At 40.7% G+C, this 72,089-nt stretch overlaps 1 protein-coding gene across 1 annotated transcript; it reads left to right on the forward strand.

The window, feature by feature from the left end:
- Positions 1–23,447: 23,447 nt before the first annotated feature.
- LOC135480743 (sushi, von Willebrand factor type A, EGF and pentraxin domain-containing protein 1-like) lies at positions 23,448–58,594 on the forward strand. The gene is made up of 15 exons (XM_064760663.1): positions 23,448–23,580; positions 24,144–24,228; positions 29,372–29,460; positions 29,867–30,100; positions 32,642–32,815; positions 35,338–35,535; positions 38,785–38,979; positions 39,697–39,897; positions 42,849–43,046; positions 44,310–44,522; positions 48,442–48,645; positions 50,177–50,356; positions 51,161–51,334; positions 56,076–56,315; positions 58,169–58,594. The coding sequence occupies exons 2-15, from the start codon at positions 24,164–24,166 to the stop codon at positions 58,495–58,497; spliced, it is 2,694 nt and encodes an 897-aa protein (XP_064616733.1). The 5' UTR covers positions 23,448–23,580; positions 24,144–24,163; the 3' UTR covers positions 58,498–58,594.
- Positions 58,595–72,089: the final 13,495 nt, after the last annotated feature.

A 72,089-nucleotide genomic window follows, 5' to 3' on the forward strand; every position in this document is an offset into this window, starting at 1 on the left:
TATTCTTGTCCCGATTTAACATCATTGCCATTCTACTCATCCTACTCTTGTCCCAATTTAACATCATTGCCATTCTACTCATCCTACTCTTGTTCCGATTTAACATCATTGCCATTCTACTTATCCTACCCTTGTCCCAATTTAACATCATTGCCATTCTACTCATCGTACTTTTGTCCCGGTTTAACGTCATTGCCATTCTACTCAATTTTTGTGCCAGTTTAAGGTCATTGCCACTGTACTCATCACACTCTTAAACTTGCCCCAGGTTAACGCCATTGCAGTTGTGATTGTGCTTATCCTAATGGTGACCAAGTTTAATGTCAGTGCCATTCCACTCATCCTACGCTTTCCCCAGTTTAATATTATTGCCATTCTACTCATTTTCATTTGACAGCTTCTTAATTGACATGTATGTTCAAAGTTTTTTTCGTCGTCATATGACTGATTAATTGTTGAATACGACGTTAAACCCCAAGCACTCACTCACTCACTCACTCACTCACTCACTCAGAGTTTATTTGTCAACATCTCTGAATAAAATCACATGGTACAGCTCAGATGTACCTCAAGTATACCTCAAGTAGACCTTATAAGGGTAAGGGCAGAGATGCTGATCTGATCACTACGTTGATCTCTCAAACTGGCCAGAGCTAATTTCTTATCATACTCATATTTTTAGACGTGTCTGTCAATGCTCAACTGCATTGCCTTACTTATCGGAGATTTGTCTGTTAACGAACAACTCCATTGCCTTTCTCATCCCATAGTTGTTGGCTAATGATGACTCCATGGCCTTACTGATCTCATAGTTGTCTGCTGATGGTCTACCCCATTGCATTACACATCTCATCATTGTCGGCTAATGATCACTCTATGGCCTTACTGATCTCATAGTTGTCTGCTGATGGTCTACCCCATTGCATTACACATCTCATCATTGTCGGCTAATGATCACTCCATGGCCTTACTGATCTCTTAGTTTTCTGCTTATGAGCACTCCATTACCTTTCTCATCTCGTACATGTAGTTTGCTGATGATCAACTCCATTGCCTTACTCATCTCATAAATGTAGTTGTCTGCTGATGATCAACTCCATTACCTTTCTCATCTCATACATGTAGTTTGCTGATGATCAACTCCATTGCCTTACTCATCTCATACATGTAGTGGGCTGATGATCAAATCCATTGCCTTACTTATCTCATAAATGTAGTTGTCTGCTGATGATCAACTCCATTACCTTACTCATCTCATACATGTAGTTGGCTGATGATCAAATCCATTACCTTACTCATCTCATAAATGTAGTTGTCTGCTGATCAAATCCATTACCTTACTCATCTCATAGTTGTCTGCTGATCATCAACTCCATTACCTTACTCATCTCATACATGTAGTTTGCTGATGATCAAATTTATTGCCTTATCTCATAAATGTAGTTGGCTGCTGATCATCAACTCCATTGCCTTACTGATCTCATAGTTATCTGCTGATGATCAACTCCATTGCCTTACTCATCTCATACATGTAGTTTGCTGATGATCAAATCCATTGCCTTACTCATCTCATAAATGTAGTGGGCTGATGATCAACTCCATTGCCTTACTCATCTCATAGTTGTCAGCTGATCAACCCCATTACCTTACTCATCTCATACATGTAGTTTGCTGATGATCAAATCCATTGCCTTACTTATCTCATAAATGTAGTTGGCTGCTGATGATCAACTCCATTGCCTTACTGATCTCATAGTTGTCTTCTGATGATCAACTCCATTGCCTTACTCATCTCATACATGTAGTTTGCTGATGATCAAATCCATTGCCTTACTCATCTCATAAATGTAGTTGGCTGATGATCAAATCCATTGCCTTACTCATCTCATACATGTAGTTTGCTGTTGATGATCAACTCCAGTGCCTTACTCATCTCTGTTGTGATACCTCACCACTTGAAACCTTTCTCATTTGTGTAGATGTAAATTATGTTGCCTAACTGAGGTTTCACTTTTAAGCACTTGACATAATTCTATTTGTCTTTTTTTATAATTGTTGTAGTTGAACAGATTATGTGTAGTGATTTTCTTGCATTTAGTTTTGACGATGTACTGAAATATTTAAGTAATAAGATTACCACATGTTGCTATTAAAAGCCAAATGTTGCTTGTTCCAATTTCTAAAAAATTCTTTTTGTTGTAACTCATCTTTGTGTGCAGGTTGTTTTTGATGTTCTTTAATAAAACCAATTGCACGCTTCCATGTTAACAACCAAAAGCATGTGTCTTTTATTGGAATACCCCAGAGCAGATTAGGCTATCCTGGCTGGCTCATGAATGCAGTGGGTAACTATCATTTTGTGTACATGAGGTATTCAGGCCTCAATCTCGAGTTCAACCTTGAGGTGAAGCGTTAAGTCGATGGGTGTGCCAGTTACCTGGTGAATGAATGAATGAATGATTATGGCTTAACGCCACATCGGCAGTATCTCAGCCATATCGTGGCGACAGTTACCTAGTGAAGGGCAGTGGTGTTTGTCTGGGCTCTGCCAGTTACCTGGTGAAAGGCAGTGGGTATAAACCTCAAATCATATATGTACATGAATACCCTTTCTTTTTCCTCAACCTTTTTCGCATTTCGCATAACTTTTAATGCAATTTATGCATATTTTTAATTTAATTTTGGATAAAAAAGAATCCAATGGTTGAATTGACCAGTTTGAGCGCTTCACAAAAAGCATAATCTGATCAGTCAAAATAGAATAATGCCTTCAGAATATGCTTGAACAAACGCCTTGCAAACATTGCAGAATTACAGTACATGTAGATGCAAGCAGGCCCTTGAATCATGGCTACCTGGCTTGGTTGTATACCGGAGGATTGAGACTATGCGTCATTACATAGACATGGTAAGAACGGAGGGCGGAAAGCGAGGGTTACCACAGTCAAAATCATCGGCCATTCCCAGTTTCCTGCTTCAATAAAAATTGTCCAATTTTTCACTAAAACTTTCGCCATCTTGTTCATTAAATAAAAATTATCCGATTTTTCCGTAAAACTTTCGTCATCTTGTTGATTAAATAGAAATTATCCGATTTTTCACTAAAACTTTCGCCAGATTGTTCATTAATAATTAAGCCTACAGGGCCCAGTTGTTCAAAAGTGTAAGTGTATTAGCCGTTAAAACCGATATTAACTTTAGTATGGACTGAAATTCCATTAGTTTTGTGTTAGGCCAAGAATGGTGTTAAGATTTAAGCCTGGCTAAACTTTTAATATACTTTTGAGTGAATGAGTGCTTGGGGGTATAACGTCGTACTTAACAATTTTTCAGTCATGTGACGACGAAAAAATCCTTGGAGATCATGTAATGTGCCTCCTTGTTGCAGGGCGGATTTCCACCGCTCTTTTATCTAGTGCTGCTTCACTCCAGACGCCTTACCGAAGGCAAGTAATACGCCCCGCCCCATGCCATTATACTGATACGGGTCAACCAGTCGTTGCGCTATCCCCTGTATAATATACTTTTGAACAACCAGCACTATGTTCTGTCTGCACCATCATCCTCGCCGCCACCCCCCCCCCCCCCCCCCGCCAACCCCCACCGCCCGTTCTTGTCACATTCAGATTCCCCCGCTCTCGCAAGTCGTGACCAGTGACGTCTAATCAATTGCAATTAACAGCGGGCATGTAAATTTGCTACTACTAACGCATTTACTTGAACAATTAGAATAAAACTCTGACTGAGGTAAACACCATGTTTCGCCGGTTACGTGTAACCATCCGCCAGCTATCACACTGTCGTCGCTGCTCTGTCTCTTGTCTATGCTGTACGTCTTATATAATATATTGGTGACAACAGAAAGCTATTTAGAAGTCAAAAGATGAAACTTGTAACTTCAAAGTAGAATGAGTTTACTACATTCCAGGTTCAAGTTACAAGTTAACTTTTAACTTTTACAACTGTTACTAATAAGCTGACTTAATGAGCTGATGACGCTCTTTCGTACAGTCAAACCATCCCAGAAAACCATTCATCTGCCATTATATATATATATATATATATATATATATATATATATATATATATATATATATATATGACGTACATATCTCTTCTTCGTGTGTGTAAAAATTTTGATTCTCTTAACTTCGCGACAAAATGGAAAAAAAACAACAACAAAACTCATTACTAGAGTACAAACACGACAGCCGACGGCCCTACGCTGGGGTCGATTGTTCAAAAGTGTAAGCCAGGCTTAAATCTTAGTACAATCTTGATCTAATATAAAACTAATGGCACTTAGTGCAGACTAAAGCTAATATTGGTCTTAACCGCTAATACACTTTTGAATAACTGGGCCCAGTGGTTTCTTCCACCGGGAAAACCGACTGTTATCGTATCAGTAAGCCTGGCGTCAAGTAGCATTCCACCCGTCAGCCGAAAGAGACATGGTATAAACAATGACATAATATTCTAGTTCGCCCTTTCTGTCAACATCAGACTTGTACCTTCTGCCATATGATCCCCGGTATATCAGACTAAACCAGGATATGGTTATGACCTTTAACCTAAGCATAAACCACCAGGTTTCCTGTTTCTCTTTTCCTAACCTAGCTGTAGAAATGGACCCTGTCTGATTCGTGTAGACGCTGCTGAAACATGTGCCGGTCTGGCTAGACCACATGTAGTCCAAGGCCAGTTACATCCAGTGTTAACAGTTTAAACGATCTCAAAATGAACATAAATGATTTGAGCCCTCCGTCCTCGCTTAGCGTACATGTTATACACTCTTCGCTTCATTTTGCGAATATAGGCCTAGCGTACACTAAACAAATACTCTGTTAAATTTATCAGAAAGTCTGTTGTCTGAGTGAAGTTGAATGTATTCTGCTATTGAAGGGGATTATTCTGTTAAATATAACACACATATTCTTTTAATTCAACATAAAGATTCTATTAGACTAACAGAATATTATATTGGATATGACTTTCTGTTTAAGTTAGGATATTACACCGGAGTGTAAGGCCTAAGCAAAGGCACCTGCCTTTAGGTACCTGGGCTAGGTAGGGCTAGGCCAAGAGTTCGTAATGTTTATTTTTTGTTCAGTTTCAGCTTTGTTGTAGTTGAACAGGTCCGTTCACCTATTCATTTTTTATGTGACGAATTTTTATTTATTCCTGCCCTGGCCAATATTAATAGATCCCCACTGAGAGTCCCTAATGTTTTTTTAATTACAATTAGACATATAAATTCAATAACAAAAGTCAATTCAACATAAATTTTTAAAAAGACTAATAACAGAGCAGTGTGACATACAGTTGGCGAATGGTCAAACGTAACCAGTGAAATCTAGCCTTCTGTCATTTTATACCTCAACTGGTTATGTGAATAGTGCGCCTCCCCTAGCACTTCGGCTTAGTTATAAGCCTGGTTTAACTTTTAATATAATTGTTGCCCCAACTAACCCCATATATTCGTGGAGATTTTCCTCATGCAGTAAAATTATATATCAGCCGATCAACACATTTCATAAGTTTATATAGGCCTATGTTAAGTCAACAAAAGCGTGTCATAACATTCGCAATGTTGAGCAGCATCCGGCAAAACAATACTGCCGTTCAGCACCTCTCGGAACTGCAGAGGATTTCGAAATGAACAGTTATAACCTCTGCAGCGCCAAATTTGACTTGAAACTCTATCACCCAAACAATTTAATTTTTAAATGCCTGCTAGTTATTCTGCGGCACCAAATTAGACGTGCAACGGGGTCACCCAAACTATTTAGTTTAAATGCTTACCAGTAAGGAAGCCAGATATCGTCGCCCATCAATGACACGAAGCGATGATACGGTGATGCGAAGCCATCGTGCCATCGCTTCGTGGCCGTTGCTTCGTGTCATCGCACCATCGTGCTATCACTTCGCATCATCATGCCATCGGCCTGAACACAAGTGATGTGATACATTATGTTATATACATTATATTATTAGTTCCGCTTCCTGTGTGTACACCCGCAATGATACACGCTCGACGCTAAACAAATCCATGTGGGCATGGAGATATTGATTTCATTGCATTTGAATGAAAAGTGTATGTTTTCTAGTACCTGTAAAATGACCAAATCTTTTTATAACAGACGCAGAACTAACATGGCGGGATGGAGGATAAAACTTAACATAACATAATACAACAGAACACCCAGTCTAGCAAGGAGTCTGACAGCATTTTGTTCGGAAAGAGGACTGTCCGAAAATAATTCCCCAATGACTACAATAACAGTGTGCTTTTTATTCTGGTATTTATTTATTTATTTATTTATTTAATTTGTGTTTGAATACGGCGTACTCAAGGATATTTGATTTGTGTTTAAATACGGTGTACTCAAGGATATTTGATTTGTGCTTAAATACGCCGTACTCCAGGATATTTGATTTGTGTTTAAATACGGCGTACTCAAGGATATTTGATTTGTGTTTAAATACGGCGTGCTCAAGAATATTTGACTTGTGCAGACTATCTGCTGAGTAAGCTTACACTTAAAAATGAATCTTAATTTTAACAGAATGTTTGTTGTCTGAGTGATGTAATCTGCTGTTGCAATAGATTATTCTGTTAAATATAACACGCATATTCTATTAATTCAACATAAAGTTTTCATTAGGCTAACAGAATACATTCTAGCATTACTCAGCCAACAGACGACTTTCTGTTAAAGTCAACTGATTATTTTTTTTTTGTTGTGTAACCGGATTTCGTTCAAATTATGAACCGAGTTTATCTTCGCGGAATTTAACGAAGCTGACCGACATTGATTGGCCAATCGTTAGGGCGTTCAGAGAACCAGATACCCTTCAGAAACCGGATACATGGGACCATATAGCTACATCAGGCTATCAGCCTGTGACAAAATAACAGTCTCCTGAAACCAGAGTAACATGAGCTTAGTCATTCGAAGCGTTCGACCAACTTTCAGACCTGATTTTCACCGGTTCTTAGGGACAGCGCTCTAAAGCAAACCAGCTAGTTAGTGGAAGCTTGCTCTTCATTATCGATTTGAATCAGGAATATATCGGAAAATTTCAGGATGAAGCGCTAGGACAATAAGCCACTGTGTTACTTGACCAAGCGGATATACCCAGATACCTGGCTCATAGTGGTAAGTGTGATGTATACTGTTCAATATCAGTGTGTAAAAACCGATATATATATATATATATATATATATATATATATATATATATATATATATATATATATATATATATATACAGGCCTGCGTATCATTTCGGGTTAATTTCGGTTAATACAAGCATAAGTCTGACTTAAGTTTAAACAACCTCGTGATTCTGGAGTCTGCAGTGGATGTTCTGGGGGTAATTTTCAGATATAGTGGTGTACTTGTGTTATATATCTGGCAGGGGATCCTGAATCGATCTTAGGCTTAAGTTAGAATTTCGAATCACTTTAAAATTATTATTCCTGCTTAACAAGGTCAAAGTATTGGTTGTCAACGTAAATTTTCCGTAAGCCATTGTAAAACAAATTTCAGCTAAAATAACGCACAGGATTATTTTAGCTATGAACGTTTGTCCGAGATTGCTCTGACGTTATGTTTGACAAAAATTTGTTAATCCGCAGATGTCGCCATCCTTGGCCGAACAAAATTTTGCCAAGCCCAACGTCAGAGCAATCTCGGACTATATGGATATGAGACAGACCGCATGCAACTTGTGTGTTTGTCTCCATGCCTCTGGCTCTTACAATAAATGACTGCATGTTGCGAAAGCTGACTTCATCAAACTATGAACACTGCTACTCCTACGCATTAAGATCTACCCCATCACAACTGTAGAGTAAGGTCACATATACAAATGTATATCACTCAACGCGTAACCTGTGGAATGAACGAAACATCCGAACTGCAACCAGAGGAAAAGCATTTAACTATTTTCACAGGAAAAAATGATCTTATCTAGCTGTCAAAACGGAGGCCATAATCCATCTGGCTGACACCCTCGATTAAGAGGATTTAAATTGTAATATGTATACTCTCAAAGAAGCAAGTGCGTACCGTCTTGTGCTTATTTGTTATGTAGCTCGCGATGTAAATAAGATTTGGTACACATTGTAGGTACGTAAAGATGTATGCAAAGTAGAGATTAACGCAAATTTGTTACAATTAATGTGTGCTTGTATTATACAGCTTGTGTACTTTTGTACACAATTACTTTTAGAGACTGTCGGTGTGTGTGTGTGTGGGGGGGGGGGGGGGGGGGAAATACATGCTGGTCTTTGATGTTTGTACGAAGCTGAGTTATGAACTTCTTGGTCTATATTCCCTTTATTTTTCAAATACAACGCAGCATGTAGTGGAAAAAAGTATCATTCTTTCGCAGTCTTTAATATAGAAGATTTAAGCATAGAGAGTAAAAAAACTGGAACCAATTTCTCAAAGGTGTATTAAAAGCCAAGCAAGCCTTAAATCTTAATACCAGTAAACTTCTGGACTTCTGGTCCGAACTAAAATTCATACCAGGCTTGACTGCTACACTTTTATGCCAAGATCAGCAACGACAGTGTGATAGTTGGCAAATGGTCAACACATATACATGTGAAATAGAAAACTAACCCTGTGATATATCCTGCACTTTGTGTGCTGCATGGTTAACAGTCTATTCACCGTTATACTTTGCTACATCCCGATCACATGATTAGAGTAAGTATATTGGTCTACTTCTGCCAAGGCGGAGAAGAGCTGATCTTCTGGGTAGCTGCAATCTTGGACAATATTTTGTATAAGTTTGTGTTGAGGTATACAATGGAATAGGTGTGTTTTGGTACGTAATAGCGAATTTCTACAACCTTTAGTAAAACATTGTGCTGAGACACAGTAGAGCCGATCACCTGATTGTTTGTTTTTTCTTTGCAGGGATATGTTCTCTGTGGCAAACGAATACACATCGATATTCATGTCGGCCATATTTACACGGGACTTTAAACTGAGGTTGACGGACATTGTAGTGTTCCTGGCATGTCTGACCCACGTGGCCATGGGGGAAGCAGGTAAACGCGTGGCGTTTGTTTGTACATGTACATTTAGCTAATTATCCAATTTCAGCTAGGTTTACGCGGTGTTGATACTGTCACTAGGGGTCACTTCACTCTTGGGTGCTATCATGGGTTATTTTTTCCACCTTGGGTATTATTTATATAGCTGGATGGCCTGAGAGGTAATTCGGAAATCGTGGGTGACCTCTATACGGTGGCCACTGTGTTGGAGGCTGAAAGTAGTAGTCGACACAATATCCAGTAACTATTAAAAGAGAGGGGTACCAAAAATAAAATGTAAACCCTATAAACTAGTAATTTTTTCTAGATGGTTACTATAACAAAGATCCAAGAGGCGTCTACTTTACGTTTATTGTCGTATTTATCGTATTTCACACATTTTTACTTCTCACCGACTGACAGCATGTTGACCCCGTGACCTGATCACGACGACTGACTACTTCAATAAAAATCCCTACCTTTTCCGTATGTAGACGAGTCCACAAGAAACTGGAGGGGGTAATATGTGCTCAAGCAATATCCAGTACTGTGACCTTCATGTGTATCTACACCATTACAGACAACAAAATAAACTCTCCTCACTATGAGGTATTGCTGAGGTTGCGAGTGATATCCACTTGTTGTTGCTAGGCACCCCTCCTAGCTGCCGGCTATAGTGATGTAATTGTATTACTCAATTTTTATAAGACACTACATTCTTCCCTTTTTCTTTGAAATAGAATACAGTTATTAGTTAACAAAAGGACTAAAGTAAAGTTTCTGTAGGATATCACTGTCCTTGGAATTGTTTGATGAGTATTGGCAAACACTGAGCAAAGTTCATGAATAAAACATGTATTGACTTTCAATTTCACGTAGAAATCAAAAGTTCAACGCGAGAAATTAACTGGACTTGTTAACTCGAAATTAGAACTTAAACATTCATTTACTTGTACACTTTAAAATCGCAATCCAGAAATTAACACAAATCAGTTCACACATAGTCATTGAGATACGCAGGTCGGTTTCGAACTCGGGTCGGATGTCGCTTGGCTTGCTGGTTTCTAGCAGCATTAGGTGTTGGGGTCAAGTGTTGGATTGTCGTCATCGTAGTCCTCGGTAACGGACATAGGGAACTGTGTATCTGGAGGTACGACTTTAAGTAACGAACTGTTGCGTGACACGGATTCGCCGTCTGGGCCTGTAGGAATTACCCTGGAACCTTTTGTGATTGTGAAGCGTTGACTGGTTGTGGAAGTTTGGTTTTGATGGGATGATTGAATAGAAGACTACCTGGTGCAGTTCCTGTAGTAGAGTGGGGATGTTGCTCGGTAGTTAAGCAACAAACTGTTAAGATCTTTCTTCCACTCCTTTCCATGGCAAAATTAGATGCGCACTGTCTTTTCAATTGTCCGCATGAAACGTTCCGCTTCTCCGGTTGCTTTAGGTCAGTATGGTGTAATCTTCCTGTGTTTGAATCCAGTGGTTTCAGCATATCGCCCAAAGTCTTGTCCGTTGAAAGGAGGTCATTTGTCGGATTTAGGTTCGTCGACAATGCCATGAGTAACAAAGATGGTGTCTAATTTGGCAATGACGTGTCTAGCTGATATAGATTTGATAACTTCCGCAATTGGCTATCTTGAATAGTCGTCGATTATCACTAATAAGTAATCGCCAGAAGGAAATATGCAAAAATCCATGCTAACACAACTCCATGGTTGGCATGTCTGTCATTCGGATTGGTTCCGGTTTCTGCGATGATGCATAGCCTTGGCAAGGCAGACAGCTGTTTATGTAGGTTTCGACGTCTTGATCCATGTTGGGATACGAGACTTTTTCTCGTAGTAGTCGCTTGGTTTTAACTATCCCTTGATGGCCTTCGTGAGCTAATTGGAGTGTTTGTTGTCTTAGGGATGGTAGTACGATAAGTCGATTTGTACGAAGCACTGTTCCAGAAGGAGACACGGTCAGTTCATGTCGAATTTTGTTCTACCGCTTAAGATGAGGGTCACGCTTGTTCTATCGGTTTGAAAGGGCAACTTTTATTAGTTTTGTCATCTGTGGATCGTATTTGTGGGAATCCTGAACGGTCTGTAATGAGATGGATTTTGTGATGACATGCTGAATGATGAAACTGACAATGGCAATCGTTGGCAATGTCTCGGTCAGATACCGGCTGATCTTATTGAGGACGTCGAGAGAGAAAGTCGGCTGGATTTTCATCTCCTCGTTTATATATGACAGTAAGTTCATAGGGTTGAAGTCGTTTCAGGCCCAGCTTGGAGAATGCCGTAGCGCCGTTGAGAGCGTGTATAACTTCATCAGTGGTAGGCGTGGGTTGTCGTTCTCGTTGGACGGCTATATTAGGCATGCGCATGTCTACACAAAGTCTCACTCACGTTTTGTCTTTCTTGGGCACAACCACGATCGGTGAAACCCATGGTGTTGGTCCTTCAATAGGGTCAATGATGTCTGCTTCTTAGAGTGTAGTTAACTCAGTTTCTTGTTACTGTTACTGGCTTGTTGCTGTGCTTGTTTGAAGACGAATCTCTCGAAGCGAATGTGTTTTTGGGAAGAAAAAACTGTCAAGTTTGTAAGCGGCGTTTGTGTAAGACTCGCAATACTTCCTCTCCCGATTCACCACCGAGATGTAATAGAAAAGCTCGCTTCTGTTTGTCTTCAGTTATACCAGCTGCTGTGATATAAACGTCAAATTGATCCCGCCATTTTTTCCAACGTGTAGCCAGCGAAGTTTAGTCCACATCTTCTTGAAATGGCGGTATGGATGGTAGGTTTAGAAAGCCTGCCATATCAGATACTGTCCGATTTACCTTTGTTGCCAGATATAGTGTTGTTATTGTGTTGATTGATGATTACAAATGAACTAATAGCCGATTGATCGATGGCTGATTCCCGGATAGCCGATTGATCGATGGCTGACAGCCGGGTGTTACAGGGAGTAATCATTATCCGCACATAGGGAGAACTCATTATTTGTTAGACACTGCACCTGTATAGAAACGTCCAGATTTTGACGGTCAACCTAAATCAAGATTTTTATGACTGCTTTCTCACAGGCTGAGCCAGACATGCTCCAAAGCTTATTGGCCACGGAATGTTTGGGATTGAGCTACAGCGCTAAACGTTAACATTATCGCTTATGGAAAATTAATGGGGGTGTGTGGCCATCTGGTATTACGAGCGCCACGGGATTTTGCGAGATAGGGGTAATAGCTGCCTCGCCACCCCCACTTTCCTAATACAAGGCGAGGCGTGAAGGGAGATAATGGAAGGTCATCTGTCGGCTTCCCTGTCAACCATAGCGTTGGGGTCTGAAGTGTTAATAAGCTGTTGTTTTAATTTCGGTCTATTTTAGCATCAAGATATTATAACTATTTTCTGTAGATTCTTCATCAAGAGATATGGGATATGGGAACTTGGAAAATTTTAATTTAGATTCAGTCCCTTAACTAACGGAATTTTCCTTAAATATTGATCCAAATGAAAAGATATGGCTATAACGTTGTTGCTTTATTCCGTAACCATTCATTCATTCTTTAGGGATTTCTTTCTCCGTTAGGACAGTTTCAAAGGGAGATAATCTGCATGAAGTTTCTGAATCAGTTTCTTTTAAAAAGAATGGACAACACGAGGTCAATGCATATATAAATCGATAAAATATTCCACACAAAGATTTACCTTTTTATTTCTGGGGTATCACATGACCGAGATATCGCAGTTCAAAATAAACAAGAACGGCAACACTGAAAAAATCGAAATCGTCGCCATAAAAATAAGGGAAATGGAGATAATCCGCTTTACCCTGCTGAGGTAAGCGGTGAGCGAAATTCTGTCAGTAGTGAAAGAAATTCTGCCCGGAAATTGAGTGAACACTGCTCCTATTTAGACACTTGACCAGAATATATAAATAGGTCTTCTAACGGTGAAGAAAGCCCATCCAGACATTTTTGAGTTCATCACCATTATTAAGACTGAATAAGCCGCAAATGAGGTGAGTATTTTGCTACTTGAAGGTAAGGCGGCCCCTCCTCTTAAGAGACGCAAATATAGGAAAATGGATGCCAAGTTGACATACCTTAAAATGAAATTTGAGCAGCAACTGATTGATGAAATGGGATATGCTGATTCAGCATCACATATTCTTGCTATATAAATGTGTATTCAACATCCGCTGTTAAACATTTACTGTATTATTCGTATATATGAGGTTACATTGTCCATAATGTTGCTTATTTAAAAATAAAAATAAATGACACACTGAAATTTGTTCAGTTTTTTTTTTGAGTTTTGCACACACTAGACATATATGACATAGCAGATATGTCTATCAATCTCCCGTTATTGTAGACCGGCTCCCACTACTCAGTAACCACATGCTGTGATAATCGAGTGATAATCGAAGTTAATCATTTGCCAGCTTATAGCACATCGAGGGTCGTAGGCGTTAACGGAATAAACTGATGATTTTTGTACTAACTAGAACCCATTGATTTAAATGCGATTATTGTGAAGTGCGATTACAGGTTTATAAGGTATTAGCTGCATTAATGTGGGTCATCGAATCCAGCTATGCACTGACCTACGCAGCAGTGCCGAGCCACACTGAGTAGTTTTTAGGTTTCAAACAACGCCATTGTTAGATTACCTATATTCACGGTATGAAGATGAATATTCTCTAACGCTGAAGACGATTGAATTTTCTTCTGGCTCACACGAAAGCAAAGCTGTAATAGGGTACCTAATTTTGGTAAATCGAAGCAGTGCAGTGGTTTGTGTTCGGCAATGTTTGTCTCCCGGAGAAAGAAATATTCCAAAAAATATTGCACTTCACAACAACGATGCTCTAGGCGGGATTACAAACCCAAAAAGAAGAAAACAGTACGGAGATGCTAAAACACACCGGGGAAGTAAACTCTAAAACTGGAACTACTTCGGTAAATCGGTGACAATTTTCACCACCCCAGTAATACCCTCATAAGACTGCCCGCTTCGCATCCAGACCCCAAAAATGTAAGATTTTGACGAAATGTGGGAGATTTAGTGTCAAATAAAATAACCGAGTTTAAATATGCTGTTAATGATACCAAACTGCTCTTGAATGAAGGTAAGCGTTTTTTTTTTACACACACACAAAAGGTAAGGTCGTGTATATAATTTAAAGTGTATAAGAGCCGCACCAAATTAGTTTCTCTTTGGTCTTTGTCAAACAGGTTGTGGACGTCCCCCAGAGAAGCCGAACGCCCATCATAACGCCACAGACGACACCTACCAACACCGCTCTCTGGTTCGCTACACTTGTCAGAAGGGCTTCTTCCAGAAAGGCTATCCTGCTGTCATCTGTAACGAGGGTGTCTGGTACGGACACCCTCAAGCGCCCTTTACATGTCAGTGTAAGTATGAGTTAACACGGTATAGTTATGTGTTCTTTCGTGCCTGCCTATCTACTTTGAGTTTAAAAACAAAGAAAATCACTAATATCAGAGGGAAGATCATTAACCACTGTTCATGAAAATAGCTTGATTCATTTTTTTGGAATTTTCTCAACACAGTGAAATGCATGTGAAACTTTGTATTCTACGTTGGGATGTTGGGGTCATATTTTGACCAGTGACGTCACATCCGGATTTTTCTACTTTACACACCTGGACTGCTAGATTTCTTTATTCAAAATGCGTATACATATAGATCGCCGAGTGGAAATGAAAGATTTCGTTCATGATGATGTGACTTCATTGATACACTCTGGATCACCCGGAAAGCCGTAGAATCTGATGTATTAAATCCATTTCACCCATTTAGAGCTGAGATTAAGAGACGGAGAAACTCCTCTGTTATAGCCCAGGATGTTAGACTTGGTATTGTTTTAGCCCGGGCAGTGTCCAGACTGCTTCGGGAACTATCGTCGGATGCCGGAGTGACCCGATGTCTACGCGGACACAGCGGATGTCATATCCGACAGACCTGATGAATATAGTCAACACGCCTGTTGCCGTAATGCCTGCTAGGAAATGGTCAAAACGCCAGCCGCTGCTCGCGTCTTCACATACATGGGAAAGTATGACTCCAACCAGCAGATAATTATGTGACATTATACGCTAGACAGCCCGGAAGCTAGAGACCACGTGATTTCTCTAGGTACAAACGGGGTCGGTGAAGAAATTCGTCACACAAATGTTATATAGGAAAATGCCAATTTTTAAATCGATGTCGGCGATAGTGTATTCTTTGGATTTGTGTCATTTTCCTGGTTTTTTTTGAGTGCTTTACAAAACTCACGTGATGTTTTTTGCACAGCCTGTGGCTTGCTGATCACTGACGGAATAGAAAAAATGGGTCCTAAGTCCCTTCATGCACGAGTTGTATGTATGTCTGATAACCCAGCTGGATTGTGGGAAAAGCATAATTTTCTTGTGCATGCTTCTAAGGGCAAAACAAAGATACACACAAAGCTTTACACGCTTTCAAATTTCTTTTCGTCTTTTGATCTTGACACTGGCGCTTTTGTTCATGAAAGCCAAACCTGAGGAAGCCATTGTCAAGGTATCCTCGACCATTTCTCCATGATCTCCCATATATTGTTTATTCGTCTTCCCAGCTACCCCGTTGTGACTTAGAAACATAGGTATCCTCCGGGCTGTTCCCGGCTTTCTGCCATCATAATGCTGGCCTCCGTCTTGTAAGTTAAATATTATTGCGTACGGCGTAAAACACAGTCAAACAATAAAAAAACAGCATTTGGTTTAACTTCACACATTGTGTATTCAAAATTTATCTTGCAGCTGATATGCATGTAAGAGTTACCTTAATTCTTCGACCACCCTGGCTTCCTCTCGGCCGTAAGTTGGAAGGTATAGCAGCAACCTGCGGATGGTCATGGGTTTCCCCCGGGCTGTGCCCGGTTTCCACCCACCATAATGCTGAGAGCCGTGATATAAGTACAATTTTCTTGAGTACATCGTAAAAAAAAAAGCAATCAATAAATTAAAAAAATTGTTTGCATGTTTTGTAATCGCCGAAAACCTTTGGCCTTTGCATTACTTATTTGATATCATTTGTTGTATTTTGTCGTGTTAGAAATAAATCTTTGTATTCATACTTCTAGAAACCTTGCTGCAGGCATCTGCACCTTCTTTGACCGATATGTTTTGTTGTGCGGAAAAATATTTTACTCCGGGGCCTACGACGATTCTTTTCACAACTTTTAAATGTGAGCGTCAGATGAATGGTTCTGATCGTATACAAAGAAGATAGCAGATTAAAAAAGTCTGTCATTCAGAATGGGTTCCTCACTCCATTGAGATGTCTGAAGGGTTATGGTTGTCTCAGTAAATTAGAAAATGAGTAAATAAGAAAACACTCCGCATCGTACCCTCTGAGCAAGGATGACATCTGAGTTAAGTTCATCTTGGTCAAGGTACGAGTTGTCTGGTTGGCGGCGGCCAATTGGCTTTTTCCCTCTGGATTTTCATGGCATAAGTAATCAACTCTGTAAAAGAAAAAAAAAGTTTTGAAAAGACAGTTTACAATAAGAGAGAGAGTTAAAATGTTAAATCAGCATTTAAGCTCAGCTTCACCACTCACTTGAGAATCAACAATGTTTCAGTCGGACATGAAACGCACATTTTCAGCGAACTTTTTTATTCTCTTCCCTTAAATATAGAGTTAAGTAGCCTGCCAAATCCACATGCTCTATCGACATCAAATGGAACCAGCTTCCACCAGCCATACACCTGCACAGTTAATTACTCTTTTGCGCTAAAAACTCCATAATACCTGTGTTATGCAATTTAGTTGAGCATTACCACTCTGTGTTTATTTTATACGTCATACTGCTGTAAATAAATGCAATAAACACTAAAATAATTGAAGACACCCTCAGCAATATTTATAGAGTTTTGTTGCCCAATTAGATATTTAAAATTGAAATATTTATATTACTGAACATCTGCCTTTGCAGAATTGCACTCTGGTATTAGAAATTGCAACAAAACAGCCAACTTCTTTTAGCCGTTCACATCTTAGAAAAAAAAATAAATAGAAGAAATTATTCCATAAAGCATGTTCACAAATGACTATTCAGTGTAAATAAAACGTGCTTTTTCTTCATTTTTTATGCCATTGAGAATAAAGAACACTACTCATAGACGGTACATTATTTACATGGCACTGGGCACGGATAAAGCACATGACTCATAGATGTAAAGTTAATTACATGGCAATTACAATCCATAATCTACCAGAATTTACTCTCTTGGCATGGTGACTGAATTTTGGAGGAGTTGTCTTCATCAGTTGACTGGACGAACAGACCCGACAGCATTGCAATTTTAAAATGTGATTTCCTTAGAGTTTTTTTTTCATTTGTGTCGAGGGTTGCGTTACCGAGTTTTAACTTTACACGCACAAGAGTGTAATAAAAGTGCTACAAGAGTTCAATACCTAAACGAAACAAAATCTGAATCTTCTTTCAAACTTTAAAGGATGATGGTAAAAACTAAAAACACGGAGGAAAATTGGAAAATTATATTGTTAACAACAGAAAAATGCAGCAAATTGAGTAATACAAACATATATTTACTATATGTACATTTTCCGAAATCACGTTGATTAAAAGTCAGCGTTGCTCAGGCATGGACGGGGACTGATGTTTCTTTGAATAAAACTGGAGAATGACTGTTCGGCCAGATCAAGCCGCCATTCGCCATTTTGACGACACCCTCCATCGTACCACAAGAAATGAAGAATTAATTTCAGCGGTAAATACCGTCGAATTCATGACAGTTGAATTAACATGTAAGCAAACATGTACTATACTGACCTCAGTAACCTTTTCCGGAATCTGGTTGCCTTTAGGCGTATTTCGACTAGCAAAGATTAAGCGCTGTCTTCTTTAAAATTCTGTTGTTGGTGAGTCAATCTCGTGAAGTCTCGGATGGCCGCGTGATCAAGCGAAGCGAGGGTATGATTGTCAAGCCTGACTGAGCGAGAACAATAGAACTTCATATCCCTCCGTCTCTTCATCCCAGGGTGGAGTTTAATAGTCTTTCATCTGATTTACACTTTGTTTTTGTCTTGTCCGCAATACCGTGAGTTCTCCATACTTGGTCTATCACAGATGCTTGGTAAAATAAGTGGAAGGCTACCCTTACTTTCTGTCCAAAAAACTCCTGATCTAACAGCAGAATCATTTATTTATTTATTTATTTATTTATTTGATTGGTGTGCTCAAGAATATTTCGCTCATACGACGGTGGCCAGCATTATGGTGGGAGGAAACCGGACAGAGCCTTGGGGAACCCACGACCATCCGCAGTCTGCTTTCAGACCTTCCCACGTACATCCGGAGAGGAAGCCAGCACGAGCTGGACTTAAACTCACAGGGACCGTATTTGTGAGAGGTTCCTGGGTCATTACGCTGCTTTAGCGCGCTAACCATCTGAGCCACGGAGGCCCCCAGTTAGAATCTGTCTAACCTTACGTCATAGTGAGGACAGATGCCTGTCACACCTCCTGACGTTATGCCACAGTGGAGACAAATATCTGTCACACCTTCTGACGTTACGTCACAATCGAGGCAGATATCAGTAACGTTATGTCAAAGTTCAGGTGCGTTGTTTGTCACACCCTCTGAGGTTACGTCAAAGTCGAAGAAGGTGCCTGTCATACTCTCTGACGTTAATTCATGGTTGAGGCAGACACCTGTCACACTGTAATATCAGGTCACAGTCGAGGCAGATACCTGTCACACCTGGCATTACGTCAAATCAAGGAAGGCTCATGACATATCTTCCTTCTGACGTAACATCAGAATCAATGCAGGTGCTTGTTGCACCTTTTGACGTTACGTGACAGTCGAGGCATGTATCTGACACATTTTCGTACGTTACGTCACAGTCGAGACATGAATCTGTCACATTTTTTTTCCGTTACGTCACAGTCGAGGCATATAGCCGTAGAAACCTTGTGACGTTACGTCAAAGTGAGGGCAAGTGCTTGTCATGCTTTTTTTTATACATATTTGTATTACTTTTGTTTTTGTATCAATACATTTTCTTCACCGTTTTCCTGCCTTTTTTCTTCTATTTATCATATATAGATATAAATTTCTGTTTTCCAGTAGGATCCTGCCAATCCCCGGGTTTAATCGACAATGGCGATAGAGACGGGTTTGTGTTTTCTGTTGGGGCCACAGTGAAGTACACTTGTCACGAGGGATTCGAGATCAAAGGTTCTGCTGTAAGATTGTGCTTGGCGAGTTTTACGTGGTCCGGCAAGAAACCGTCTTGTGTCCGTAAGTCTGCCACATAAAAGACATTTCCTTTCACAAAGAATATTAGAGTGTTTATAACAAAGAGTGTTTATAACAACTACATCTACTTGTTTTTTTATACTTTGTCCGCTAAAATTGCCACTTATTTCGTTGTTCTCATTCAAGTACTTGCTGGTCTTTAGATTCGGATTGGAAATATATCAACATCAACATTGAAGGAGTACAGTTGTAGTAAAAATGCCTGAACAACGCCTTATTTGGTGTGCTTTTTCACACAGTCATCATTCCAAAGGCAAAAGACGTGACATCACACAACAGCAGTTAGCAATGTGATGACGTCAGGCATGACATTACACCCAAGCAGTCAGTAGTATACACTAGACGTGCCACAGCAGTTAGCAGTGTAGTGATACCAGACATATCACCACAGCAGTGAGCAGTCAGCAATGTACTGACGCCAGACATGCCACCACAGCAGGGAGCAGTCAGCAATGTACTGACACCAGACATGACACCTGAGCAGGAACAGTCAGCAATGTACTGACATCAGACATGCCAGCACAGCAGGGAGCAGTCAGCAATATACTGATACCAGACATGACACCACAGCAGGGATCAGTCGGCAATGTACGGACACCATACATGACACCACAGCAATGAGCAATCAGCGATTTACTGACACCATACATGACACCACAGCAGGAGCAGTCAGCAATGCACGGACACAGACATGGCACCACAAACAGGAGTCAGAAGTGTACTGACACCAGGTATGACACCACACTAGTGAGCAGTCACCCATGTACTGACACCAGACATGACACCACAGCAGTCAGCAATTTACCGACACCATACATGACACCACAGCAGGAGCAGTCAGCAGTGTACGGACTCAGACATGGCGCCACAAACAGCAATCAGCAGTGTACTGACACTAGATATGACACCACACCAGTGAGCAGTCAGCAGTGTACTTACACCAGACATGACACCATAGCAGTGAGCAATCAGTAGTGTACTGACATCAAACATGACGTCACACCCCAGCAGTCATGTGTACACTGCTGTGATATGAGCAGACAGCAGTGTACTGAAACCAAGCATAAAGCCACGGCAGTGAGCAGTCAGTAATGTACTGACACCAGACATGACACTACAGCAGTCAGCAGTGTACTGACACCAGGCATGACGTTACACCCAACAGTGTACTCATGACGAACATGACACTACCCCCTCTGTCGGCAGTGTACTGACTCCAGACATGACACAACCCCCCCCCCCCCCACCAAGTCTACTCTGTACTGACACCAGACATGACATCACACCAGCAGCCAGCAGTGTATTGAAACAGAGCTGTAAGCAATATACTGGCACCATACATAACGCCGTGCCCCAACAGTCACCTGTTTACTGACACCTGACATGACACCACACCAGTGAGCAGTGTTTTAAAATCAGATATGACATAACATCCATGAAGTGTACTGACACCAGAAATCACCCCACACTCCAACAGTCACATCTGTAGGACGCCAAACATGACACCACACCTAAACAGTCAGCAGTGCACTGACACCAGATATGACAGTTCAACCATGTTATCACCCATGTCACGACATTACGCCCCGAGCATTGACCTGTGTACAGACACCAGACATGACAACCATCCCAACAGTCACCTGTGTACTGACAGCAGACGCGACAAGTCATTCTGTCATAGAAAATTTATAAAGACACCGTACATTACGCCGCCCTCACAATCGTACATACTGACACCTTTCATGACACTACATCTCATCATCCTAAATGTACGGAGACACCAGACATGACACCACCCTCGCTATATGACACAACACCACCCTCGCGATATGACACAAAACGTGACATCAGACGTTTCTTCACAGTACATGTATGGAGAAACCAGACATGTTACAACCCTCTTCACAGAATATAGAGATATGCTGCGGACAAGGGAATAAGTCTTAAGAAAAACTTTGGGGCTTAGATCTGGCACACCTAGTACAATTCTAGGGCTAGCTTTAACAGTTTAGGCGTACCAAGTCGATTTCCGACTGAAGGTGAGATCTTACTAAAGCGATAGCAGCGCTTCATCAAAGTTATGCTTTGTGTGCTCCTACGTCTACTTGTATTCTTAGTAAAAAAAACCACAAATTCCTTGGTCGTCCGCTTGTGACCTCAAAACATCAAACCTTCGGCCCGACCTTTTCCTCCATGACCATGCTTGGCTTCCTTTTGACATCGATACTTCCGGAAACTCGACCAGCTACCATTGTAGCCCACTGTTCTAACCACCTGAGTGTACATGTGCTCTGTCATTATGTGTTCATATCAATTAATCAACCTCCTTTCCAGTTTGTGCATGCGAAGATCTGACAATAAGCCGCCGATGGCGATTGGTTTTAATTGCGCGAAAGCGGTTAAAGATTTTGAGATGTTCGTTTATACTTCTTGTCGATACAGTTGTGGCTGTGAATCGTCAGACTTCATTTACCATTCATGTCAACATGTCATAGCTGGCAACTTTGATATTGTAAACAGTGATGATCTGCGAAGTCTCCTTGTGAGATGTCCCAAGTAAAGAGAGCCGAGAAAGATAAATATGGGAGCTAATAAGAAAATAGTCCTTTCAGCGCTTGAGAACTTTGAAAAAAACAATGGTCTAGAGGGGAGAAGGTAGAACCTCCAATCCTTGACACTGGACTTGAGATAGTTAAGAAAAAGTTTATGCTTGTTATCCACCATATCAATACAAATGATGCTCAGGTGACAGCCAAGCAAGTTCTGAAGGATGCTACCATGCGAAAGGTCCTTGATGACCTTCAGAGAAAATACGTTATTATTCCTGCGGACAAAGCTCCAAATAATATTATATTTGCAAAAATTATTACTATCAGGTTCTTGTGATTCTAGTGGGCCAAAAAGGGGATTTAAAGGAAACCACAGACGCTCCAGATGATCTGGACCTATATTTGTACAAAGGCCAAAACGGTTTCCTCTCTCGCAGGCTTTTTGACAAGAAGGATAGATACAATTTTGACATATGGCATATGTCCTGCATATGGCGTGTACCTATCTCGGCTTGTAGCATTTGTTAGATCCTGTGAGTTGTGTGGAGATTTCAATCAACGTCACAATTTATTATTGCAAAATATGGTCTGTGAAAGTTATTCCATCAAACGCCATCAATGTTTCTGAAGTTTTCCGATGAGTGTAGTTCTCTTGTCAGTAAATATATACAGAGCGTCCAGAATCTCTGACGCGCTGCTTCATAATTGTGTCTAATTCCGCTTAAACTGGGGGATATGGGCTGTATATTCATCGTTTTGAATCAGATCTCCACGCTGGATACATGAGCAGTTGCTATCAAAGCGCAACTGAGATACATATTTTGTTATCGTGAACTGATATTCTAGCGTGGTACACGATTTGAATGCTGATTTCACTTAGTTGCCTAGAACATACCTTGCGCCTGTTAAACATCATTAAAACTGTTGACTGCTTCTCTTTGCAGGATTCCGTCCTATTTTCGTCTTTATATAATTTCTTAGTTCTTTTGTGGTTTGTGTTATACATCATTTTGGTACTTGGCCTTGCGATAATTGACTTATTAGTTGTCTTCTGGTATACGAATGTCTGTTTCGACGTATAGATTCAACCGGACTCTGCCCTATTCGCTTCCAAGGCTGCTGTCGCGTAAGACACCAATAAATAAAATAAATTCAGTCAATGAAATGAGCATTCAATCCATCCATTTATCAGTATCTGCTTCCAGCAATTAGAAGTTCTTGGCGGAATACGCTAACACTGCGTTCCTTATGGATACACGTCTAGTAACTCTAATTGTTACATTTAAACTCAGTACTCCAATTATGTCAGCCACTTGATAAGATAATGATGTTACTAACTACAATCAATCCAAGAAGTTGTATATCCACAAGGAACATAGTGTCAGCATTTGTCTGTGGACAGAGAAGCGAGGTAACCATTGAAGAATGAATAAATCAAATGACAATATGACCAATCCCTTGTTGTTGGTTTTGTAGCTGTTCGTTGCCCTCGCCTCTCCCCACCTAAACATGGTAAAGTCCAACCGATGGACTGGAATTTGGAGCTACTGCACGAGTCATCTGCGACGAGGGCTTCCGCCTGGTTGGACCAGAGACGAGAAGTTGCCAAGGTGACAAGACATGGAGCGGAGAGGGTAACAGTTGCAAAGGTAAAGGACAAGGGAAATAACCAAACAAACTTTACTCAAAAGCTTGAAAATTTGTTTTAAACATATTTATTTTCCTTTAAATACAGACTAAACTATGGGCATCTAATATTCATAGTAATATGTATATTAATCAGTTTGTTACAAAGCAAAAATGTATTTTTATACAAATATATTGATATAAACGATAGGAATTTACAGGTCTTATCTTAAGTGATATGAATAGAGTGTCGTTGAAATGCTATCACGAGGGGCCTCGGTGGCTCAGGTGGTTAGCGGGCTAGCGAACGTATAATGACCAAGGAGCCTCTCACAATGCGGCGCTGTGAGTTCAAGTCCAGCTCATGCAGGCTTCCTCTCTGACCGTAACGTGGGAAGGTCATCTAGCAGCCCGCGGATGATCGTGGGTTTCCCCCGGGCTCAGCCCTGTTTCCTCCCACCGTAATGCTGGCCGCCGTCGTATAAGTGAATATTCTTGAGTACGGCGTAAAACACCAATCAAATAATATTTGTCTCCCTTTAAAACTAAATTAGGTGTAAATTTTGCACATAATTTCTTATTGTAGAAATTGAATGCGCGAAGCCGATGCTTGAGTATGGCAGTGTGACTGTCAAGACGCCCATAAAGTATGGAGACATAGCCATATTTAGGTAAGTGTTTATGTTTGTCAACAATTGCAAAAAAATTTATTTCTAACATATTTTTACCAACGCTATTTGTGTTATGAGGCACACATTACAATTAGAGCGTCTAACTTCAGCCGAATTCACCAAAACTGATTTCGAGCTTGCAATGTTATCGGTCAGCGGCCCATGGCTTGTTTTTGGATTTGGTGTTTTACGTCGTACTCAAGAATATTTCACTTTAACGATGGAGGTCAGAATTATGGGGGTGGAAAACTGAACAGGGCCCGGGGGAAACCCATAACCATCCGTAGGTTGCTGGCAGACCTTCCCACGAATGACCGGAGACAAAACGAGCATGAACTGGACTAGAACTCACAGCGACCACATTGGTGCGAGGTCACTGCGTCGCGCTGGCGTGCTAAACCTCTTGGCCACGGAGGCCCTCGATGGCTTGGGGGTCGTGGGGGCGGGGGGGCGGGGGGGGGGGGTAAATTAGGATTATTCCCACAACACAGCTTCCACCAGGCCTCCCGCGTGATTCAAGCGATTGTTTCAAACTCAATCGAGACAAAACAATATCTAGTTGGCATCAGGTTAATGAACGACGAAATAACGGATTGACAAATATAATTAAAGATGTACAGAGTAAAACCAGAGCAGCGACGACAGTGTGATAGCTGGCAAATGGTCACACGTAACTGGTGAAACACACCCTCTTGTCAGTGTAACTCAGCAAGGGTTTGGTTCTAACTGTCCATATAAATGTATAAATAGTATCAATTTACACGCCATTGCACTATGGCTTAAGCAGAATTAGGCAAAAAATAAATTCAGTGATATTAATTGCAATTTGTTAGATGTCACTGGTCTAGAATGACTCAAAATGCTGTTTTGTCATTTCATTTAACACACGATCACAATAAAACGATGCCAAGGGTTCAAGCCTCGGGGATGCTTAGTCCATCAGCAGAACCCTGGTTTGTGCAAGAATACAATATAATTAAAGACGTACAGCTTAGGGAATAAAACCAGAGCAGCGAAGACAGTGTAATAGCTGGAAAATGGTCACACGTAACCGGTGAAATACAGCCTCTTGTCAGTTTACCTCAGTCAGGGTGTTATTCTAACTGTTCATGTAAATACATAAAGAGTAGCAATTTACATGCCAATTAGCACCATAGCTTAAACAGAATTGGTTAAAAAAATGCAATGATGTTAATTGCAGTTTATTAGACGTCACTGATCTAGAATTCTAGAATCAGTCTAAATGCTGTTTTGTCATCACATTTAACATACAGTCACACTAAAACAATGCAAAGCGACCAGGCCTCCTCAAGCCTCAGGAAGAATCAGTGGGCGCACGTGCCTTTATATCAGTCATTTGAAGGACCGGATGGAGGAACTAGTGGGTTTCATGTGTTTTTATACCAGTCAGGTCAAGGAGCTGAAAGAAGAGCAAGTGGGTGCATGTGTGTTTATGCCAGTCAGGTGAAGGACCTGAAGGAAGAACCAGTGGGTGCAAGTGTGTTTATACCAGTCACGTGAAGGACGTGAAGAAAGAGCCAGTGGACGCGTGTGTGTTTATACCAGTCACGTGAAGGACCTGAAGGAAGAACCAGTGGCTGCATGTGTGTTTATACCAGTCACGTGAAGGAGCTGAAGAAAGAGCAAGTGGGTGCAGGTGTGTTTATACCAGTCACGTGAAGGACGTGAAGAAAGAGCCAGTGGACGCGTGTGTGTTTATACCAGTCACGTGAAGGAGCTGAAGAAAGAACCAGTGGGTGCATGTGTGTTTATACCAGTCAGGTGAAGGAGCTGAAGAAAGAGCAAGTGGGTGCAGGTGTGGTTTATACCAGTCACGTGAAGGACCTGAAGGAAGAACCAGTGGGTGCAGGTGTGTTTATACCAGTCACGTGAAGGACCTGAAGAAAGAGCCAGTGGACGCGTGTGTGTTTATACCAGTCACGTGAAGGACCTGAAGGAAGAACCAGTGGGTGCATGTGTGTTTATACCAGTCAGGTGAAGGAGCTGAAGAAAGAGCAAGTGGGTGCAGGTGTGTTTATACCAGTCACGTGAAGGACCTGAAGGAAGAACCAGTGGGTGCATGTGTGTTTATACCAGTCACGTGAAGGACGTGAAGGAAGAACCTGTGGGTGCATGTGTGTTTATACCAGTCAGGTGAAGGACCTGAAGGAAGAACCAGTGTGGGTGCATGTGTGTTTATACCAGTCACGTGAAGGACCTGAAGGAAGAACCAGTGGGTGCATGTGTGTTTATACCAGTCACGTGAAGGACCTGAAGGAAGAACCAGTGGGTGCAGGTGTGTTTATACCAGTCACGTGAAGGACCTGAAGAAAGAGCCAGTGGACGCGTGTGTGTTTATACCAGTCACGTGAAGGACCTGAAGGAAGAACCAGTGGGTGCATGTGTGTTTATACCAGTCAGGTGAAGGAGCTGAAGAAAGAGCAAGTGGGTGCAGGTGTGTTTATACCAGTCACGTGAAGGACCTGAAGGAAGAACCAGTGGGTGCATGTGTGTTTATACCAATCAGGTGAAGGACGTGAAGGAAGAACCTGTGGGTGCGTGTGTGTTTATACCAGTCAGGTGAAGGACCTGAAGGAAGAACCAGTGGGTGCAAGTGTGTTTATACCAGTCACGTGAAGGACCTGAAGGAAGAACCTGTGGGTGCATGTGTGTTTATACCAGTCTCTTGAATGACCTGAAGAAAGAGCCAGTGGACGCGTGTGTGTTTATACCAGTCACGTGAAGGACCTGAAGGAAGAACCAGTGACTGCATGTGTGTTTATACCAGTCACGTGAAGGACCTGAAGGAAGAACCAGTGGGTGCAAATGTGTTTATACCAGTCAGGTGAAGGAGCTGAAGAAAGAGCAAGTGGGTGCAGGTGTGTTTATACCAGTCACGTGAAGGACGTGAAGGAAGAACCAGTGGGTGCATGTGTGTTTATACCAGTCAGGTGAAGGAGCTGAAGAAAGAGCAAAAGGGTGCAGGTGTGTTTATACCAGTCACGTGAAGGACCTGAAGAAAGAGCCAGTGGACGCGTGTGTGTTTATACCAGTCACGTGAAGGACCTGAAGGAAGAACCAGTGGCTGCATGTGTGTTTATACCAGTCACGTGAAGGACGTGAAGGAAGAACCAGTGGGTGCAAATGTGTTTATACCAGTCAGGTGAAGGACCTGAAGGAAGAACCAGTGGGTGCAAGTGTGTTTATACCAGTCAGGTGAAGGACCTGAAGGAAGAACCAGTGGGTGCAAGTGTGTTTATACCAGTCACGTGAAGGACGTAAAGGAAGAACCTGTGGGTGCATGTGTGTTTATACCAGTCACGTGAAGGACCTGAAGGAAGAACCAGTGGGTGCATGTGTGTTTATACCAGTCACGTGAAGGACGTGAAGGAAGAACCAGTGGGTGCAAGTGTGTTTATACCAGTCACGTGAAGGACGTGAAGGAAGAACCAGTGGGTGCAAGTGTGTTTATACCAGTCAGGTGAAGGACCTGAAGGAAGAACCAGTGGGTGCAAGTGTGTTTATACCAGTCATGTGAAGGACGTGAAGGAAGAACCTGTGGGTGCATGTGTGTTTATACCAGTCAGGTGAAGGACCTGAAGGAAGAACCAGTGGGTGCAAGTGTGTTTATACCAGTCACGTGAAGGACGTGAAGGAAGAACCTGTGGGTGCATGTGTGTTTATACCAGTCAGGTGAAGGACCTGAAGGAAGAACCAGTGGGTGCATGTGTGTTTATACCAGTCACGTGAAGGACGTGAAGGAAGAACCAGTGGGTGCATGTGTGTTTATACCAGTCAGGTGAAGGACCTGAAGGAAGAACCAGTGGGTGCAAGTGTGTTTATACCAGTCACGTGAAGGACGTGAAGGAAGAACCAGTGGGTGCATGTGTGTTTATACCAGTCACGTGAAGGACGTGAAGGAAGATTTTTTTTTTTTTTTTTTTTGATTGGTGTTTTACGCCGTACTCAAGAATATTTCACTTATACGACGGCGGCCAGCATTACGGTGGGAGGAAACAGGGCTGAGCCCGGGGGAAACCCACGATCATCCGCGGGCTGCTAGATGACCTTCCCACGTACGGTCAGAGAGGAAGCCAGCATGAGCTGGACTTGAACTCACAGCGACCGCATTGGTGAGAGACTCTTGGGTCATTACGCTGCGCTAGCGCTTTAACCGACTGAGCCACGGAGGCCCCCCCTGAAGAAAGAGCAAGTGGGTGCAAATGTGTTTATACCAGTCAGGTGAAGTACGTGAAGAAAGAGCCAGTGGTCGCATGGTTACTGCAAGTCACGTGGATCTGATTTAAATGTTAAAGAGAAAGCTTTATGCACATTTCAAGAATATGTATTAATATATTTAATTACTTTTTATCTATGGCGCCTGCGTGGCCGAGGGGGTTAGCACGCCAGCACGCAATGACCCAGGAGCCTCTCACCAATGCGCTCATGCTGGCTTCTTCTCCAGCCGTACGTGGGAAGTCTCCCAGCAACCTAATTATTACTGTCACCAAGGCTCAACAAGCAGTGAGGGCAAAAGATTATATAAATTCCTTGGTCAAGGCTGGGTCTGAACCCGTAGCTTGTGTGTCCTAGAGATTGAAACAGGACAAGAATACAAAACTCACCCTGAAAATAAGAATGTATTAAAGGTTGTGTATATGGTTGTCTGGTACATCAAGTTCAGTCTCTGGTTTTTCCTTCCACCATAATTCTGGGCGCTGTCGTGTATATGAGATACGTAAGCATCATACAAAATAAATAAATAAATAAGTATTGAAAGCAAGTAAGTAAATAAATAAATTCTGATCTGAGCAACGGTATCTGATAATAATCCGATTTTAATCTACGCGAGTTTCAGAATATACAATCAGTTGCAATTTAGGAGCAAATGAGATAAGTACTTTGCACATTCCTTGCGAATTTCCAATAACATTGAAAACTGTTGTCTGTCTTTCTTTGCGTGAATCCGTCCTAATTTTGTCCTAATTTCGTAGTTTATATACTTTCCAATATATCATTGGTGGTTTGCTATGAACGCTCTTCGGAATGTTGGCATTGCTATTATTGTGCCTTAACGGCCATCATTATTAATGCCTGGTGCGGAAATGTCCGTTTAGGCGCCTAAATTCTGATACATTTACAGCTGTGAGGCCGGCCGGACTCTGATCGGAAAGAAGACAGCATTCTGCGTTGGGGATAACAAATGGTCCCAGAAGATTCCTGCATGCATTGGTAAAAATAACTTTAGTGTATCTCATGCATTAGCTGAGTTAGTTTGTCTGCTGTTGATTTAACATTGCTTTCATTATTATTTAGTTCTTTCACGATGGTGGCTCTGTTGAAGGGGATCCTATTCATAAATAAAAAATACGCATCATCTCAAAGGCGATTTCGTGCAGATTCCAAATATGACTTTCATCCTCGGTTATTTAGATTCCAACTTCCGCTTTTACGCCATATGTAATTTGAAATGATTCTTCAGTTTTGTTAGAAAGTTCATAAATGGGGAAAAATTTTGTATAAATCCACCTGTTGTCGGTGTATGACAACATGACATTACCTGTTGCTCTAAGAAATGAAATACATGGGTGTTCGTAATAAATATGTAGTAGGCCTACATGACTGAATAACTTCACAGATACCTGCGAGGTACCCCGTGTGAGCAAGGGCGATGTGCGACAACTAAACGAAGATTATTACAGTTATGCCAGATATACCCGGTTCTACGAGGACAGGGTAGAAAGTGGAATGAGTCTCTATGTCAAGTGCGAATGGCGTTACAGTCTAATTCCAGAAGCAAACACATACGAGGGCTACAGAAAGATGACTTGTGTGGATGGCGCTTGGGACAGTGAACCAAAGTGCGAACCAAGTGGGTATATTTGATATTTTTTTCATTTGAAATGCCACAATATGAAATGTTTTTGACCTTTTTGGAAATCGTGATAATTTTGTTCAATTTAAGGGTTGTAAAGCGAAATCGTTTTGTATGATATGAACTTTGCAAAGCGAGATAATCCTACACTATTTGAAGACTGTAAAATGGGATCTCTTGGTGCAATTTGATGGTTGTAAAGCAAGATTTTTCGTGTGATTTGAACGTGGTAATTTAGGAACTTTAGATGTACAATTAGAGAGTTGTATTGCTGAATCTCTCTACTTGTACGATTTGAACGTTGTACGGCCGGAATTCTGGATTTGTCCAATTCGGAGATTATAAAGCAATACGGTATGCCTTTGTGCTTCTGAAACATGGATATAATTTTTTGGCTAGCAGTGAGAGTAATTACCACCAGAGTAAATGTACTGCATGTACATAGATCGGAGATCTGCTTCAGTCTTCCCAGCTTAGCCTTCAGAAATACCGATCTGGACTCTTCAATTGATTAACCATTAATCGAACTTTTCGAGCCTGCTGTCGTCAACTTCTCAATGTTCTACGCTACAAAAAGACATTTCCTTTAATCCCACAGCAATTTTGACTTCTTACCGCCTAGTTATCCGTGAATAATAAAGACCGTCAAGTGACAATTAATACAAATGTACCTGTAGCATCGAAAGTAAACCAAACTTTGCTAACCGCCATGTTCGATAGGCGACGATTCCGCCGCACAAGGCATTGTCCGGAGTAAGATTGAACTTGTGGAAGGTATGGATTGAAACCAAAAAGATTACACCTTTGAGAGCACGATTGTCAACTTTTTTGTGAGTCCGGATATTAACCTTTTGTTACAATAATGAATAGAAAGAACTGTACCGCAAGCATCTATTGTTGAAAATGAGTACGATATTACTTTTGAGTAAGAGCAACCGAGTCACGTGTCAATTAACGGACACACGTGATTCGAAAATAGTGGTTTGCGCTATTCGGATGCTGTACAAGTGGATGCGCCCGTTACATTTGAGTTAATTTCGACGTTAGGACCTTTATTTGTTTTACGGTCGCGCATAATGAGGTGATATGAATTACTTTAAGATCAGGGGAAACCTGTTTTCGTCGCGTACAGCTGTGACACTTTGAAGACAGCACAAGCAAGAGGATTTAATTCCAGAATGGTGAATGTAAGGATTCAGAGCTGTTGATGAATGAGTGAGTGAGTGCTTAGGGTTTAACGTCGTACTTCACAATTTTGACGATGAAGGAGTCCATATAGTGGATGTACGTGCAATGTGCTTTTATCTAGTGCTGCTTCACTGAGACGATTTACCGAAGGCAAGTAAGCCGCCCCACCAGAGCCATTATACTGATACGGGTCAACGAGTCGTTGCACTATCCCCTTAATGCTAAACGCCAAGCGAAGAAGCTACAACTTCCTCTTTTAAGGTCTTAGATATGACCCGAACCAGTACTGATCCTGGATCTACCGCCGCCGAAGCGGACGCTTTAAAAAGTGAGCCATCGTGGCTGGATAGCGGTTGATTTATCTATTTGATTTAGTGTTAGCCAGCATGAGCTGGAGTTGAACTCACAGCGACCGCATTGGTGAGAGGCTCCTCGCTCATTACGCTGCGCTAGCGCGCTAGTCAATTGAGCCACGTAGGCTTCCGTTAGCGGTTGATGGGGAAGCTATTAAAATTACTACTGCATGACTACATTAGTGGGGTGGAAACACCGATTTCAGTTCCTGGTGTTAATTTTTTTTTTCAGTTTTATTTTTTTAACTGTTGTTTAACACCAGGTGTTATTTTGAATTACATCAGTGTGTCCTCGGGCTTATATGTTGAACTGCTGTTTAACGTCATTCTCAAGAATTTACAGTTTCACAAAGTCTGTTAGTTTTATAGGTGGAGACAACCGAGGTACCCTCTGTGAACCACAGAACTTCGACGAACTTTTCCATCTGTGGCGTACACAGATATACACAATATTTATAGAAGACAACTAGTCTTCAAAGAACAGTGCACTGAGCAAACGGCCACACCAGTATCGTCCACTTGTTATTATTACTAGGAGTCCATACGGAGTGAGAGCGTACTGAATACTGACGGTGCTTGGTTCAGGCACATCAATCCGTTAATTAATGTTCGTGAATTAGTATGGCTAGTGGTCACGTTTTTGTTTTTCGTGAACATTAACACGACCGAAAACCTAGTATTTTGATTAATCAATGTATTTTGTCTGGTGTTACATTTTTCTATTGGTGAGATTCCTCGTTGAAATTGGAAAGTATATTTATGCATTTCTCAATCATTCTATCTCAAGTTTAGGAAAGAATGATTATTTCTTATTTTGATCATGTGAAACTGTGATATTTTTCATGAAAACGTACACGTATATGTGCACGATACTAACTTGCTAAAATTTAAAAAATTGGGTACATACCATAACTGAAATGGGCAAACTCTTCGCCCAGCCCTGAGTGCTACTTTGTACTTATATATCACGACACGTTATACTTGTTTCTGACTGCAGAGTCATGTGAACAAACGCCGTCTCAGCTGAATCATGGGATCACAACGTTTGACGGACTGGAACACGGATCCCGAATCCGATATTCCTGTGATCCAGGCTATACTCTCTCTTATTACCAGAACAGAACCTGTGTATATGGCAGATGGACTGGTAGAAAACCCTGGTGCAAAAAAAGTAAGTAGGAGACTGTTTGCGTTTAACTTTAGTCCCTTCAATTGGTTTACCGGGTGTATGTTACCGTTCATCGGTCTTTTTGTCAGAGATCAGAGGGGATTGAATATTCTGGTTTCACTGAGACCTAGTGGCTTACATGGAATTTTCTGCGAATCTAAGATCCAGTCGTTCACGGGTCTGTGTGCTTCAGACCAAATACTTGGATTCAATTCTTTATTTATTTATCGAGGATTCCCAATAGCCATTTTCCACAAGTGAGCCTCCTCCCTAAACAATACAAAAGTATATGGAACATATATACATGTGACCTTGTACAATTACTAGGGTTTAACACTACAGCTTTACCAACATTATATACATTGTTATGTAACTGTAAATAATAAAATGTAAACGAAAAAAGTAATAAGTATGTAGGCTTAATTTTTTAATTATCAGTTAATCGTTTCTAGATTAATTCTCTCTAGATCTGTCTGTGGCATTTATGTAAGTGTGCACGTTCTTAAGGAAGAATACATTATCACTTTGGTCCAAGTAAGTTGAGCCTTTCAACAGTAAATTAATTATATGTTTTTTGACAGAATATGTTAGATGATATCATTGATCTGTGTATACCAGGACACAAAGTAGTTACAAACGTAAGGAGCATGTGCTTCCTCTGACAGGCGTGAGCGGGACAAATAAAAAGGAAATGTTCCACGTCCTGCTTCCAGCGACCACAAAATCCACAAGCCTGACATGCAACGATATTATAACTTAACACATCAGCATGAAGAATGCAAGATCCCATTCTCATTCTACAATGGAGGATGGAGGCATAACTGAAAAACTGTTTATACTTGAGTTAATATCTGGCTTTATTGTCGATAACTGTCGCTTAGATTTGTCGGAATGATGCTGTCTTATATTTTCAGGCAGACTATTCTAGTTTTTGTTAATTCTTGGATATAACCACAAGAAAACTAATGAAAAGCGGGATTTAAATAAACGTAGATTTAAATTATTCCCCAAAGTGTACCTAAAATACAGGTATATAGCCTAATTTATCTGCGAATGTAGGATTCAGTCGTTCATAGATGTGTGTCCTTGAGAGCAAATACAAGAGTATGGCCTAATTTGTCTGTATAGTATAGTATAACCTAATTTGTCCTGAAATATAGAATCCAGTTGTTCACACGTGTGTGTCTTAGAGACCAAATACATATAGCATAGGCTAATTTGTCATGAAATCTAGAATGCATTTGTTCACACGCGTGTCTTAGAGACCAAATACATATAGTACAGCCTAATTTGTCATCAAATCTACAATCCATTTGTTCACACGCGTGTCTTAGCGACCAAATACATATAGTGTCGCATAATTTGTCATGAAATCTACAATCCATTTGTTCACACGCGTGTGTCCTAGACCAAATACGAAAGTATAGACTAATTTGTGTGCGAGTATGGGATCCAGCTGTTCACTAAGAAATACGTCGACAGGCAAAATCTGATGGCATAATCACTTTCCACTCCCCCTCTACGAATAGGGACAAACACTGCAGAAACAACATGCCTAGCGGCTGGTTTGCTGTGTAAAACGTGTTATCAGAATATCTCTTGGAGAGTTCTCTCGCGGTTGTAACTAAAGCCGTTAAGTTTCAAAATAAAAATATAACAGAATTCCTGATTGTGTGTTTCCATTCTGCACTGTGCTATCAGAGCAATCTAATGAGCAGACTAAGTTAAATGGAGTTAAAGAAAATGGGAACGAGGATCTAAGCTGAGAATACCTTATCTGTAATCATCCAACCAACTATCAGTTAATCCGTTAATAAATCCGTTGATTAGCCTTTCTGTTAATGAAACACTGAACGAACAGTCTACTGACTGGATCATTGGACGAATAGCCTGTTCCGCAACTGAAAGATTCAACGATTACTAAACAGTGAAAGAGCCAATGCACGAGTCAGCCAATCAGTGATTTAGTCATTTAGTGAGTCAGCCAGTAAGTAGCCATTGGAGTTTGTGGCCAACACTATCTTTCATACAAGTAGCTTTTACTTCGCCGAAAGCTCGTATCCAAAACATGGCGGACTTCAGATTGACTTGTCCGATTTAAAAATTTAATTGGCTGGTTAAACGGTGGTTTACCGGCGTCGAATTTAACTTGTCTACACAGTGGGTGAGTCAGGGAATCAGTGTATACCAGATGTAAGGATGTGTTAGAGTGGTAAAGTCAGCAAAACTTTCCTTTTACAGTTGAATAGGAGCGGGGCTGAGCCTTACCCACGGAGAGTTCAGCTGGCGTGAGCTAAACCATTGCTTACACTGAGCATACATAAATAAATAAATCAATCAGTCAGTCAACAAAAACATAGACGCTTTATTGCCTGCCTATATTTACGAGACAATATTCTTATTTACGGAAGCCCACAAAAATAATTTTGTGGGCTTAATTAATGACGAAACGTAATTAATCAATAGCTTACCCAATCGTCCAGGCAGACTCTCTGCCAATTCACTTTTCATTCATCACACTTCAGATTATTGTTCGTATCCAAAAGATTTACCCCTGGGTATGGAAGTGATGGATGACTCAACAGCTACTAGATTCGAGCACGACGCTATTCTGAAATTGCAATGTAGAAAGGGATATAGAACTGTTCATAAGGGAATCAGTCCGCAATTGACATGTTACAACACCACGTGGGAAATCAATGGAAATCTTCAATGTGAGTCTGGTAAGTAATTGTCTGAACGAAGGCTTTGTAAACCACACATTAACGCAAACATTAACCTGTGGCACTTGAATCTATAATGTGAGTTAACTCCGGGCATGAATGCAAACATTAAGTTGTGGCACCAGGCTGATTTAACCCAAGCTTTGATACAAACATTAACCTGTGACCCTTGATTTACCAGTCTGAGTTAACCCAGGCATTGATACAAACATTAACCCGTAACACTTGATTCACCAGCCTATGTTAATCCAGGCATTGATACAAACATTAACTGGTGACACTTGATTCACCAGTCTGAGTTAATCCAGGCACTGATACAAACATTAACCCGTGACACTTGATTAACTAGTCTGAGTTAATCCAGGCATTGATACAAACATTAACCCGTAACACTTGATTCACCAGTCTGAGTTAATCCAGGCATTGATACAAACATTAACCCGTGACACTTGATTTACTAGTCTGAGTTAATCCAGGCATTGATACAAACATTAACCCGTGACACTTGATTCACTAGTTGAATTCACCCAGGCATTGATACAAACATTTACCCGTTACACTTGATTCACCTGTCTGAGTTAATCCAGGCATTGGTACAAACATTAACTCGTGACACTTGATTCACCAGTCTGAGTTAATCCAGGCATTGATACAAACATTTATCCGTGACACATGATTCACCAGTCTGAGTTAATCCAACCACTGATACAAACATTTACCCGCGACACTTGATTCACTAGTTGAATTCACCCTGGCATTGATACAAACATTAAGTCGTGACGCTTGATTCACTTGACTAAGTTAATCCAGGCACTCATATAAACATTAACCCGCGACACTTGATTCACTAGTCTGAGTTAATCCAGGCATTGATACAAACATTTACCCGTGACACTTGATTCACCAGTCTGAGTTAATCCAGGCATTGATACAAACATTAACCCGTGACACTTGATTCACCAGCCTGAGTTAATCCAAGCACTGATACAAACATTTACCCGTGACACTTGATTCACCAGTCTGAGTTAATCCAAGCACTGATACAAACATTTATCCGTGACACTGAATTCACTAGTCTGAGTTAATCCAAGCATTGATACAAACTTTTACCCGTGACACTTGATTCACCTGAGTTAATCCAGGCACTGATGAAACATTAACCTGTGACACTTGATTCACTAGTCTGAGTTAATCCAGGCATTGATACAAACATTTACCCGTGACACTGAATTCACCAGTCTGAGTTAATACAAGCATTGATACAAACATTTACCCGTGACACTGAATTCACTAGTCTGAGTTAATCCAAGCATTGATACAAACATTAACTCGTGACGCTTGATTCACCAGTCTGAGTTACTCCAGGCACTGATACAAACATTAACCCGTTTGATTCACCAGTCTGAGTTAATCCAGGCACTGATACAAACATTAACCCGTGGCACTTGATTCACCAGTTTGAGTTAATCCAGGCACTGATACAAACATTAAGTCGTGACACTTGATTCACCTGAGTTAATCCAGGCATTGATACAAACATTAACCCGTGGCACTTGATTCACTAGTCTGAGTTAATCCAGGCACAGATATAAACATTAACCCGTGGCACTTGATTCACCAGTCTGAGTTAATCCAGGCACAAATATAAACATTAACCCGTGGGACCTGATTCACTAGTCTGATTTAACACAGGCATTGATACAACCCTGTGAAATTTATGAAACTTTGCTGAAACGCAATATTCTGACAGACATCTATTTATTTGGCCTTTATTTTCAATCTAAATAAGACACCCATGGCAATATTAAGGTGTGATATATCTCCACGTCTGCAACTTAGGGATAATCATGGGTGTCCCCCGGGGTTCTGCCCGATTCCCTCCCACCATAAAGCTTGCCGCCGTCAGTGAAATATTTTTGAGAACGGCATAAAATACCAATGCAATAGATAAATAAATAAATAAATAAAACTATTTGATGATGAACAAAAGAAATTGAAATGAACCGATTACCGTTTCACTGCCTCGGGATCGACATCTGCTTTACTTGTAACTTTACAACAGGATTTGAGAGGAAAATACCAAGATAGAGAATGTTGAAGTCTTAGGCAAAAACCGAACTTGGGATTCAACCGGAACATAAATAAGTCTTGAGAATTCAACTTTATCGAAAGGTTAATACTTTATCGCAGCTTTGTCAGATATTTAATCCCTGTAAAATCACCAGGACTCCTGTTTGATGGCCATCACGTGTTTTCTCAACAACAATTTTATGCTTTTCTAATCCCTAGTCTGCTAAATTTAACACAGAACAGATTACGTTGTTACCACATCATATCTTCATATAGGTAAAACGATATCCCCTTGCACCAGCAGAGGTATATTCTGCGGGACTAACAGAACAAGACTGTCATATATAACACAGTAGTTTATAACAATAACATAATCTATTCTGCCATCGTCCAAAAAGCACAATAAGCATGTATAGTGTACTCGAAAATAGTTCACGTACTTCTGGGATTGTGGTCGATCCCCAAACCTGTTGTCAAACGTAAATCATAATAATTCTCAAGATGCGTGAAGCATAAATCATCTGGGCTCACAAGTCAGTCAATCAATAAATCAATCAATCAAACAAAACAATCAAACAATCAATATTACACCTACATGAGTGAATCAGTAAGTCGGTCAACGCGCTGACTGATGTCTTAATCTCGACTGTAGACGGCCACAGGACATTGGATTTCCTCAATTTTTTTAATGAAAACAAATTCTATTTCTAATCTTTTCGTCTTCGGTTATTTAGATTCTCATTTGCGGCTTTACGCCATGTGTAGTTTGAAATTATTCGTCTGTTTCGTTAGAAATTTCACAAACGGGCAATGCGCACCATACTCGCGTTTTGGTAATTTATGACAATAGCAGTGCAAAATTAATCATTAAAAGTTTTCTGTTTGTTTCAGTCACATTTCTTTAACTTCTTAGTTGTATAAAATTTGACATTTTACATGACCAATTGAATTTTTTTAACATAGAGTTATGCATATTTTAGCCCATGCCATTGTTTTAGAATGTAATTTGATTAAGCTTAACTACTGATGGTTTTATTGCATACATTCACTCGTTGATAAGGATTATTTTGACCCTTATATCGTTCTTCTGTCTTTAGTATAAACAAAGATACGATTTTTATAAAGAATTTTCAGACATTTGACATAAGGAAACCATTGAGATTTTTTATTAATTTACAGAACCTTGTTTTTACGAAGCGAAACGGTTTGAGGAAGTAATATCTCAAACATACACAGAGGACGGCAAATTAAGTCACAACTCCACTCTCGAGATAAGATGCAAATATCCTAGACGGTTTCATTTGAAGGATGGTGTCTCCAAAGCCAGATGCCATTACGGAGAATGGCAACCCAGGGTCCCCAGTTGTGAAGCAGGTAAAATTGCGTGGCTCTTGTTTATTTCTTTTTCGCCGATCCATCTTGTTTTCCCGACCCGCTGAAGACATACAAGTATATACATTTTTGTCTTTCTGGTGATATGAGATTCATTTCCGGCACTGATAGCGATAGGCTCACTCTGTCTTGATGAGAAGAATAAAGTGTTCATCTTAACCAAAAGTGTGTTGTCTGAGTGATGCTAGAATATATTTCGTTATTGTAACGTAATTCTGTATAATATTTAACATACCCTCTTATTTTAGCACATTATGTTTGTCAAATTTAAAGGATGTGCGAGCTACATTTAATACAATAATCTGCTGCTATAACAGAATACATTCTAGTAGCATCATTTAGACAAAAGGCTTTGTATTATTTGTCCTCACGTGACAAAAATTGTTAAGCACGTCCTAAAACCCATAGCATACATAAATACATACTTTCTTTTAAATTTAACACATTATTTTTGTCAGAATAGTGGAATTTGTACTTGTACCTTGATTATTTCTGTTTCCATTAGTTTTCTCTAATTTTAATCGTCTAATCGATTATCGTCGTCATATGTCTGAAAAATTAAGTACGACGTTAGACCCCAAGCAATCACTCTAATCGATTGCCTTCTCATTTAATACAAACCTAGTAGATGTACTTTTGGTCTACTGTCCATGTAAGCTATAGCAGAATGTTTATTTCCAAACTCTACTTTGCTTACAGAGTCGTGTGAATTACTGGAGAGCATTACTCACGGGAGAATCATCTATTCCGATGACGACACGGCCAGAGTTACAAAACGTGTCCCCCACCAGGCGACGGCTAAACTAGTTTGTGACATGGGTTACAGGATAGCGAAAAACAACATGACCCACTGTGTCTACGGAAGATGGTCGCCGAGTAGTGCTCTGGCTTGTGACCCTGGTTAGAAACAATGATTTTGGAGTATCTCATGTCATATTCATTATAAAGTGACGAAAGAAACACCCCAGTTACAGAACCCTATGACGATGATGTTGAAAGTGTGAATTTGTTGTGGGGTCAGATGCGTCTGTGTTGAAGTTTTCTAGATAAATGCTGTTGTGTAAAGACACGTAACGTAAGAACTGACGAAGACCGCTTTTCCACACTTAGCGTAGTTACTGACGTGGACTGGCCCATCACAAGTAACGTCGTTACTGATGAATACTGGCACATCACACGTAGCGCAGTTACTGACGAGGACTGGCCCATCACAAGTAGCGTCGTTACTGACAAGGGCTGGCCCATCACACGTAGCGTAGTTACTGACGTGGATTGGTCCATCAGAAGTAGCGTCGTGACTGATGAATACTGGCACATTACACTTAGCGTAGTTATCGACAGTTACTGGTTCATCACACGTAGCGAGTGTACTAAATAAGACTGGTCCATCACACGTAGCGTAGTTACTGACAAGGACTGGCCCATCATACGTAGCGTAGTTACTGACAAGGATTGGATCATCACACGTAGCCTAGTGACTGGTAGCGTAGTGACATGTAGCGCAGTTAGTGATTAGGACTGGTCCATCACACGTAGCGTATGTATTGACAAGGACTGTCCAATCACATGTAGCGTAATTACTAACAAGGATTGGCCCCGTACACGTAACGTAGTTACTGGCGAGGACTGGCACATCACACGTAGCGTAGTTATCGACAATTACTGGTCCATCACACGTAGCGTAGTTACTGACAAGGCTTGGGCCATCACATGTAGCGTAGTTACTGACAAGGATTGGCCCATCACATGTAGCGTAGTTAGTGATTAGGACTGGTCCATCACACGTAGTGTAGTTACTGATATGGACTGGGCCATCACATGTAGCGTAGTTACTGACAAGGATTGGGCCATCACATGTAGCGTAGTTACTGGCATGGACTGGGCCATTACATGTAGCGTAGTTAGTGATTAGAACTAGTCCATCAGACGTAGCGTAGTTACTGACATGGGCTGGGCCATCACATGTAGCGTAGTTACTGACAAGGACTGATTTTTCACGAGTTGCCCATATAGTTACTGGCTAGAACTGGCCGGTGACGAGAACGTAGCAAAGGTACTGCTTAGAAATGACACGTATCGTAATTACTGACGAGGGCTCGTGCATCACACGTAACGTAGTTATTGATTACAACTGTGCCATCAGACATAGTATGATTACTGGTCTATTAAAGATAACATAGTAATCGATAAGACACAGCGTGATTATTGGCTAGGACTGGTCCATCAGAGATAGTGTAGGTAAGAAATAAAACGTGAACGAGGGGCTGCAGGTCTCCCGAGTGATTTGAACAGGGCAAACTACTTTTTATTTCTATATATTTTTTTCTGTTATCGTTATGAAATAATGGGGTCATTAGGGGGAAACAATAACACCGAAAACAATCGCTCTCTCCGTTTTGTTAATATGTGACGGTCTTGGTTTTGTTGTTATGATTTTGGGCAAGTTCTTGCCAATGGAATGGATGGGAAATAAATCATCCAATCCAAGCGAGGCACGTGATAATTATTGACCAATAAATGCACATTTCCCGCCAGCACCTCTCCATGTCAGTTCAACCTCTAATTTCGAACATAACAGTTTTGTGACGACAGAGGAATAATGCGTTTAAGGAAGTCGAACTAATACAAAACTATTTCGTAGAGAAAGCTCTAAATTCATGTGAAAATGAAATGGAAGGTGCTTCCTGAGATGGTAGCGTTGCCGAAAATTTGATGACCGTGTGGAGCCGATTTCGGCAAACTGAGGCCTACAACTTCAAGTTCAAGTAAGGTCACACTCTGCTTGTGGGTGACGGTAGCTATAGAACCAGACGCCCTAACACCAGCCATGGGGATATCCGACGACTGGGAGGAGACAACGGTACCACACTGCTCAAAGAGCGGCGTTGTTTTTCACATGGCTTCTGTATGTAACTCCTTAGGCTGGGCTCACTCCAGTGGTCAAGTAAGGACATTTGCTTGTAATACCAGCAAGCTGTCGTTTTGGACAGGTTACTAGTAAGAGGACGTTGAATAAATGCATCGTTGCCCATGTTGCGCTTATCCAGATATATTGCCTGAATGCTTGTTGTTTGATAACACATCTTTGTACCTCACACACTAGACAAGTGCCTATTGGCCACATGATGTCTGTAACGGTACATATTTCGCCTTTAAACTTAACTGCCTGACCAGTTATATGTAGATTCATTTGGCCTTTTGTCCTCGGAAAATGTGAACTGTCAAATTTTGAAAAAAAAAAACAACAACAAAAAACAGACGTTCTGACAGCACAACCCAGCTCCCCTATTTCATTAGCGAAATGGAACCGTCTCAGCGTTCCTGGCAAGGACGGCAACTATGTATAGATTATCAATTTGAGCACACTTCGCCCACTAGTGCTTTTAGTGTTAAAGTTTTTGGAGGTGTGTTAGAATTATCGATAAGACACAGCCTGATTACCGGTTATGACTGGTCCATCAGAAGTAGCTAAGTTATCGATAAGACACAGCGTGATTACGGATTAGGACTGATCCATTAGACGTTGTGTAGTGACCGACTATTGCACGTGCAATTTTAATACCGATAGCGTCTAGAACTGACCCTTCAGGCTTAACGTTAAGGATCGGAGACGACCCGTACTGACTAGGACTGGTCCAGTGGATGTACAGTGTGCCGTGACTTTCATGTACGTCAAACGAGGGACAGTAGCTTGCCAAAGCTTGGTGGTTTACGCCGGACATTTCGGCATCCTCAACCCATCGTATAAAAGTTAAAAATGATGTTTTCAAAATCCAGTAAAAATGGAATTGTGTATGTGCATGAGAATAAATTGACGAGCACAGCAAACATTAATTTATTTTCCCGTACAGAATCGTGTCAAGGATATGACGATTTAGGCAGAGCAGGGGGTTATCCTGCATCTGACGGAGATATAAGGCAAGTTTTCTGTCCTCGTGGCTATCACATTGACAAGTTAACCATTGATGGAGAGTTTCTCTATACAAGGAACGTCACTGCTGAATGCTCCTTGGGCGAATGGCGGCCGATGGTACCCGAATGTAAACCAGGTGAGTATCAAGCCGCCTAATATTCAGGCAAGGTGAATTGGGTACCATAAATTTCCAGTTGACTTTTGTATATCAATAGGTTTGTTTTTACGTTGTCATTTACAAGTTAAATGAGAACGAGGAGTCATTAGGTGTGTGTACATATACTGTGTCTTCTCGTGGCAGGGGTGTCCATGTTGCCAAATTGTCACAGCCACTGAACTGTCATGTCAAAGACACCAGGCATGACCGTCACACTATACTGACACCGAGACTCCCAATCATGTTTCCTTGCACTAACCTCTGAGTGCTAAGCCCGAAGCGACGCTCTAACAAGTCTTTGGTATGATGCGACCCGGGTTTGATCCTGACTTCAAGGATGACGCTAAAACTATTATTCCGTCGAAGTGGTCTGTTCACCTGTTTGTGATGTATATGTCCAGACATCAGATATGACACTTATGGCGTGTCACAGTATACATACACATGACTGGTCAGACTCCAAACATGACACTTTAACCCTGTCACAGAATGCATACATTTTATTTATTTATTTTGATTGGTGTTTTACGCCGTTCTCAAGAATATTTCACTCATACGACGGCAGTCAGCATTATGGTGGGAGGAAACGGGGCAGTGCCCTGGGGAAACCCACGACCATCCGCAGGTTGCTGCAGACCTTCCCGCGTACGGCCGGAGAGGAAGCCAGCATGAACTCACAGTGACCGCATTGGTGAGGCTCCTGGGTAATTACGCTGTGTGAGCCACGGAGCCCCCCCCCCCCCCCTTCAGTATAACCTTATACCCTGTCACAGTATACATACACATGACTGGCCAAACACAAGACATGACACTTAGACCCTGTCACATTACGAAGGAGCAGGGTTGTCCAGATATCAGACAAGACACTTACACCCTGTCACAGTATACATACACTTGACTGGCCAGACACCAGGCCTGTCACTTATACCTTGTCACAGTATACATACACATGATTGGATAGACACTAGACGTGGCACTTATACCTTGTCACAGTATACATACACATGACTGACCATACAACAGACATGACACATATACCCGGTCACAGTTTACGAACACCCGGCTGTCCTATCGTCTGATTTCCCTTTCCGAATGCCCGTTCTTTCCGTTTGATCAAGTGAATCAAAGTGGGTCCCGAGTATCTTAAATCGTGAAGACTCCATTAAAGACAATAACTAATTATGTTGAGCGTGACAAACCGTACGACTGTACGACCTTCAACTGCCATGTGGAAATTTTCAGATCCGTGCAAGTTACCGTCCTGGGGAAATGTGGACATGCGCTACGAGAATGGGACAGGTGATGTTGACGTCATCGTTAGTCATGACATCAACGTCACGTTCTCCTGTGTCGATGGTTACGTATGGGAAAACGAAACAACTGACATCACAGATCTGAGTCTCAGCTGTCAATCTGGAGAATGGATTGGGCCTCTTCCTCCTAAATGCATTCCAGGTTTGCTTTTTTTTTGAAAGTTTATTTCCTCAAAATAACTGGGTGTCTGCACAAATTTTCTTTATGCGGTCGCGTTGCGGGCCTTTATATTATGGCGGGTATTGTCCGCCCATTCATCCGTCCTTCTGTAAACTTTTGCGCTTTATACCATAATACTATTTCTCGTATCGACCGGTCCAATTCCACATGTGGAAAAATGACAGGGCAAGTTTGTTCATTGAACCGCGTTCAGATGATCTGATTTGTTGAATGCAACAATCGCATGAAATATGACATGTTTATTTTGGTTCGACTGATTCTTAATGAAAATGAGTTATGCCCTATATATATATATAAAATAAATCGCCTCTCAACTTTCTACATTCTGTTATATTCCAACTGCAGTTTCAAACTTCATGTTATTTTCAAGGAATATGAATATGAATGTCCACAGAGGTCTTTATACAGGATATGTGTTACCAGTAAATAAGGAACATGTTACGTACATGTCAAAACAGACAGTGGTTTAGTTACATGGCATAATACATGGATAAATTGTTTGCTGGGAACAAGGTCGTACATGGCATAATACATGGGTAAATTGTTGCTGGGATCAAGGTCGTACATGACATAATACATGGGTAAATTGTTGCTGGGATCAAGGTCGTACATGACATAATACATGGGTAAATTGTTGCTGGGATCAAGGTCGTACATGACATAATACATGGGCAAATTGTTGCTGGGAACAAGGTCGTACATGGCATAATACATGGGTAAATTGTTGCTGGGAACAAGGTCGTACATGGCATAATACATGGATAAATTGTTTGCTGGGAACAAGGTCGTACATGGCATAATGCATGGGTAAATTGTTGCTGGGATCAAGGTCGTACATGTATAAAGCTGTTAATTAGCGAACAATAGAGTGATCAGTACCTGAGAGTGTCTTTCCACAGGGCGACTAGTGACGATGCGTCTTTATTAGCATCAAACGGATGACCCTGGGGATAATCTGTGACATAATATTTGTACATATACAATAAGTAATATATACAATGAGTAAAAAATGAACTTGTTTGACAAAATTAATCAACATAAATTATACAAGCACGTGGTACATCATCATATTATGAGATACAGTATTAGGGCCGGTGACTACCATTGAGACATGGGTTGTATTTATTTATGAAGAAAGTTTCTTTTACATCTAAGGTGGATTGCTTTCCATCTAATACTTTATAAAATGGAAAGACTTTAAACGAGAGAGTCAATGACGTTCAATATGTTCTTACTGACTGGAATATTACAGTATTCTTCCTTGTTGATATGTTGTCGATGGATTCTCAGTCTGGAGCGGAGATCTGAGGTTTGGCCAATATATTGTTTGCCACACCCCACGGAAACAAGTACATGTACGACATTTTTTTGAAGTGCAGCACATGTCAAATTTTACATTAAACAAAGAATCATCCTTCTCAAATTGAAAGCTTGATCCTTCTAACCTGTGTATGCATGCTGTACATCTAAGTTTATTGCATTTAGAAACCGATGGAGTCACGGATTTTTCTGAAAAGTGAGCGCCAGTTAACATTTTTGAGGCTTGGAGCCTGTCGTTATTATTAGCATTATGTCTTGAAACAAATGGAACTACCTTCTCGTCATTTTTTTTTTCTGGAATTTAGTAAATTGTGCATAAGAATCAGTGTTAAACAAAGTGTTAGGGATGGTTTGTATTTAGCTCAGGATTTGCACACATGTAGAGCACAATAGCTCGAAGGGGATATTCTTTCGTTGATTGGGTGTGTGCATATTAAATCCCGTAAATTACTGAATTCCTGATTTGATGTATTTAGTATTAGAATCACTGTTAATCAAAATATTAGGACTGGTATCTTAAAAAGGATTGCATGTGTTAACCTGAAGTTTTGTATGCATATAAAGCACAATTGTGCAAGGGGGATGTTCGTTCGTTGGTGCTCTGTTAGAATACTAATTACCGTAAATTACTAAATTCACCATTTCAGTTCTTTATGCTTTGATCTGAAGTTCTGCATTTATGAGTCTCATACAGGCGTACTCTTTGGTAGCCTTGCTACCAATTCTAAGCTAATGGGTGCACCAGTGTAGAAAACTTGACTTACGGTCTTCCAAGCTACCATTAGTTACTATCCAGATAAAGGTATTTGCACTAGAATTTGTTTTTTAGCCAACAGATGTGTTCCACTTGGATTTTGAACATATTTATATCTTTAATATAATGCTAAATATTATCATAATTCAGATTAAACGCAAGTGTTTCGATATAAACAACAAATTTACATTTCAGTAAATTTATTATAGTCTATTATTTAGCTGTCTGTAAATTCAGTCATAACCAAAATTACTTTTAGTCAGTGATACGTAACAACACAAGGTCTACACATCGATATGTTGAAATCCATATTCTTGCAAAGATACTGAAGTTAGAATTTTTTTTTTTCTAATTTGTAATGTTAAACTCATAGCCTTGTATCGACACTAAGAAGTCATTGCATCGGATGACGTCAGAATTACTCAGACATTGTTAGTACGTTTTATATAATACAACTTCATAAATAATTTTTTTTTATCTTGTGTAGTGTATGATCTTACAGCAATATGCTTTTAGAGTTGCTTGGTAGAAAATTCTGTTATAAAAACAATATAGTCTATTCGCTGATACAATAGTGTAGCTGTGTTGATTCGTGGAGTTTGTTTTAACCGCATGTTGGTGCAACTATTGTAGAACAAATTACTCTCCACGCCCATTGCCCAGCATGCCACATGCTTCCAAATAATAATGACGTCATCCGAGGCAATGAGTTCTTGATGTTGAAACCAGACTTACGGAGTTTAACATTATGACTTAGAAAAAGTATTCTAACTGCATTTTCCTTGCCATGATATAGATATACAACCTATCAGTATGTAGAACCTGTATTGCTATATGTCATTATAGAAAGGGCAGTTTTGTAGCAAGTATCACTGATTTTAGAGACAGCTGAATACAGACGACGGGGTAAAAGCAATAAACTATAGACATCCATCACATCCTCATTTAGAATATTATTAAGCAAAGACGATATACCAAATTGTGGCCCCAAATACCCACGGTACAAAACTGTTTTCAAAATACCGTTTTCTCCTGAAAGAAAAAAATCGAAAAAAATATTAAAGACCACATTTGCAAATAAGATTTCAGGCTCTTCCATCTGATTTGGACATCATTTTTATGTTTTCTTCTCCTTTGACTTAACATATGGGATATAGCTCTGTTAAAACATTCTAACGGTAAGACATTGTATTTCGCAAAGGTGAAAACAAAGATATAATGCCTTCTTAATCATATACCACAAACTGTTTATCATTGTGCGTTAAAAACCCGAAGACAAAGGATCAGGTATGCTAAAGCGGGAAATCGGCCCCGTTACGAGAATGCACCTCAAAAAGCGAAAGTGACTATAGCTGTGACTGATTTGGTGTTCTGAAACCAAATATTTGTAGGGGTACATATCGTTATAAAGGAGTGTATCTCTTTCGCTAAAACTACTAAGCTTCTCTCTATTTTAGAGAGCTTGTTTTTTTTGCGGGGAAGATTCTGTTCTTCTGTTTAACAGCGTTCAATGCTTCAGTATGGGCACTGGTCAGTGTTCACCAGCTGGAGCATAGGTGTCGGTATGACAGGGACATTTCTTAAAGTTATAGTGGAAGGAAGACCGTGGTCACAGTCGATGTGTGACGCTGAGAAAAAATGTTATGCGGTGTTGGTGTTCGTTTTATTTGATATCGTTAAATAAAAAAAGGATTAGAACCTGTTTTAAGGTTTGAATTTGTAGATCCAAGGAGGGCGGTTTAAGTTTGTGAAATTCCTGAAAAATAAATAGTGTCAGGCATACATGTACCTTCTTGTATTCCATAGATGGAACGGGCTGTCTGGATCCTGGGGACATCCAAAATGCAAACAAGACAAATGTCCGGATAGCGGACAATGGATATTATCCCAGCGGTGAATTGCTGACCTACGAGTGCCACAAAGGTTTCCTTGTTGACGGGATGATCAGGAACCAGGAAATCTTCTGTTTGGGAAATGGAACTTGGAGCGACAGTCTTTTCAATTGCACAGGTAATCAGTAGTATGACTATGGTCCCTTGTTCTTTTATTTATTTATTTATTTATTTATTTACTTGATTGGCGTTGAACGCCGGATACAAGAATATTTCACTTGTACAACGTCGGCCTGCATTGCATGGCCGCTTACATTCGGTAAGCGACTCGCACTAGTCAATGAATACGGTAAGCAGTTATCTCTCAATACTTTCCTCCACTCATATACCTGACTGTCATAATGCACAGGTACCATGCTTTATGCCATGCGCGGTTTCCTCTATCCATATACCTATCGTCATATACATGCAATGTGGCATTCCCTATACCGTGCGCGGTTTCTTCTATCTATATACTTAGCATCATGTACAGGCACTGTGGTATTCTCTATGCCATTCGCGGTTTCCTCTATTCATATACCTGACTGCCGTCGATACAGGTGCCGTGGTTTCTCCTATGTTCTGACCAGTTTCCTTTATTCATATACCTAACTACAATCATGTACAGGTGCCGTGGTTTCTCCTATGTCCTTACCAGTTGCCTCTATCCATATACCTGACTACCATCATGTACACGTGCCGTGGCTTTCACCATGCTGTGACCAGTTTCCTCTATCCATATTCCTGACTACCATCATGTACACGTGCGGTGGTTTCCCCTATGCTCGGATCAGTTTCCTCTATCCACATACCTGACTAACATCATGTACAGGTGCCGAGGTTTCTCTTATGCTCTGACCAGTTTCTTCTATCCATATACCTCACTACCATCATGTATTGGTGCCATGGTTTCTCCTATGTTCTGACCAGTTTTCTCTATCCATATACCTGACTACCATCATGTACACGTGCCGTGGTTTCCCCTATGCTCTAACTAGTTTCCTCTATCAATAAACATGACTACCATCCTGTACAGCTGCCGTATTTTCCCCTATGTTCTGAGCAGTTTCCTCTATCCATATACCTGACTACCATCCTGTATAGGTGCCGTGGTTTCCCCTATGCTCAGAGCAGCTTTTGTATCTATATACCTGACTACTATCATTTACAGGTGCCGTGGTTTCTCCTATACTCTGACCAGTTTCCTCTATCCATATACCTGACCACCATCATGTACAGGTGCCGTGGTTTCGCCTATGCTTTGAGCAGTTTCCTTTATCCATATACAAGACTACCATCCCGTACAGCTGCCGTGGTTTCCCCTATGCTCTGGACAGTTTCTTGTATCCATATACCTGACTACCATCATGTACAGGTGCCTTGATTTCTCCGAGGCTCTTAGCAGATCCCTCTATCCATTTAACAACCGTGCAGTGAGGGCCTATGTTGTGTCCATGTAATACGTCAAAAGCCTTGTCTAATCAAGGAAACATTAGCTGATGAAAAACTGGTGACCTGACACAAACCGGCTTCCTCTACCTATGTAGCTGGCAGCGGTGTTATAAGTGAAACACGTATCATATAAATCACTAAAACACTTTTCTGCATACATACCTATTGTTTCGCAGTAAGCCCAAAATTGATTCCATCTTTCACAAATGTATTTCTAGCCCTGACCTGTGACAAACCTGAAAGCATTAAAGACGGATCGTATTCTCCAGTAAAAGAGCTGTACTTTTTTAATGAATCTGTCACCTATTCGTGTGAGAATCCTAAGACAGTTTCTGGCTCAGAGATTTTAACATGCACGGAGGATGGACAGTGGAATAAATGGAAGCCTGAATGCAAAGGTAACGCTTCAAAATAATTGTTTGATTAATTTGTTCATTTTTTTTGTCGAAGACAACGCAGTTTCTCGCATACGTTCTTTAAACATTTTAAGGCCCTGGAAAATGCTGCGTGAAAAAAAAACGCCGCTAGGACACTCGAGGTATGGATTATATTTCAGCCTTGAAGAGGGAATTTGTGGATTCCCCAACTATCTGTGTTCGTTGGATATAGTTGACAATAAATGGGCCTCGCTCCTGCGGCCGTTTGCGCAGCTGAACGTTCGTTCAAGGCCATTTTCCACCGATGTCGTCTGCACATTTGTACGTCAGATATTAGAAAGTTTGTCAGTAACTTTCCAAAGATCTGTGGTTTACCCTGAGCATTTCGGTTTCCACCACCCATAAACCTAACTTCTGTGGTGTGAGTGAAAAAGTTGAATATCACTGAAAAATAATGAACAAAAGTGTTGATCCACATCTCACGGAAATCTCCTGGCGGTCAAAACAAGTTGAGTGTATTGATATTATTAAGTCAACAAACCATGTATTGTTAACCGATAAATTAAATCTACCCAAAAACTTCATCAGCCAAATAAGCCAGCCAAACGGGCAGTCAGTACATAAACAGTTCCCAAAGCACAGGTTTTCAACAAAGGGTTAAAGGAAATCCGCGATTCAAAGGAATCTATAAACCGTCAGGTATTATCAACAGAGCGGCTCATGTCATTTCATCAACCAAATAAAACAATCATACAGTCAATGAATCGTATCCCTCAATTTTTACAGTCCTTCAATTAGCCTTTCTTTTGTGGCATCTTCTTTTAGTACCGAAATGTCCCGATCTACCTTGGCCTGAGAAGGGGCGTCGAGTGGGCAGCGGTCGGCAGGTCGGGGACATTGTTTCTTTTGAATGTAACGCTGGGTACAGTGTGCACGGCTCCAAGGCGAGAACCTGCCAAACCAACAAAGAGTGGAGCGGAGAAATAACAACATGTGTTGGTAGGTCCACTGATTGCGCACCAAGCGCAATTTGTTAAAGTCTTTTCCACAATTCACATTGGTAGTCTTTCTGACGAGGGTCAGTCGTTGCAATGTGATATGAGATATATCGTGTTCAATCTACCTTCTCGCTGGCCACATCTGGACCAGATTATGTCAGGGTACTGCAAATCTGTAGGATATGAACAAACATGTTGTCATCTACCAGTACAGTTTTGGAACCTCGTTATATTTATTTGTGAATTCAGAAGTACAGAATCTAGCATGCCAGAGGGCTTAAATTTATATTTATTTATTTATTTGATTTGTTTTGAATTGATTTGGTGTATTAAGCCGTATTTCACTTATACCAAGGCCAGACACGCATAAGACAATTTTGGACAAACACATCGCTGTACAGTCTACCTTGTGTTAATACGGGTTTGTTGAGTTTTGCCTTACAAGCTTTTTTTTTCAGAACTTTAGTGTCTTAGAAACGTATAATGTGTTAACAATTGAAAAATGTCCAGTTCATTGTGATTTTCGTTGTCAGTCGCCCAGATGAAGTTAAATATCATGCAGTGATGGCCTTTTTTCACTTTTACCGCCTGTGGTCAGTCAGTCCGTCCTGTCCGTATTCTTGTAACCATTATTTCTTGATCTCTTGTAATCAGGTATACCTACATTACACGATATGCATATACTCGTCTAGTGGTGTGATTCTCGCGTGGGTTGTGAGATGTCCCCGGGTTCATTTCCGGGACAAGTCCCCAGTTTGTAAAGGTATCACTACCGATCTCCTAAGCCTGAACCTACTGGCTTACTCACGGAGTTAACAATGGCCATTGGCCTTCCTTGATCCCTTTTCTTCAGTACTGCGCATTCAGATATCAAGTGGCCTACGGCCTACAGTACCGACATGTATAGGTTGCCTGATATCACTTGTGTTGGAGGGAAAGTATCTGAAGAACAGGTGGAATTTGACTCTTCTCGCAAGCCTGTCCTTCAGTGATTTAATTGGAAACCTTTTAGTCAACATTCCATTTCTGGTGAAATCAACCCTATCTATTCTTAATGATTTTGGTCTATTATTTTGGTAGGTTGGTATCATTTAATATACATAATGTGACAGTCTGGCAAAACGATAGATCTCTTCATCAAATTTGTACCGTGTCTGCACATAGTCATTTTCGGTGACCTTGGCCAATTATTTCAAGGTGAATGCTGTGTCTCCGTTACAACCCTTGTAAGCACACTGTCGTTTATACCCATGTAGCTGGATTTAGCAATCTTACACCACATAGGAATTGGAAAGAGCCCTATTCACTTTCGGTGACCTTGGCCTATTTTGCATGGTCATTTAGCGTCATTTATATTTTGTGACAGAGGATTATAGCACTAGTTTTTGTTCTGCAAGCCTATTGTTCGTGATATTCATTGCATCCCACTGGCTGACAATAAAACTGCAATGGACGACACAAAGGAAAACAACAGACAGCAACGGGTCAAACGAAAAGTATTTAGCTTACTATTTACAAATAGTTTCCCTCGGTCATATTGTGCAAGTGATTCGTGCGGCGGTGTCAGTTATAGCAAAGGTGAATCCGGCCAAGGTTTATATTGTGAATAGTTGGATTTATTGACTTGCTTTATAGGCAATACTCATCACTGCATGGTGACAGCCAGTTTTATATGTGTTAAAGGGATCAGGCGATATTTGAGTGAATCAAATTATAAAGTTTCTTTTCATAAAGAATCTTACCTGGGAATATTGAATACTTGAAATAAGGCCCTTTGTCCATTACACCATTCTGAATTTAAATTTTGCTGCTTGTCTTTGGTGCATATAAGGGATGTTTTTTTTTTCTGTTTTCTTTTATAAAATGCAGTAAAATTATTAAAACGCCGTGTTCAGGCTGACATGGTTGAGGTGCTTTCTCTGACGTCCGCAATAACTTGGACATCGTAGAAGCCATCACCACGAAAGTGGAGCATAAAATTCAGCGACAGTCGAATGGCTTGATCAACCTCAGTGGTGCATAGATTTATTTCCTTATGTTTCAGAACTGAACATGAATCTAATTGTATAACAATACTATTGTAATCTTATAAATATATAACAGGGGTCCAAAACACCAGCACATCCTCACCGGAGGCTACGACCTGAACCGGTATACCCACGGCCGTGCGTCTGCAGGCTACTTAAACTGTAAATGATATACCAGGCGTACTGTATCAACAGTTCAAGCAATGGAAGAAATATCCTTCCAGTATGTCCAATTTCCGAAAAACGTATGTATCGCTTGGACCTTCATCGCCAAAGTGTACAAGTTTTATCTGCTATAGGCTACTGTTTGAATATAACATGGAAAATAACTTCGACGTTAGAGAGCTAGAGTAAACGTTACGTCACCTTGCCCTCGATAATGGAGACGTGCTTAAGCTGTGTCAAGACGAAGTTTCACCAGACTTTTACTGGGTTTAAAAAATCTAAAACATATTTAATGCCGGTTTAAGATACTTTGAATGGTAGTCTTTCAGTGGACATAAACATAAGTCAGGTGCTGTCTATCACTTTAAGCTCACATCTAATGTGTACAAACTTTGCTTCACCACTCACATGAAAATTAGCAATATTTCAATCGGACTTGAATGGCACATTTTTTAACGAACTTTTTCATTCTCTTACCTTAAATATATAAGTAAGTAGCCTGCCAATCCACGTGCTCTATAAACATCAAATGGAAGCAAATTCCACCAGCTATACACCTGCTGACAGTTAATTATTCTTTTGCGCCATAAACTCCGTAATAATACTCGATTTAATTTAACCTTACCGCTCGGTTTTCATTTTCTGTGCCATACTGTTGTAAATAAATGCAATAAGCACTAAAACAGTTGAAGACACTCCCAGGGTGTTTAATGCGTCTTGTTGCTGAAGTAGATATCTAAATTTAAATAGTTCTATTACTAAACATCTCTCTGCGCAGGATTACACTATGGAATTAGAAAAAAATTGCAACAAAACAGCTGTCTTCTTACAACTGTTCACATTTTAACAACAAACATATTTATAACAAAGAAATTATTTTTAAAAATGTGTTCAAGAATGACTATTCAATGTAAATAAAACGTGCGCTTTTGTTTGCTTTCTTTTAGTTAATTTTGATGCCATTGAGGCTAAGGAACACGACTCATAGACGTAAACTTAATTACATGGCAGTTACAATCCGTAATCTACCAGATTTTAGTCACTTAGCATGGTGACTGAATTTTGGACGAGTCATCACTTGATTGGACGAACAGGCCCGCTAACATTGCAGTTTTAAGGGTGATTTCCGTGGCCGTTTTTCACATCTGTTGAAGGTAGTTTTTCCAAACTTTAATGGTACACGCACAACAGTGGAATGAAAGTGCTACAATAGTCCAATGCCTAAACGGAACAAAATCTAAGACTAGTTATAAACATTAAAGGTCAAGGGTAAAAACTGAAAACACGAAGGAAAATAGGAAAATTCTATTTTTGGACGTTTTCAACAACAGAAAAAATGCGCAAATTGCGTAATACAAACATATATTTGCTGGAGGTACATTTCCGAAATCACGTTGATTAAAAGTCAGCGTTGTTCAGGCTTGGGGTGGACTGATGTTTCTTTGAACAAAACTGAAGAATAACTCCTCGGCCAGATCAAGCAGACATTCGCCATTTTGCCGACACTCTCGGTCATACCACAAGAAACGAAGAATTAATTTCAGCGGTAAATACCCGTCGAATTGATGATAGTTGAATTTATATGTAAGCAAACATATACTATACTGACCTCAGTAACCTTTTCCAGAATCTGGTTGACTTATTTTGGCGTATTTTCACCAGCAAAGATTAAGTGCTGTCTTCTTTAAAATTCTGTTGTTGGTGAGTTAATCTCATGAAGTCTCGGATTGCCGCGTGATCAAGCGAAGCGAGGGTATGATTGTCAAGCCTGACTGAGCGAGAACAATAGAACTTCATATCCCTCTGTCTGTATTAATCCCGGCTCTTACCAATGTCGTCGCTGTGAGCTCAAATCAAGTTCATGCTTGCTTCTTCTCCAGCCGTGAGAAGGTCTTCCAGCAACCTGTCGATGGTCGTGAGTTTCCTTCGGGTTCTGTCCAGTTTCCTCCCACTATAGTGCTGATCGCTGTCGTATAAGTAAAATATTGTTTAATACAGCTTAAAACACCAATCAATCAATAAATAAATACGGGGACATAATTTTGCGTTTTTGTACCGTTTTCCCGGTACATCATATTCTTGTCTTTTCATCGCATATCGCATTTGGTACGACTTCGAGTCTTTAAGTGATTTTCCTCAGCTTGTATCGCACATGCATTATCATTCACTGACCTTGAACTATTTTTTTCAAGGCCGTGGTTTACGGTCTGTATTATTTTGCAACCACTGCTCTCTCATTGCCTGGTATTTCCTCTACTGATCTTTAGAAGAGGTAATGTTTTAGCGTTTTATTCCAGCTCTTCATGTGAATGCTTATATAGTAGCAAATTACATACCCCCTATCACCAGAGCTTAAGCAGAATTAGGTAGGGAAAAATGGTGACGCTGATTGTAATGTATTAGACATCTCAGAATTACTCAAAGCCTGTCGTGAATGATAGAACCATTGAGGTCAGCGTATTGCCAGTTACGCCTAAACGCCAATAGTTTTTACATTCCTTTATTTTATGACCTATTTTATTCTCAAGTCGTATTTCTTATGACCCACAGCGGATCTCGACCAGTGTGTCATTCCCAAAGAAGGTAAGGATGTCAGATCGGTGTACCATGATGTCGGCAAACATAGCCTGGATGTTAGAATGGGGGACCGCGTGAAAGAAGGGACCGTAATGCTGTCCCGATGTGAGCGGTTTACAGACATGTACTTCATCGGGGACCCAAAACGTGTTTGCGAGCACGGACAATGGATTGGTGTGGAGCCCAAGTGTACATACACTTACCTTACTGAAGGTAAGAGTACAACTGAATGGTTAATGTTTGCAGTTTGGTTTTTTAAGTCGTACTGCACCTCTTCGCATGATTCCGTGCTATCTTCATACTTTATAAACGTTTTTTGTTCTTTGGTGGTTTGTGTTATACGTCGTTGGTGGGAATTGGCCTTGCGATTGTTGACCTGGAACGTCTTTATTACCTAACGGCTGGTGTACAAATGTCTGTTTCGACGCAATAGATTAACAGTTTTTCAATCATATGACGATGAGGAGTCATTAGGTGTGGGTACATATACTGTGTCTCCTTGAGGAAGGACGAGTGCTGGTGCCACTGAAGTATCATGCCGAAGACATCACACATGACACCCACCCCGTGACATTTACTGATATTGAGCCAACCAGTCCTGCTTCCTTTCTGTAACGTTTTAGTGCTGAGCGCCAGTCGAGGCATTTTTAATGTCTTTGGTATGAATTAACCTGGGTTTGATCCCAGGCCTCCCGACTTCGAGGCGGACAAGAACAAATGGAAAGAAAGAAAGTTGCTATAAGCTGACGGGGTGGATTCTTATAAAATATTCCAGAAGCAGATACAACCAATATATAAATACAGGCCACACAATACCATAAACACTGACTACGTATGGCTGATCCAATCGAAGAATTGGCCAATGGGTACATTAAAAGATTAGTCATCCCTAGATCAAATGTATGTTACGTTGCATAATCCAGATGTCCGAATTCGAAATCAACAATATCGCTCACATTGGGAAAATCGAAAGCGCCGCGATATTATCAATTTTAACCAATCTTAACCTTGTTTTCCAATTTAACCGCATATGTGCGTGGGGTACGAGTGACGCGACATCGTGTTTCCGGTTGGGCTAATGATCCCATATGATAAAACTTAAGCGCAGCCTTTTTTTTCACGCGATCAAAGACTGTTATCATGAGTCGACGTCATAGCGTTCGAACGAATTGTTCCAACCAAAGACACTTTTAAGGAGGATAGGTTAGCACTGTTCATATCGTCTGCCGATATATAAAACAATGTTACAAACATTAAGCTGCACAGTAGGACTACATGTAGTTTGAGGGTGAATTATTCAATATAATTTTGTTGATAGACCTATGTTTAGCAGCTGTAGTGTTATGAAAAGTAATGCCGCTTTTACATGGACATTATTTGTTTTAACAACAACCTGCGGATGGCCATGAGTTTCCCCAGGCCCGATTTCTTGAGCATGGCTTGTAACATTCTTGTTGCCCTCCATCAGTGCACCGAATACATACAATACTGATAACTGCATGTTGCAGCTTCTTGAACACATGCCAGTTGACGATTGATGTGCATCAGGCTCTTGTATCTAATTCCATGGCTAGGGGCAGTGAACGCGTTCATGTTTATTACACCGACAGAATCTTTTTTATGAACAGTTGCAATCAAAGCTCGACTGAGATACCCATATTTGCATTCTGACTGAAAGGTGTCCAACGACTGCGCGTTGAAATTTGAATTGGATGTCAAATCTAGAATGTCGACTGTCTTTCCTCCATCATTGAAAACTGTTGGCGGCTTCTCTCTTACGCGTTACCGACTCTATTTCCTATTTATATATTATTTCTTACATATTCCTGAGGTAACTCGTGTTATAGGTCGTTTTTGAAATAAGTCTTGCGATTATCGACTAGTTCAAAACAATGGACACTTCCTTTTTTACTGCGGCTATTACCGATTATTTCTGAAAACGAATTCATCAAGAAATCTATCAGTTATTCAGGGATCAGATAATGGACGATTGAAAGAACAGATGAATGAATTAATAAATGTTTGAATGAATCAGTTATAATCAATCAGTCAATTGTTCATTTCAGGCGCATATTCCCGTCGGTATTATCACGAGGTGTCTCGTCCTGCACGCGGAATCTCCATATCAGATGAAGGTCATTTAGAGGTCAGAAAGGGTTCTACCGTCATTCTTACTTGCCAGTTTGGAGAGGAACAAGTTTGGTCATCTATGAAAGGTTTACATTCTGCTGAGATGGTAGAAAAGCCCGTAGAATATTACGCTGATGGAGGAAGAAAAATAGTGTCTAGCAAGCTGAGAATTACAGATGCCGACTCGCATCACTCGGATACTTATTTTTGTTCCAGATCACGCAGATCCATTCCCACAGGAACATTTACAATAACGGTAACTTGAATCCAGCCACTTGAATTTTTATTGCCGTGTACGTGAATCTTTTTCTGCAACGATATTTTGTCCTCGAAATACAATAAAAGCCTTCATGTCACACAGAGATGAACTGGGTTAATAACTGCATATAACAAGTCCAGCTCGCATTAAAAGCACTAGTGTGTAACGTCAATTTTAGAACAACTTCCCAGGTCGCCTTAGCAACCATTTTCTCGCTTTGTTTTTGACCTTTAGATTTAATCAGCGAACCTGATTGGTCGTGTTAACAGATAAAATGAATGAAGTTTTTTATTAAAAAAGCAAGTTTTTATATCTGCTGATCAAATTATTTGACTGACAATCTGTCGTCTAAGTGTCGAATAAGTAAAATATTCCCCTGAACGATGTCCCGAATTCTGCACAGCTGGGACCGCAGACAAGGGAGATTACCCTGTGGCGAGCGATCTTGAGGTCGGGGACAGCTGATCGTGTCGAAAAAAATTGAACAGAACGATTTGTTAGTGGATTGTCAATTTCCCGCTCCTTGTACTTTTCAGTCATATGACGACGAGGAATCATTAGGTGTGTATATATATTGTCTTCTTATGGCAGGGCGAGTATAATGCCGAAGACACCAGATATGAAACCCCACTCAGTCACATTATACTGACACCGAGCCACCCAAACATGTTTCTTTGCTCTGACCTCCCAGTGCTGAGCGCGAAGCAAGGTAGCAGCAGGTACCATTTTAAAAATCTTTGGAAAGAGCCGACCCTGGTTTGATCCCGGGGTCTTTGGACTTCGCTTCTGGGGATGATTTGTTTGTTAGACTTGGATTTTTTGTTGTAATATTGAAATATGTATAGCCTACAATTTCTCTTGAAATGCGTTTCCAACACCATATCATCGAATGGAATTTTTTTTCATAGAATCAGCTGTTCATGCGCCCCAAACCAACTAGATTTTCATCAAAATTATGACCGGTTTGGGGGTTCACAGTTTCCCACTCTTTTTTCTAAAACGTGTTGGTTACTTATTCTGTCATGGATTTTGACATAGCTATATCATTCGGACGGCTGAAGCCGTTAGGCGACATATATACTGGATACTTTCTGAATCGTTGTTTACATCTCTTGGTAGTTTAAAAAAATCGTGAACAACTTTACACTTAGTGAAGTCTGAGATAACTTCGGGCGCAGAAGATGCAGAACAAGTTAAATTTATTTCTTGAGACGCATTTTCTAGGTGGTAAGACGTGCAGTTATAACATATGGATGATATCTCAGTTTCTCAAATACACTAGTCATCCAAGAACAACAGTGTGTATTTAAAACATCAGTTGGAAAGTGATTGTGATCCAATTAGCTTGTTTTGGCGAGGACTTGCACTCTGCTATGTATATGCACTTGCTAACTCAGCAGGTGTGCCAGTGTTTGTGTCATCGTGTGATCAACTTCATACTGAGGTAGGCACTACTGTTGTAACATTCTTAATTCATCTAAGACTATCAACAGAATTTGTCCTGATGCTCCTCTTTGTAAATGTGAATATATATTTACAGTGTTCTGTTTACATGATGTGAGTTCAATCTCTTTCAGATCTATTCTCAGAAAAAGTAGTCCTGCATGGGCGTGACTTCATTTTTAAGTGTATAAAAGTGACACTGTGACCAATCGGATTGCGGCTTACAAGCATACATTCATGAAAATTAAATGATATATGTTTAACTATGCTGTAATATAAAAGAATACACAGAGAGTAACATCAGAGCAGCGACGACCCTGTAATAGCTGGCAAATGTTCACACGTAACCGGTGAAGTACGGCTACAACACATCAGAGCAGCGACGACCCTGTAACAGTTGGCAAATGGTCACACGAAACCGGTGAAGTACGGCAGCAATCTACACACTCCTTAGCAGCAGAATTAGGTGAAAAAATGCCTTGATCTTGACTGCAGTTTATTAGACGTCACTTGTCTACAATTCTTGTGGGGTCTACTTTAGCAAAACGGATTTATTGTTAAAAGAAAACAAGAAGAAGCAAAGATACACACACAGTTTGTTGAATAATGCGTTAAAAACCTGATGTTTCTTGAGCTTTGGTTTGTTTCATGTGTCTGTAAGAACTCGGGTATGTACATGAGCGTATGGAAGTTCGGTAGTTCAGCGTCTATTTTGACTGTCTTCGTCAAAGGGTAAACCGATGCTCCATAAAGGAAGGTTCCGAAGACATCAGCCAATTCAAAGTTACATCGCCTTTATATTACCTTTATTACGCACCGCTCCCTATCCCGTCCCATTCTTCAAATAAACAAAAAACAAATTTACTCCTCCAAAAATATTATTATATTTCACAGAAAGTCTGTTGTCTCAGTGATGCTAGAATGAATATAAAAAAGAAAGAAACTTCGCGTGTTACTTCTTGTTCCAAACATATACCCATATTGAACTAAGCGTGTTGCTAGTGGATCAATGTGGTTTATGGACTTAATGAGCGTACCCTAAACAGGATTAGACAATAAGGTGCGCTTGCTGCACCCTCCAGTATTGTGATATGATCACTTTCCTATCTCAGAGGGACTAGTACTGGAACTTGTTCAGAATCGCCTATGAATTCTGCGCACGTCTTGGTGCTCAGCGAGATGAAATTGGGCTCACGGGACCTCACACAACTACAGGGTCGCGCTTTCACAAAAGAGCGCGCTGCATGCATCCCGCGTGGTTCACCACAATTGCAATGGTCGGATGATATTCATTATGATATTCATCCATATTAACTGCCTGGTACTATCCATTTTCAGTATAATTTATTTCTCCATATGTAAAGTTTCTTTTCTGTTCAATACATTTTGTTGTAGATTAGACTCTCAGGATATTATGCTGAATATGACACTGTATTATGTTATAATAATAGAATACATTCTAGCATCACTCGAACAACCAAATTATTGCTAAAATTAAAACATTTTTTTTTTGAGTGTACATGACACTAACAACTTACATGCGGGGGATAAACAGTCAACCTGGCGCTGTTGGTTAGCACGCTAGCACAGCGTAATGACCCAGGAATCTCTCACCAATTCGGTCGCTGTGAGTTCAAATCCAGCTCATGCTGGCCTTCTCTCCGGCCGTACGTGGGAAGGTCTACCAGCAACCTGCGGATGGTCGTGGGTTTCCCCCAGGTTCTGCCCGGTTTTCACCCACCATAATGCTGGCCGCTGTCGTATAAGTGAAATATTCTTGAGTACGGCGTAAAACACCAATATAATAAATAAGTAGACAAATAACTCGGCCAACAAGATTAGACATACCACACTACCAAAATCACATGTGTTAAACGTTAAGAGATTTATCATATATGTGTCAAGACATGTGCAATCACGCACTTTAACCACACGGCCATGGCCCGCTCCCGTATGTTTTTTTTTAGCAATGCCAAATCATCAATCCAAATGAGAAATGGTTTAGATATCCGTGCAGATGAGTGAAACTTCGTCTCACAAATGAAAACAAAACATGTACTCAGTGGCTTTGTTTTTCATGAACTGTGTTCCAACGTACCGCTTCCACGCTTTGGATACACCACACCCAAGCCCCTTGTGCATAGCGAACAACACTATCTGATAAATTCATTAAATATATTTGCATTAGAATTTGGTCGTTTCACTCAACAAATGTGTTCAACCTGCATTTTGAACATATTTATATTTTTAAAAAATATTATCATAATTCAGATTAAATCCATGTGTTTGGATATAAAAAACAAATTTGTACTGAAATAAATTTATTAGACATGCATCACATCCTTATATATACAAAATTGTGCTTCCAAGTACCCACCACACAAAAATATTTTTAAATACTCCTTTTCACTTGAAGAAAAAAATCGAAAAAAAATATTAATGACCATACTTGCAAATAAGATTTCACGCTTTTTTCATCTGATTTTGACATCATTTTGTACGTTTTCTTCTCGTTTAAGCCACATGACCTTTACCTGGGTTTGAACATAACCTGGGTTTGAACCCACACCCTATGATCAGTTTGGTGGGCATCCTTGCCGGCAAAACCTACTGGCTGGAAACGTTCTTCCCTGTAAACTGGGAGTTTTAAGTTCGAAACTTTTGATAAGCTAACGGTAAAAGGAAGATCTGCTGTGAAATGTTACACGTAAAAGATGTAAGGCAGCTATGTTTGATCATATCTGCTGCAACAAGGGCGTCTGAAAAAAGGTTCACAGAAGGTAGACGTAGACGAGCGACAGGGTAGATGAGCCATGGTGGCACATATTTTTTATATAACGTACATGCTCAGCTTCATAGTCTGAGGTTTCTACTCTAAAAAATCATCTTTTAGATCTAAAAGGGGGTCTGAGTCATGCTGGAATGTATTCTATTATTGCAGCGGATTATTTGGTTGAACGAATGAATGAATGTCTATGGTTTAACGCCACATATCGATTGAGTACTTTGTTCTAGCGGTTTATGTAAACTGCTTAACAAGTGACAAGTTAGACGCTCCCTAGTGCCATGGCTAAAACAAAATTAGGTAAGAAAAATGCAGGGGTGTCAGTTGCAATGTATTAGACATCACTGGTCCAGAAATAATCAAAATGTTATGCTTTCACACGAAAGTTGTGAAAAAGGGCCAGGCTTCGAGGATGCTTTATTTTTGCAATTTTGAATTATTGCAAACTGTCGTGGTCGTGTGCGTCAGTAACCTGTATGCGCTAAAAGAGGCTATGCCCGAAAGAATTTGATTCGCTAATCAAATCACATTTTCTCTACTTTCCACAAACAGCTAAAATTATTGCTTTGTACAAAATAGACTCCTTCCTCTACTATTTCTAGTGTTAAAGTGATTCCAAAGTTCTAAGAAGTTACAAAGGGCACTACTTTATTACCGATTTTTAACGGTAACGCGCGCACAGAGGAGGTGAATATTTCGTGTAGGGTATGAATATTTGGGCTGTATACTAAAATAACAGCGGAGCTCTGTTTTGATTTATGGTGATTGACATTTTGCCATAAATCGCATAGTCTCTATAACACATACTGACCGGCAGAATATGAGCAGCAGCGAAATGCTAAGCATGTGACGTCCATTCTCAGTTGTCGGCGAGCGATGACGCCCTCGTCAAGCCTCTAGGCTGGTTTCACATCTCGGTTGAGTACTTTATTCCAGCATCATGCTTTATTCCAGCATCAAGGAGGTGAGCTATCCGATTGGCAACTAGATGTACATGCCTTACTCATTAAAATGAAAACAGTAAAATAATTACCACTATGTCTGAATCGAAAATGTTCGTGCATAAAAAATCGCAAGATGTTTTAAGCAGACGCCTACCATGCACAAGCAGGATTAAAAGGATTACAGTTCATTTGGAAAGTTATGAGGGCAGCCAATGTAGGTAGAGCTTTGTCAACGTTTCAATAAGAAGTAAACAAAATTTACTTTTTTATATGATCGGTAAAACGCTGACGGGGGCCTCCGTGGCTCAGTCGGTTAAAGCGCTAGCGCAGCGTAATGACCCAGGAGTCTCTCACCAATGCGGTCGCTGTGAGTTCAAGTCCAGCTCATGCTGGCGCCCGTACGTGAGAAGGTCTGCCAGCAACCTGCGGATGGTCGTGGGTTTCCCCTGGGCTCTGCCCGGTTTCCACCCACCATAATGCTGGCCGCCGTCGTATAAGTGAAATATTCTTGAGTACGGCGTAAAACACCAATCAAAAAAAAAAAAAAAAAAAAAAAAAAAAAAATAAAACGCTGACCTCTGGCAAGTTACTGACGAACTTTCCCCCAGGGGACGCACAGATATGTACACTGCACTGGTGGAAGACATGAGGTATTCACCGAACTTGAGACGGCGCAAACGGCCACAGGAGTGTCGTCGATCTCCCACAAATGCTCTGAGGGCGGGTTAATCTACAAATGTCTTGACAATGGATGGATTTGAACCTGCAGCTTGTCTGTCATAGTGACTGAAAGACGATCTTTAACCATTCATAGCAGCAAACAATATGCTGCTGAGACAGCTTGGGATGAAATCTTATGTTTCATTTTAGAGCTGTTCATCATTTTCTTAAGTTAATGCAGTTACAGAAGTTTTGTCAAGAAATGGAAAATTAACACTATAGTGTGGTTAATTCTCTGTGATGAAGATACAGAACATAGCGACGATGTGGGGTGGTGATAAAGGCCAATGACCCTCAAATATTTTGTCACAGCATCGCCAGTAATGCTGTCAAACAAGTCATACTGTAGTGGTCAGTGACGTCACCAAATTCATGGTTTCCGGCCATGCGAAGCGGGAGGGATGAAATTGACAGTATTTTCAATGGGCGAATTTACACACAAAACACCAAATGCTAGTAAAAGACACAATTCCGTAGATTCCCACACTAAGGGTGAAACGTGATACACAAACATACTCACTCTGAGTAACGAACTTTAAATAGCGGAGCAATTCCAGCACCTTCGCTCGTTTTGTCATATCAGCCATGTGTAGGACATCACATACAGAGCTACTTTTGCATTCTTAGCGAAAAATGTGCACATTTAGCACAGTGCTGTGTTGTGATTTCCAAGCGCCCTTGGAACTAATTTGGGATGGCAATTCTATAAATTTCAGTTTAATTAAACTGGCTGATGAACAACAAAATATGAAAAATGCTAAAAAAAAGTGATTGTACTGTTTTCACCTAAACAATCTCTACATTCATGAAGTACGGGAAATAGGCTGGTTTTCTATAACAAAAAAAAAACAAAAATAAAAAACAAACAAACGCAGCAGCCTTGGGCTTAACGAGGCAGTAGATACGAGTCTCTAGAGGCTGAGAAGAATTCCCAGTCTCGATATCACTACAACAAAAAGGGTAGTGATCCGTGTCACGGTGTGAAAATGGTATATTTGTGGATAGCCAGCGACTTTGATCGTTTACTAAATGATCTCCAAGCTCCAGGTAATCCATTATCTCAAGTTTTCAATTTATGATTTTTGACATAACGTTAGTAAATGTGTAAAAGCCATCTGAAACAGTCGCGGATGTATCAGCCTCATGTTTATTAATGAGGTTCTGAACAACGCCCCTTGCAAAATATTGTCGTGTTAGCCACAGCAATATTAACAACATTCCTTTATCATTTATAGGTTTTCAGTCTGTCAAGATACCTGTCACATTCGTATACAAGTGGACAGTGATGTAATCAGTGTTAACCAATGAACGCTCCGTACGAGAAAAAAAGACCACAAATTTTCATCGGTTGAAGTGGGAGTGTGTCTTCATTAATATTCATCATCAAGCAAGAACTGGCAAAAGTAAGGTGTCGACCGAAGAACACGAATGCGAGGAAATTAGCAGAGAAGCCAAGGCCCTTGTTTGTCAGAAAGGTTAGCTGTGCTAAACAAATTCTACAGTAAACCTTCAAATCCACATAATCTTTCCATTTTTTTGGCGTTGCCATCTAATCTCATGATTGTCGTATATAGAGCTATAGGTGTCTGCACATGTCAGCTGTCATTTGCTGTTTACGACTTCCCGTCAGGATATAGCAGTCGTTTCCATTAGTTGGCCAGGATTATGTTAAATAGCTATGTTTACGTCACAGTATGCGAGATGTGCAGGCTTTTCAGCAGAGGTTAAGTAGGCTTAACTCTCCTCTGCATAAGGAGAGTAATAAACCGACGGCGAAAAGAAACTTTACGACCAGTCTTTTCAGCAAATTAATACCAAATTATTGTAGGAAAACATTGTACAAAGCAAATTCCTATGTGCGACAAGCGTCTTATACGCCCACACGAATTTGTTTTGAGACAACGAAGAAAGTTGAAAAATCACGTGTCCCAAGGATGGCCGCAACTGCAGATGTAATAAGTGTAAAAAAACGTTACACACATTGTGCTGGACTTGCACACTGACTAAAAACCACTAAAGTAATGCCTCGATTGACTCCAGAACAACGCGAGAGGGCCCTGGGTATGGCATCCGTGCGAGCCACCCATGCCCACATTGCAAGGACCTTCGACTGCTGTCATGTAACTGTGTCAAACTTAATGCAACGTTACAGACAGGGCAGACATCAGACAGGCCAAGAACAGGCAGGTCGAGGGTAATTACGTCCAGAGAAGACCTGTGCACCTTACACCGCTGAAGAACCGCTTCCTTACAGTGACGTCATCGTCAATCAATGCCTTAGGTCACCGGGTCAGTCGGCAGATCGTGTCCAGGAGACTCATGACTCACGGATTTAGGGCCAATCGACCAATCAGAGGGCAGTTATTGACAGCCGAACATCGTCGCCAGAGATTGCGATGGGCTCGAATTGTACGCCGTTGGCAGCGACCTGATTGGCAACGTGTTGTTTTCACGGATAAAAGCCGCTTCTGGCTGTTCAGAACCGATGGCAGACAGCGAGTTTACCGTCGAAGAGGCGAACGAATGGCTGCATCATGTGTCCAGGAGGTGGTACCGTTTGGTGGCGGCAGTGTGATGGTGTGGGATGGGATTTGTGGAGAGGAACGGACACCATTGATCATTATCTACGGAAACCTAACAGCTCAGCGTTATGTGAATGAGATTATACGTCCTGTTGTCCTGCCATTCCTTCAACAGCAGCCACATGGTGTCCTGTACCAGCATGACAACGCCAGACCCCATACAGCTCGACTTGTGCAGAACTTCGTGGACAAGAGCTGGCGTTCGCTCTCCAAAATGAATGGCAACGAATCCCACGTCATCTCATCAGACGACTGACTTTTTCTATGCGCCGGAAAGTTTTTGCATGCATTGAAGCAAGGGGTGACAACACGCGATATTGATTGGTTTTCATATTGACTGATTTTAAAAATAATCAATTATTTGTATACTCTGCCCATTGTTAACCGAGATGGAATGGCTATTTTTGTATCCCTGCTCTGTTTGTTCACTTGTAAAATGATTTAAGGGATGCATTGTCCGTTCTTACCCAAGACTTTCAGCATCTAAAGTCATTGGCCTTTTCGTGACCTGTATACAAATGAGATATTAAAAGTCTATTTAATACACTGAAGTAATGTTCCACGAACTTTCGTCTGTTAGTATAACTATAAAATATACAAACTGGTAGAAATGTAAAACTTAGTGCATGACTGTAAACATACATACATACAGATAGACATTCAAACCACACAGACAGCTAAAAGTCTAAAAAGATTGTGACACTGCATGCGAGATAAATGCAAAATACAGGCTGGTTTAAACAAATATAAATGATATCCATACTTTGGCCGCCGGCATGCAAATGCAGTCATACAATGTACATGGTTTTAAGTGGAATATAAATCTATATCTGACGATATCTATATCTGACGATATCTATATCTGGCGATATCTATCTCTGACGATATCTATCTGTGATAGATATCTGTCTGTCTATCTATCTATCTAATATATATATATATATATATATATATATATATATATATATATATATATATATATATATATATATGATATTTATTATATATATATGATATTTCCAGTTTTCTGGGAGCCAGAGGTGAAACTGACATATGGTCTACTTCAAAGGCTTGTACAGGAAGTGGAAAGTCAAAGTAACAACTCATCAAGATATGTTGTTACGGTATTGAAAACAGCAACAGAAAACAGACTCAGTATTACCGGTCTTTAAAAGTTTCCAGTTCACCTTTGCATCCCAAGGAACGTATTCCAGGAGATCCAAAGTAAAGACCATGGGATAAACACACAATTCACACAAGTCACAAATTGTCCCAGTCAGGTACTTCGCTAGGTTAGCGAACGCGAACACAGTACACAGGTTACACAGAACTGGAACAGTCAAGCCTTTGAATGACGTCACACCCGCAGAGCACAACACAGGGTAAATCCAGGCATGGAGGTATAATCCACTTTAGAACAGTCACAACTCCCGCAGAAACTCACAAACGAGCCGTTCAGAGACGTAGAGTAATGTCACCTTGTGGCAGAACGAACGTCCTTTGCAAAACTGAAAAGTTCAGTTTAGAGTCCGTGACGACCTTGTCGGTCAGGTGAGGTCAGCGTGTTAAACAAATTACACAGTCAACACTGTATAATCATAATAAAGATCCGAACACCAATAAACGTGACTTCCGCAGAAATTCACTTAAACCAGACATCAGTACAACTGTGGTACACAAACGGTGCCGGCATAAAAATCTGTCCTCCCAAACGATACGAGAGCGTCGCACACTCTCCTGGCTCCCAGTGGATGCGGCAAAAATACCTCCCCTCTGCACAGAAAACACGGCTTATATACGTTCCAGGTGGATTCAACTATTCTTAAACAAAGAATTAACAGCCAATGAAATAAACGAAGCATTGAACAAGGTGCTTTCGATCCGGTCCGCGCTGTACACATATAACAGGGCCTGTTATGCTTTCACAAAGGTCCGCAGACTAACAGTACATGAAAACGTTAAATAGTCATACATAACAATGTGCTTTGTAATGTAGTAAGCGTTCTAAAGCCCAAGGTTAATTTAGAGACTATACCAGAGTTTGCGACTATAAAGCGGAAGCTACAACGTTAAAACGTTATCATTGAGGAGTCGGATGAACTCTCAAGTGTGCAATGTCATGATGACGTTAACCGGGTTTCTACGGTTGCCACCGAAGCACTGACCGATGTTAAGTTGGAAAATAAAAACGCATATGAAAAGAATACGGCAGATGAACAAAATTTCAAACGCAGAGAATTAGACGAGAGGATAAATTGAGGAATCCGGCCGTCCGGATAGACAATCTGTGGCGGAAATTAAAGCGGGTATTGCGGCAAAGCAAACGTATAAGTTGTCAACGGAGAATGAGCAGACAAAAACACTGGCGAGCACGGCTTTAGGAATGTTATAATGGTAACAAAATTGAAATATTCACAGAACAATTTAACAACGGTACAAAAGATAAATGAAGGTACAGTGACGAATTGCGGCAAACAGTTTGGGAAATTTGAGTATAGGTGCGGGAAACATCGTGAAAGCAATTGACACTGTATCGACTTATATGTTTCATGTCAAACTGTCGGAACTACCATCAGAGAGTATTGTAAAGACGCTTCTAATGGGTGTTCGAGAAACCATTATCCCTAACAGCGATGCCAAAACACAGCTGACACGGTTACAGGAAACCACCAAAGAGTTTGCTTCTCTGTTGGCTGCTGAGTGAGCACTCATGTCCGACCAGCATGTGGTGAATAAAAAATTCTTTTTTGGGCCGAAGTGATGGCCTTTGGGAAGCTTTAACTCCATACGAACGATCAGATACTGTTAGATTACACCAGACGTTTTGGTCCTCCTGGAACTCGCAGATGCCACGGGAGCCGCACTTGCTACTTACGAGGACATACTGACCTCCGAAGGATCCGTTCCAATTGGTTGCTGACAGCAGGCGCAGTGGTTAGTGAGGCTGTTAAAGCCGTTTGCTCGCTTCTAACACCGAATGGACATCCAGCTTCTGGTATTCCGGAGGATTTTAGGGCTTGGATGTCGAACAGAAGTATAGCCATTCATTTTGTTAAGTTTGCCAACAATCGCTTCAATGTATTTTTTTGATAATTCTTTGGCTCTGTTACCATCATGGCCACATTGTGAAGTTCCTGCAGAAAGTAGCCCGGAGCAACCTTCTCATCGACGAGGTTAGGGGAGACCGAGAGGACCAGTTTCTTTGGTCATGTGTTAGAGGTGTTGCAATATTCGATCTTCTGGTCACATCTCCCTTTCATGAACTTGTCTTGGAGACCACCCATATAATGCATCTTAATCCTTACTTGCAGCAGTTAAGAACTGCCCTGGAAGAAATGAGTTCAAACGCATGGTGCATCCTCCAGAACAATTGCAGTATATTCATAAGCTGATGTTTACAGATCCGTGATGCCCCCAGTCTGATGATTAAGATCATCTTAAGACATACCCTTGGAGATTTTCAGCCTTATAGTTACACACAGTTTGGTGATGTTTGTAAGGCAGGTTTCCGCTCAGCTACTTGGAGGTGAGCACCCCAACATCGATCCCAGCCTTGAAGTAGTCTCGCTCCATGTCAAACAGTAACTCTATAGGAGAAAGCCATTTTGCTTATCTGAAGTACGCCACATCAAACCCAAGGCTTGTGTAGAAACCCTCGAGGTCATGTGGGCCTACGACAAAACAAGCAGATGGCTAGAAGAATTAGATGCACAAGAGCGCCGCAGAATATTAGAAATAGCTCGAACAAATGCCCAGAATTTAGGGAGATGTGGGGTAGTAGAAGAATTAGTCAACAGATGCTAACCGCACTGAAAAAGAGAGGGCAGCCAAAGAGAAAGCTGTGAAAGGCAAAACTAGTCGGCAAAAGACCATCAACGAAGTGGAGTTTTTTGTGTGTGAGGGGGGGGGGGTATTGCCGGACAATTGAAGATGTCGATGATATAAAAGAGTAACTTAGCGATAAGTAGGCAGTATGTGCCCTGTAGTCACAGCTTTACAAGAATGTTGTGTCACCACCGGGAGCGGACAAAACGCTCTTCAATTTTAGTCGTATGGACAAAGCATTCACCTTCCAACATTTGACCGCCAATTTGAAAAAGGTAATACTCCATTATCAAAATTATCTGGAATCATCAACAGTATCTCAACATCCTACGATCGCAGAGCCGGCTGTTAGGGAAGTCAAAATTCGTGCTGCCAAACAGTCGGTTCTGTGCAAATATTCCACCATGACAAACCAACAAATGGTCTTAAAAAAGAACAACAGCCGAAAACGACGTTACCTACGGATATTGTGGGCAACCGTAGAGGGCACAGATGGGCGGTAGGGAAAACCAAACGTTGGTGCACCGGCCAGGTTGTATCCGTGTGTGACAGACACCAACTGCCAACTGATGAGGACGATCGAGATAACAACGCGCCACCTCATCCGTTTATATTTTATACAATTTCTCCTATGACGGGGATGACAAGGAATACAGGCTTCATTTGAAAATATTGCAAGAAGTGTAGAGAGAGAGTACTTGTATTTGGAAAATTTTGGATAGAGCGCGGATACAGCAGACAAGGCGTTGTGAGCTCTCTCTTTCTTGAGGTGTCTGATTCATAATATAGAGTAAATGACAAAATGACGACGAAGAAAAGCCAACCATCCCCAGTAGATCTCGTGTCAATGACTGGAGAGATGAACTCAAGCTGTGCAAGATCTTCAATAACTAGTGAGTGTACGATGCCTGCGAGTCGATCACATACGAAGCGTAAGTCCACAAAACCTTTTCAGAACCGTAAGCTCAAACGTGTAAATTCTCTGCCCGAGATTCCAATGATGACTCAATCTCAGTCTAATCCACCCAAAATGACTTCAAATCTGGAGGCGCTGATTGAACATCGTATTCAACAAAGGCTAGAGGAAGGTGTTACACGGGCTGTCATTGGTGCAATGAAAAATGTAACTGAGCTTATCATGATGAGTGACTCTAATAGTCTTTCATCAGATTTGAAAGCAGCTGTATAGAAGATACACGAGAAGGACGAACTTCTTGATGCCTATTCTCGAAAAGTTGATAATCTTACTCACGAAATGTTCTATTTGAAATTCCAATGACGTGAATCACAGGCAGAGAT

This window comes from Liolophura sinensis, chromosome 13, assembly GCF_032854445.1.
Source record: "Liolophura sinensis isolate JHLJ2023 chromosome 13, CUHK_Ljap_v2, whole genome shotgun sequence".
NCBI classification, from domain to species: domain Eukaryota; kingdom Metazoa; phylum Mollusca; class Polyplacophora; order Chitonida; family Chitonidae; genus Liolophura; species Liolophura sinensis.

Coding starts and splice junctions, on each gene's coding strand:
- LOC135480743 (XM_064760663.1), top strand. CDS start 24,164: ATGCTTGAGTATGGCAGTGTGACTGTCAAGACGCCCATAAAGTATGGA. Junction 32,816..35,337: donor AAAACCCTGGTGCAAAAAAA/GTAAGTAGGAGA, acceptor ATCACACTTCAG/ATTATTGTTCGTATCCAAAA. Junction 35,536..38,784: donor AAATCTTCAATGTGAGTCTG/GTAAGTAATTGT, acceptor ATTAATTTACAG/AACCTTGTTTTTACGAAGCG.